The following is a 72,089-nucleotide window of genomic DNA, read 5'->3' on the forward strand; positions in this document are numbered from 1 at the left end:
CAACGTCTGATGTATACGACCTGAAGGTTCAGACTGCGGTCGCATTGGAAAAAAAATCCGATAGGATCTAGGATCACATATGAAAGGTCCAAAAAAATTGACTTATAAGAAGACATGATGCACGTTTTTGAGACAAATAACACGCCCTTCAATTGGACATTTATAATTTATTTTCCCAAACCACGCAGAGCCGCAATACAATGATGAACGAGCCCGAGCATGCGACTCCGGAGCCCCGGGTTGCCGACCCCTGGTATAGAAAAAATAAAATATTTGGATTTTTAAACTCAAGTGGTACAACAACTTTATACATTGAGCCTAAGAGACATCATTCTCGCCGTGATTTGACATCAATTCCGATCAAGAATGAGGTGCTTTAAGCAGACTTGCTAGCACCTGAGCAGCGATTAAAGCGCTGATTCTTATGTATCAGAAGGCCAATTGTTTTTGGCCCATGAAAACGATTGAGCCTGTTTATAGCCAAGCAAGTTACAAATGAAATTTTTTATTGGAAATGTTTATATTTAAGCCTCGGGGGTACACAGTTCGGAAAGCCCTGTAATAGGGGATAGGTTCTTATTCAAGCTTTTATTTTGTGAAGAATAAATCAGAATTGGGGAAAAGCTAAAAAATGTAAACGTGTAGACATCTCAGACCATCATTTCTCACTTCAATCTCATACACTTCTGCGATTGCGCATGCACCACAGTTTGAAATGCCCTGGATTTCAGGGAAATAAATGTTCGCAAGCATTTTTTCATTTAAATCTAATGTTGATCTAAACTGCGTATGCTGCAAATTGCAGATTGTATTAAATAGTAAAAGATCCCCAGTGAGTAGAGTTGCTCTTTCAGGACTAATAAAATACCTTTCCTGTGCCATTCTTCCCACTTTTCAACTTAACTGCTTCCCCGCAGAGATGCTAATGCACCGTTACACATATTGTCGTCCCAAGCTTGTTAGTTAGAAACTATGGCCGAGGTGCAGGGGACATTAGAGATGCAGTCTAAGCAAAAAGTGATCTCCAAGAACACGGGAACTTGAAATACCTTATATATATATATATGTATATGTGTATATATATATATATATATATGTGTATATATATATATATATATATACTGTATATAAAAGATTGAACAGATGCATCCAGCTTGTGTAAGTAAGGCATGAATGGCAGCAAAGATAACACGAGCAGGCAAGAATGTCTCTATAGAGGTCTTTGCTGTCTTTACTACACAGCTGGATCATCCTTTTGGACCCCCCCATACACACGTGCAGTAAAGCACACACACTCCAAGTCTGGCTGCTCCAACATAGTGACCCTTTGTTATCTGCTACTGGCCAGCTTTGTTTGCATGGATCATCTGGAAACTCCATTTTGTGCTTGCCTGTTTGGGAGAGACGCACTAAAGGGGGTCGGTCAACAAACTCCGAATGCACATCCGGGCTCGCCCGACGAAAAGGGCTTCTGAAGCATAAAATGAACAGATGGTGCGAAACTGGAATTCTTAGCACAAGAGAGAGAGAGAGAGAGAGAGAGAAAAAAAAAATCAATTACTGTCTGTTTCAAAACAGCGAGCAGCTCTGCAAATGGAGCTGTGCGGCTCTGGTGGTCAGTAGTGACCAGGGACTGATTTGCCTTTCCAGGCTGGCCAAGTGTTTGTGCACTGGCAACAAATGCATTTCCAGACGTATGTATTGTCCATATAGACGTCCGGAACTGTTTCCAACTGTTTTCAGAAGTAATGTACTCATCACTCACTTGTAACGAATGCCAATTTTCCACTGGCCAGTACCAGCTCAGCTCTACAGGGCTCAGTTTTGTACTTGTACAAAATAGTTCCGCGGGAAACTGTAAAAACCACACCCTTGTGATTGAATCCGTCGGAATGACACAACAACAACAAATGTTTGTTGTTGACAACGGTGAGGAGACCAACAATGCATCTAATAGGAGATTAAGGGCGGCTGTAACAAAGTGGAGACTGTGGAGTACAGTAATGGGAACAGAGCAAGAATCTTGAGTAACTGAAAATGTTTATAATTGCTAATGTTAATAGTTATAATTATAAAAATATACCACAAACTATAATCATGTGAGCAATAACATGCACATGCAATGGAGACGCTCTGTAATTTCTTCTGACAACCTAGGCTAAAGTAAGATCCTCCCCAACATACAAAGATGTTAACCACTAGATGTGTCACTTAAACATACCAAGGTTCCTGCCACTAATTACTACTTTCCCATTATCCAAGTGTTTTCTCTCATCTTGTGGCATTTACCCATTACAGAAAGAGTACAAAAAATCTGCCTGATTTTTTTCCCCCCCAAAGAATTATGGAGTACAGATTAAAAAAATAAACTAATCATGAATGGCGAACCGCAAATATGCATAACACTGCACAGCAATAGGGTAACCTTATGTTACTGTGTATTCATTGGTGTCTTAGCCAGCCATCTAAGTTAGAATGAGAAACCTACTACTACTCTACTATTTTATTCGACCAGTAAGCAACAAGCAGTGGTTTATGTCAACCAGGTAGGTACAATTTCCATCATCTGGTACGTGGTTCTTGCTTTTGCCAACAGCGATGGAATTCACAAAATGTACCTATTTTTTGTCTTCCGTGAACCTAAGCTTGCACTATGAAACCCATTTTCAAAAATGTGTGTTTTCAGGCTCCGAAAAGTTGTTTCCACATAAACAAAAAGACAAAATGGACGCCATTTAAAAAAAAATGTGTTTGCAGTTGCAAACATGAAGGTGAACATGGCCAGTTTGGGCTGCTCAGCACCTACAGCTATGTGACCTAGCAAGGGATCCCACTAAAAGAAGACTGCCTGCATATCATTGTATGCCCAATTAGAGGTGAACCGTCAGCATGAATTTGGACTGTGAGACTTCAAAACTGCATTGGAAACCTACGTTGAAATAGGTCCGCCCCAAATCTGCCTCTTCTGAGAAGTCCACTACATCTCATGGAGGTATTTGTGTGTGTGGGTATGTGCGTGTGTGTGTGTGTGAGCGTATTTAATTTTCTCTCTGAGTTCATGTAAGAGCACGACAGTACTCCAAAAAAGATGTACATCAAGCTAAGGCATTCAGCCTCACCTTGGGTTTCCTTTTAAACAACCCCCCCCACCCCCCCTCTCTGCCACAGAAACACTCTTGTCAAGTTTCGGACCTTGAGGTGCTGATAAAGGCCCACAGAAGTCAGCTTTTTCTCTATAAAGCTACAAAACCCACATAGAAAGAGTCATTTTGACAAAACCACGCTACGAGACATTTAGTCCAATAACTGTAAATTTAGCGGTTAGGAATAGTTCATCTCACAGGAAATAATGTGAAGAAAAAAAAACGCCATTTTAAAAGTTTTACTAACTACACAAAATAATCAGTATATAAGGAATAAAAGTACTTTTTCAAAACGCAAATATAAAGTTAACCACTGTCAAAACTTAAATAAAGTAAAACTAATAACTCTATGGAGACATATTCATGGTATACGATTCACCTATTCACACTTTTTTTCTGTGCAACCCATCCCCACCTATTCGCTAAAAATTCACTTAGTATACCATTTAAGAACCGATTCTTTGTGAATCCATACAAAACCGACGATTTTCCAATTGTATATACCAAATGAAAACCAAATGGCAGAGCTGGAAATTTTATTAAAATTTCCCAGTCCGTTTAATGCCTTCCGTCTGCAGCCGGGATGCCCTTCTGCTGAACAAATAATAATTGCCAATAGGCCCGTCCGCCTATCATTTTGGACGGGCTTCCGTTTGCATTTCCGTCTCCAAACCTTTACCAACTTCCACTCGCACCACCCGCCCCGCTGAGCGATATTTTAAACGAAAGACTCACTGTGGCATCGAAGCCTCACCGCGGCCAGACTAAATGTGTCTCCTTTTAGGACACAGAAGCCTCCAGCGGGAAACGGAAACCTCATTGCAATTAAATGTACTCAAAATAATGGCAATTTAAAAGGAGAATTATCATCATTATTATTAAAATGAATTACTTAAAGCGTAAGTCAACCCAGACATATTTTTTTCAAGAATGTGTTCCCAGCAGGCCCACTAGTTGAAACACGGCATTCTGATTCATTTTGCGTTTGTGGAATATAAGTTAAGCAGCAAAGTGCACTCGTTTTTAGCCATCTCTGGGGATGGCCATTTTGTCTTCTGTCGACTGAAAATGGCATCACAACTGCTCACAACGACCAATCAATCCGAGTCGTGATTGGTCGCCATGAGCAGTTGTGATGTTATTTTCAGTCGATAGAAGACAAAATGGCCGCCCTCGGATGTGGCTAAAAACGAGTGGATTAACACGTATTCCACAAACGCAATAATTATCAGAATGCCCTGTGTCAACTAGTGGGCTTGCATAGAACATATTCTTGAAAAAAATATGTTTGCGTTGACTTCCACTTTAACACACTTTAAATACACATTTCAACTTCTGTTTTATTTACACCTCATCTACAAATGACCTGGTCCATCACATCTGTTTTAGAAATAACATGTAGCCCTTGAGCACAAAAGTTCACCCACACCTACTTCGCTCACTGAGCTGAAGTCTGAAGCTGACGTTATGCATAAGGATGGGTTCAACTGCTGGTTTTGCACCCCACTGCATCTTCCCCTCCCAAAACGATCAAAATGTTGTGGCCAATGGACTATTGACAGAAAGCACATTTTCCTCCATTTTCATCTTCTTCAGCGCGACTTGTCCGGCCACCTCGACTAGCGGCAGAAGGTTTCAGCTTCCCCACTCCCACTCTCCCTCCCACTCTCACTCACACACACATGTGGACGAGAAGGCGCGCGGTGGAACTTGCACTCATCAGTAATACGCGCGGCTCCAAATGCGCAACGAGCAGTCACAGTCTCGGATCCACTGATGGGATCGTATCACCTTAAAAGGCGACCGAACGACGACTCGACGGGAAGGATTCGGGGAGATTACGTCGCTTTTTCCTAACAGCAATCATATTATTAATAATAATGCGAGTGTGTGGATACCCACGTCTCTTCGCCTAACTGCACGGTCCAAGGTGAAAGTTCCCACGCGTTTATTATTCCAAAGGGGGTGAAAAGATTGTCATTTGGCGCCGAGAGATGGACCTGTGGGGGCTTTATCTTCTCCATCTCACAACTTACGGTAAGTGGACTGAGTCACTAAAATTACTTTAATTTGACAGCAAGTGGAATGAAAAACGCTCTAAAAAACACACACGGTATAATTCATTTATTCATTTGTATTTTGTCATTGTATCATTCTTTTAAATTTTGACAATTTTTTTTTCTTTGTACTTTTTATTTTAAACTGCTGCATTATGAATTGCAACAGCTTCGATCGAATCCCCATTTTATTGTTATTACACAGTGGTAATTATTTATGCTGTGCTGAGCTGTTTATTCCGGTAAACAATCCCCATGCAGCATTAAAGTGACACCTGCTCTCTATGTAATTGAAAGAAGGAGCACTATTGATTTTTCTTAAGGGGGGGGGGGGGGGGGGGCAAGAGTCCACAGTGGTGTATCTCATTTTCTGTTAAGTCTGTCCCTGTCGTACAAGCTAACAATAATTAAAGAGCAAGCCACATGTGCATGTGTTGGGTAAGATAAGCCTCTAATGCAGAGGTGGACAACCCGAGGCACCTGGGCCACATGTGCGTTTGGTCCATTCAGCCGGGCAATAATAAAAACATCAGAGGAGTTGTTCTAAAAAGAATATTAAATCAACACATGTTCACATTTTAAACATTTTATTCATATTTTTTCTATCAATTTAGTAAGGCTTGCTTCGAGCCAGATGCCTTGAAGCCCATCCATCCTTTTTCAATAGCACTTGTCCTAAAAAGAGTCATGGGTGAGCTGCAGCCTATGCCTGTTAACTTACACCCTGCCAATCCTGTCACCGGGCACACACTGAAGCCATTCTGCCTATAAGAGCAAATCTGCAGCTAAATGTTTGACTATATGTCACCCCCTTAAGAACATATTCCTTGACAATGATTAGGTTATCTGCCAAAATCAATTAGCAGCGCAAAGATTAAATCACCTAATAACATCTTGAATTGAAATGAATTGCATTAGGTTTGCATTCAAGTTGACTTGAACTCAAACTGTGGGAGGTCCCGAAGTACAGACATTGATCAAGTGGAGGGTCAGCTCCTGTATTGCGCAGGACGGAGAGTTCAAGCTGCTTACTGTTGCCGTGGCTGTTATGAAAAATGAAGCAGATCCGCCGGCGAGCAGTCTGCGAGGCAAGCTTCGATGTTATCGGTGTACTTGACAAATGCGCGCCGGCGCGTGCGTTGACAAATCCACACAGAAGCTGTAAATTACACTGAATTAAGCAGAAACCTAGAGTTTGTGATTATTTTGGATTAGATATGAAGTTCCCTGGAGATCCTGCAAGTGAAATGGCAAAAAGTAGACAAAACATAACCAAATTCTATTAAGACATTCCAAGGGCAGCAAAAGGTGACTGCTATGTTCAAAATGGCTTGGTATGCGTCGTAAGCATTTCCATTAGGAATGTAAATTTTGACTATTGAGTCAAAAATGTGACCATTTTGTGGAACTGATTGTTGATTAGCCTACGTGTCTCTTCAAGCAATTCACCTTTAGCTAAGCCGCATCTCTCAAACGTAGACTCGCTAATCACAGTGCTGTGCAGAACGGACTCTGATCAAGGTAACAGTGAATGCAGACTCTGGATAAAGCTATGCAGTCATCCACAGAGCTAGATGAATGCGACAAATTTCAACAGGCACAATTTAGTATGCTCCAAGGCAGGGATGGGCAACTTAAATGCTGGAAGGGGCCACAATATTTTAGCAGTGCTAGTAAGGGGCCACATAGGACCAAGCACTTACAAACCAGAATTATGGCAACATGCTATTTTTAATACGGGCAAAATACATGCTCTTAAAGAGGAAGTCAACCCAAACATATTTTTTTCAAGAATATGTTCTATGCAAACGCACTAGTGGGAACAAGGCATTCTGATAAATATTGCGTTTTGTGAAATAAAAGTTAACCCACTCATTTTTAGCCATCTGCGGGGGCAAAATATCCACATACTGTATTTTTTTTTCCAGCGCAAAAGGCTCTCTTGCATAAAAATTACCAATCAAGGATGGCACAAAGCTGTTAAAGAAGAAACCGACCTCAATTGCAGTAACTCATTTTGCAGATTTTTTTTCACAAAAAAAAAACTCACTCAAAATGTTTACATTATCGAGGTACTATGTTTTAGCTGCGATTGGCTGGCAACCAATTCAGAGTGTACCACGCGTACTGCCCGAAGACAGCTGGGTTAGTGAAATTAAATCTATTTCTGTTTACACAAAATATAACCTTTTTTTTCTTTAATTTTGTTCCCTTAACTCGAATGTGAACTGAATGTGTTCCACTCATCGTGATTATACATTCGAGGTTTCACTGTTATAACCGGCCCGCTGAGGGAAACCATAACTACGATGTGGCCTGTAATTAGCACAGGTTTGACGCCCCTGCTCTATACGTGCGAACGTGAATCCTTGTTAGGCTATATGTGTGTTGCGCCTGACTGACGACCAGTCCAGGGTGTACGCCGCCTCTCGCTCAATGTCAGTTGGGACAGGATCCCGTTACCCACGACACTAATGAGGATAAGCGCTATAGGAAATGGTTGGCTGGATGGATGAATTATATTACTCCAAAAAGTGGTTAGGGTGGAAGCGCCATGCTCGAAATGTGAATGAAAACAAAATGGAATGTACTACTCTGTAAACTGTCAACTAGTTTGATTTGAACATGTTAGCCTTCGTGGCTGATCGATATGTGTCGACACTTAGCACGGAAACGGGACTTTAGAAGATTCAGACGCAGCAATTCTCCCATCCGTAGATTGAAACGCCACACAAAGTGAATCGAGTGATTTCTCATTAAATTCCCATTTCACATTGCCTCATTTTAATCATTTCAATGAATTTTCATGTAGCATGGTGTTCCGTGTACTGTACCTTGATGTGAGATGGGTCCCTTGAGTCTCAGCACCCAGCTTCAGCCAAACTGTCTTTTTTGACTTTATGGCTTCGACATTGTGGGATGTGACCTGTATCTGTAATGGTGATAGATAAGTACTGCAGAGCATGCCATTAGCAAGCATATTGGCTTGACCTCTTGCAAGGCATCTGTCATGAATTACACCTGAGGCAGGTGGCATCATAGTTGCGCGACAGGATAAGAATTGGACATTTTATGTGTATTTTTAACTTCTTTTATGCCTTGTCATCACTATTTAGCTCCATAAAAAAATATCCGCAGCCAGCAGATTATGTAACACCAAATACACGTCTGCGATATGAGATTTGTGGGGAACGTAATGTAGTGTTATGGGATCCTCATGTGACAGTTTTTCCTCACTGGTGAATCCAAATTTGACACCAGGGGCCGCATTTTCGTAGACGGCGCATCTGCCACGAGGCTCAAGTGCCGGCGGCCGTCTCCGCCAAGCTGGGCTTCCCTGCTGGAGATGTGACAATTTGGTGGCTACAATTCAATGTCAATTTAGTCCTGCTCAGACCACGTCTAAGTGCTGGCGCAGAGAGACAGCTGGTCTAACGCAATTTTGGTGAATTTGATCGAATTTGATCGGGGGCAAGCAGACAGATCTGTGGTGGATTTCAGATGTATTTCATTCATAGATACGTGAACAGCGCGCATCAAACTCTCTGAGTCATTGTAGAATCCTCATAAATGTGGAATTATGCAAAATTATGGAGGGCCATGTCAGATTCTAATGCAAAGTGAATTAAAGCCATTAAAGGCGCAGTGTCCTCATCATGTCAGACTTCCTCTTATTTTTTTTAGCTCATTAAGGTGCTGCTGTTTTGGTTAGCAGCATACTTCAAATGGACTGATCATTATTATCGCACACTTTTAACTCTTTCTCCTGCCTAGCTGAAATAAGCCATCTGGGAAGGCTACCAAATTCTACTGTTGGGTGTGCCTTTTATTAATATCACAACTACAGGTAGAGTAAGGGTGTGGCGACTTATAGATTTCCAAATTTAATGAACCGCAAGCTCCCATAAAGACAGTAGAAGCGTATTATTTTCACTCTGGGAGGCAATACTTCATCCGCAAGCTTCCAAATTACACTCACTTGTAATGTGTAATTACATGTTTTGGCTATCAAGTGGCACATGCAGCAGATACATAGCCAAATGCAAAGGTCCCCGCTGTGCCTAACTGCCAACTCATGGTTATGTAAATTAGGTAAACTGTTACATCACAATCCGGCATAAGTTCAGAATGACTCACTCACATGCACACGCATATACAACTTTTCTCCCTCAACCTCACAAAAAATGTACTTGATTGTGTAATTTCACACTTGATGGGTGGGCAGGCAGGCACTCCAGAGACCCATCCATTTACGGTATGTATAAGGAATTACAATTTCCCCTTGTCCCCTTTAAAGCATTGAATTGGAACAAACATCTATAACCTGCTAACATCCGTCCTTATGGTACCTTGCCTCTTTACTGAACTTTTAACGTGGCTGATTATGAGACCACAAGGGCCTTGTGTATGTCTCATGAGCAGGAACTAAAGCTCTATCAAGGATATGAACCTTCCATCTATCAATATACAGTAGCTTAGTAACATTCACTCACTTGGTGTGCGACAGTGGAGTTAAAAGCTTTCGAGACAGAAAGGCTCTTCTCCTTCTCCAGTCAGAGCCCTTAAAAAGTATTCAATTATTAAGGCTGCAAAGTCTGCAGAATGAGACGCATTTTTTCGATGTCCGTTTCGCTGCTCTGACCTTTCACGGTGTCATTATTCAATGCCTCGCATAATCGTCTGCATATAATGACTTCAATCACTAAACAAAGTTGGGAGCAAGAGTGATACTCGCCGATGCAAAGCATGTCGCATCCTTAGGATTATCGTCAAATGCCTTCATTTATTTGACCGTGATTGAATGTGTTTGAAGAAAATGGCCAGTAAACGATAGGGAGGCTCACGCAACAGTTTTTCACAACGGTAAGTACATCCTTCACATTTTTGTCAACATGCTATTATTTATTCTTGGGACAACACTGAAGAAATGACACTTTGCTACAATAAAAAGTAGTTTGTGTATAGCTTGTACACTGTAAATGTACTGTTGCCTCAAATTTACTCAACACAGCCATTAATGTCTGGATCGCTGGGCCCAACTGGAACACTTTCACTCTGTACGGTACTCACTATTGTTGCCAGCAGTTTAGACATTAACTCATTCAATGCCAGACATTTTCAGACCCTCTTTTACCCTACCGTTTGAAAAAAATTGAAAAAAACAATATAAACACATTTTTACGATTGAATGGCTGTACTGTGAAAAGACAAATAAATTTGTCAATGGCAGTGAATAAGTTAAGGGCATGTTAAGTTATTTTTGAAGAGGGCAGTTGATGTACATTTTATTAGTTATACACTGACTACTTTACATTGTAATAAAGTATCACTTCTTCAGTGTTGTCCAATGAATAGATAATAGTGAAATATTTACTAAAACATGAGGCCTGTACACACTTTTGTAAGATCCTTTATATCGTCACACCTGGCTTTTAGTTTCTCTGGAGGGTTTATTACGTGCTTAGGGAAGTTCTGTTTCACTATGCAGTGGTGTGGTTCAGATGAGCTCAGCATTTACTTATTTAAATGGGAAGTCATGTCAAACATGTCTTTACAATATCAGAGCTGGGCAGTCCGCCCCGGGGCCGGACCGGTTGGACCCTGCGACAAGGCCGGATGGCCATTTTTTGGGCGGGGGGTGGGGATGACAAATTTTAAAAAAGGGCTGGACTAAGCATGGCCGGAAGTGGATTTTAGTCCGGCACACTACTCGGGAATCATGCATGTGACGTGGTCGCGAGGCGGCCAAATTTCATCTCAGCCTATGGTGAAAAGCTTCTTTTTAGGCTTCTTTCTACTCCCGCGTCGGCGTGAGCGACAACTACCGCATTGATTCACGTGACCGACGCATTGTGCTGTTGGCGACAGGTCTGCAACCAATGCCACGCACACATCAGGAATTGTTGCTGCTCTTATCCCACACGGAGGAGAGAATGCACTACGCAGCTCGTTGCTGCTGCAAATCAAACTAGTTTGGCAGCGGCATGGGTGTTATGTCACGTATGTGTGTGTGAAGAAGCGACTCACCCATGTTCCCCCTTCCAGATCGTTTTCGCAATAAAATTAAATGCATCTTCTAGTCATCTCGGTCTCTTTATGGGTGTAATGGGCACGGTATCCATTGTTGTCTTTTTGAAGCGACGCCCCCCAACTTGGAACGTGACTGTTTCAAAACAACTTGTGTCCACGAGTAGAGTCAAGCTGCGCGCAGCACTCAAGGATGACGCTGGCACATCAAGGCGGAGTTCATGCACTTCTTCTGGCGTCTTCCCTACTTCCGGAAATACGCCGTAGCAAACCTGCTGTGTATTGGTTTGCTGGAATGCTTTTATTTTGAAGGCTGGGAAGGGTGAAGGAGGGGAAGTGTGGAAAATAAATAAGTAACTTGTTGACTGCGACTTCATGCTGTCTGTTGGACCCAAGTAATTATACAATATGACAAAACCAACCCCAGGGCTCGCAATGGAAGTAAGCACGTGCAGTTTGGTAAGTACTAGTGGCGTGTTTGAAAAGTGTCCACAGCGGGTTTGAATAGTAAATTAGCCAGCTAATCATCTTCAAATCAACCTCTGCCGTTAGCATCTCTCCCGTGGGGGTGTCATGCACGTTTTTTGGGTGTTTTTTATTTGGGGGGGGGGGGGTGATCATTTTTATGATTAAAGGCAATGAATTAAGCAACAAAATTCACCTGCTTTTATCCATGTCAGGGCTGGGCGTGGCCATTTTGCCACTTGCTGAAAATGACATCACAGTGCCTAAGGGCTCAGGTAACGACGAACCACGGTTCACCTGTTTACTGAATTTGGTACTGTGACATTCGCAAGCTGAACTCTTCGGCACTCTGATGTCATTTTCAGTCGACAGTGAGAGGTCAAATGACCGCCCCCTGAGATGGATCAAAACCGGTGGATTTTGCTGCTTAATTCACATTCCACATACACGATATTAATCAGAATGCCATGTTTAGTTTAGCGGGAGGCGTATTGAACATTTTATTGTAAAGAACATTTTTGACTTGTCTTCCGCTTTAATGAATGAATTTTATCTTACCTACAATCCATTTTATTCAACATTATTGGCTAAAAAGGTGGTGTGAGGACAGCGTTTGGTTTCAGAACTGTCTAAATGACCGTGTGATATCGACGGTGATAGTAAAATGTAGGATCCAGTGTCAGACTTCCCCCACTGCTACTTCCTCAAGATGTCCCTCATGTCAGGGGTGCCCACCCTTTTTTGACCCAAGGTCTACTTTTCAAGCAGCCAACCTCCCATGATCGACCTTTTTTTTTTTTTTTTACCAGAGTGGAGCTGTGCATTTATCCACTATTTGCAGAGGATATGAGTAATGGTGGCGTTTTACCCCTGCGGCGTCCACCAACTTGGGGATCGAACCTACGCCGCCACCAAAGTCTCCAGTTTGGGAGAGCAGACCGCTGACTAGTGACCTAAAATTCCAGGCTGCTGGCTCAGCTGAGCACCATATTTGAATGGACAGGAATTGCGGTTTTATTAACTTATAAAGGTGCCCTACTTTTTCTTTAAAAAAATACAATTAAATGAATGCTTTTTTTGTGAACACAAGACTGATAGGGTGAGCAAGCTGTAGCACACACTCACACATAATATCTAATAATAATCGATCCATCCATTATCTATACCGCTTGTCCTCACAAGGGTCGCGGGCGGGCTGGAGCCTATCCCAGCTGTCTTCGGGCAGTAGGCGGGGGACACCCTGAATTGGTTGCCAGCCAATCGCAGGGCACACAGAGACAAACAAACATCCGCACTCACGATCACACCTCGGGGCAATTTAGAGTGTCCAATTAACCTACCAAGCATGTTTTTGGAATGTGGGACGAAACCGGAGTACCCGGAGAAAACCCACGCAGGCATGGGGACAACATGCAAAGTCCACACAGGGAGGACGGAGCCGGGATCGAACCCACGACCTCTGAAGTGTGAGGCGGACGTGCTAACCAGTCGACCACCGTGCCCTCTCTGATAATAATAACAATGATAAAAAAATGTTTGTGCTGGATTTAGGAGCAGTCTCCGACCCACCAGTTACCTGTGATTGACTGGTTGGGCAATCCCCATTTACGTTATACTTAATGATCATTATCCTGTATTGCATTTTCGTTGTGCTACACATTTGAGGATTAAAGAAGGGAGTTAGCATTGGCCGGGATAATAAAGAACCCTTGCCAATTCTGGAATCGATACCCAGAACAAAATAGATTTGAACAGTAAAATTGTACCACACGGTATACCAGATGATCATACTGAACTATATCTACAGGAGGTCTACTGTTTAGCTTCCTTTCCTCAACATGTCTTTTTTTAATGTACAGCAAATCCCAACTCCACTGCAGGGGTTACGTTACAGAACATGCAGAAGTGTTATTATAGCATTTACAGCATTTACACACTTAACACACTTAAACATACTGTTTAATACATCAAGAGAGTGCAAAATCAATGAATAACACAAACATATTGTACAAACAATGTGTACTCACGTCGATGGCAACGTCAATGATGAAGATGAAGCTGCCGGCGTTTCAACGCCAAAATAAAGGTGTCTTATTTATATAATATCTGTTATATATATATATAAAGTAGAAAAAAAGACAAACTTGTTAAGTGAAATTAACTGGTGAAAATATTCTGACTGCAACTGCGCATTAACATCGTCTCAGTCCTACATTGGTGATTTCTTTTTTTTTTTTAAACAAACATGCTTATGACAATTTTCTGGCTGGTTTTGTTTCTTCTTTTGTATACCTGGGTGGCTCCACCAATGCTGTTTTGGAACTGCAGTGCAGGCCAATGCCACTTTGCTAACATTACATTTCATACTGAAAGGGAAAACACGGAAGTGTTCAGCAAGGCGAGCAGCACGCTGTGAGTCTACTGCAGTGTTGTAATAGTTTTCGATTTTTCATTATAGTTAGTTTTTATTTCGCTTTGATTTTTTTTTAAATTCAGTGAGTTTTAATTCGTTTGTAGAGTCTTCTTCTGTATGGATGTACAGCAATACCAAAATAAATACATTTAAAATGAACTCATGTTTGATATTAATTGACAAAGACAAAAACTAAGGACGTTTTTCAATATTTATGGTTTTATAAATGTAAGATTTAGTTTCAGTTAGTTTTCATTTTGTTAAAAGCATTTTCATCTTCATTTTATTTCGTTAATGAAATCTTTTTTCTCAATTTTAGGTTTAATTATTTCATTACTTTTCGTTAAAGGTGAAGTCAACCCAAACATGTTTTTTCCAGAATATCTTCTATGCAGGCCCACTAGTTGAAACAAAGTACTGTATTCTGATAATTGCATTGCATTTGTGGAATGAGACTTTATCCACCCATTTTTAGCCATCTCTGGGGGCAACCATTTTGTCAATTCTGTCAGCTGAAAATAACATCGCAGTTGCTCAGGGCTCAGGTAATGCTGCAAACTACAACTACATTAATAATATTGTCTTCCTTTCCTCAAAATGTTTTATCACTAAGTAAGTATCAGTACTCTTATCAGCATCAATGATACCTAATTCTATTTTACTTCGTATCATATCTTTATGGAAATGTGCCATATCGTAAGTAGAGGTACTATCGCACAAACCAATTCCATAAGGCACTGCAAACATCGATCTTGATCAAGAGGCTCAGTGACAGAAAATGGCTTCTCCTAAAAAAAAAAAAAAAAAAAAAAAAAAAATTCTTTTGTGAAATCGAGGGAAACAGGCTCATTTTCTCAGATTCTTCCCACTAAGAAAAACCAATCCAGACAGGCAAACCTAACCCCTGTGCAGAAGAAGCTTGAGCTCCACTTCTTTCCTGGACACTGTTACATCTAAGTGGATTTTCATGATGATAGATGGAAGGGAATTCTTGAGAGGGGGTTAGACAAAACGTCCAAGGACATTCTCCCTTCCCCAGGTTAGCTGAGTGTGAAATGAGAATTTTCATTGCACACTAGGACCTACCTGTACATATGGCCACTCATTTTTTATTTTATTTATTTATTTATTTATTTTCACAAGAATGTAATGAACCACTGTTTAAGAAAAACCCTTGCCAGAAACAGCAATGCTTCAAGTGAAATTATAACATTAGTATCTCAACTTGTGTCTGTTCTTTTCTAAATTGATATTAATAACCACAATATAAATGGATAAAGGGCACTGTCATTTACCAAATAGAAACTAAGTGTGACCGTTGGAGCTATTATCGACCATTTATATACAGTATATATACCTATCCGTTCATTTATTATACCGATTGTCCTCATTAGGGTCGAGGATGACTGGAGCCTATCCCAGCTAACTTCGAGATTGGCAAAGTACAACCTGGACTGGTTAACAGTCAATCACAGGGAACATTTTTGTATAGAGAAACAACAAAAAGCATGTTCTGGGATGTGGGAGGAAACTGGAGTGCCTGAATATCCCCTGAACTCCACTGAGGTGCACCTATGACCTATCATTCAAAATCAATGGGCTTCTTCCATTAAAAAGTAGGTTGAAAATTATGCCCGTCCACTTGAAATTTGATCCGCGCAAATCAAATGAAAAGAATCCCTCATCGACCATGTGAAAAACAATCAATTGTTGTAGTTTTAACTTTAATAGGGTGGGAGAATATCCCTCTGAATGTTGTGAACTCCTGTTTCACTGCCAGTCTTGCATTGAGCCAAATCATGCTGCCAGGAGGCATAACCAGAACATAGATGTAGCTTTCCATAGCTGCTGTCATGATGTACGGTACTTCTTTAGACCACAAACTGGACTGCTTTACAGTAGGTCCTAACACATGCAATACTGTATGTACTATTCTGGTAGTTACCCTAAGCTACTTTGCCTATCCCATTTATGATCTTATTTAAAATCCGTAGGGTTCTTACTTTGAAATGAAGCCAGTATTCTTGAGAATTTAAAGACAAGCTACAGCTACTGATATTCACCTCCTTTACCGTTCCCTTAGTGATATTACATCCTGGCTTTTATAGCCTCGCCCTCCTTCGTCGCTCAAATTTCAATCTTCCATAAACATTAGCCTATTAAACTGCCCCGCTGTATGTTATCAGAGCTATGTTATAAATGTTGTGCAACGCAAGACCAAAGCGTAAACAATCTTGAAACCTATACAATACGAGCCGACCTCAAAGCTTCTCAGCTACATTTGCCTGACGAAGGATGCAGCTGCCTCTTTTCATTGCACGGATTTCATGACAGTCAGGATGAATGAAGCCGGCAACAACACTATTTGATATGTGTACATGCTGCATTATTAATGTTATTTCATTAAAAAGTCATTGTGGCCTCCAACTATATTGAAGTTGCAGTGTTAGTCTACATACACAGACAAGTAAATACCACGGCGCTTCAGCTGAGATAATGCAATAGTTCCTTATCAGTGTTCCCGAGCCGGAACGTACACTAGGGCAGCTGCAAACACTTTTTCAACAGAAATTAATTTGCAGTCTCTTACGCCCAGGAGGAGCTCTTCTGTTAATCAAATCAGCGAAAGCCGCGTGTGGCCACAATCAAAAGGAATGTCTGGAAATGCCTGTTTGCGTGAAATAAATTGAATTATTGTTGTGTTGTAGAAATGGCAAATACAGGAAACGGCCACATGGCCAGAAGCTCACGAACCCTGACAGGTCATTTGTCTTGCCTCAATTCCATGTGATGGAAGCTGACAGCAAAGAGAAACATTGCATCCTAACAATCTATCTAACTATCCTTTGGGGTTAGACTGCTGTATTATTCCGGTTAAAAAAATTGCATAGATTTGTTCTGAGACAGTCAAGCAGTGCAATGAACTTAGATTAGGAGCTGGCTGGAAGGATGAGCAGCTCATCCTTCAGGAATAGCATCTCCTAATTGATCAGTCACATTTAATGAGGGTACAGATTGATTTGAAGGAGAAGAGCACTGGCAGATAATGCATTTATTTACATAGCATATGAGCTTAATCCAAATAATGCTCTTAAAAAACAAACAAAAATGGATTATCTAAGCCCCTTATTCGTTGTTCCCTGTATGAATGATAACTGACACAGAATGGAAGGACAAATTAATACCCACAAATTTTCCACCTTTAGGTGAGTGTCAGAGCCGTAACGGGTTGGATGCCGCCTGTTTGTAAGGGTATTATGTATTATGTGTGTGTGTGTGGGGGGGTGGGTCGCTAGTACAACTATTTACACAAAACCACATGTAGCTGATTGTTGCGAAGGATGCCGAGGCCACTTTGATATTCTTCATCTTTTGTTGAGTGATCACACTAAAACCAACCCAATGTCGGTTGAGATTTGAGTTCAACTAGATTCAAAGAAAGAACAGCCAAGCTCTCAGTTCAATACAGAAAAAGCAAATACAGTGGTGCATTGGCTTACAAGTTTAATTTGTGACATGTTTGTAACTCAAAACACTCCAAAATCATCTTTGCCCATTGAAAATGAATGGAAATGACATTAATCCTGTCCATCCCCCCAAAAACACCGGCAAAAAAAGTTTTTTTGTAGAAGAAAAACAGAACTGTACAATAATGTAATGAATAAAAAAGCAAAACAAAACAGAGTATAACATGGTAAAATAGAATATAGAGAAACACTTGTCTATCATGATCTCACGCCTCAATGCCCATTGATAATATGCTCCTTCTGGTGTGCACGCCTTGGCCACGAGGGGGCAGTAAATTACAGACATGCATAATCCAAAAAGAGTTTCACAACTAAATGACTCAGTAAGATGCTGTAATATTAGCTGTTTTTCAACTATTTCAATGGCAGTTGTTTTTAAAGTAATATACTCTATGCCTTTGAGTATTGTTATATTGTCTGTCGACGTGTTGCTGCACCATGTGTTCAGTAAACATTTGCCTTATAGGTTATTGTAACTACACTGCTCGCCATGTTATAGTTTTTATGGTCTATCTACTTTATGGTGTTGTACATTGAGTGTTAGCATTGAGAAAGCAGACTGTCATAAGTTATTTTGTTTGTGTTTGGTTAAATACACAACATGCAATTATTTGTTTAGTGTTTACACTTCAGCTGAGATTCGCACAGCGTAAAGCAAGCTCTTGGACTTTTGTGCATGACTTTTTGCATGTACTGCAAATACTCAGTATGACATTTGAACATTTCCTGGCACTTGTTATTTGGGCCGCAAAAGTTCCCCGTGCCAGACTTTGCACATCCTGCCTTAAATTGACAATCAGCATGGGTTCCTTCCATTGTGCATTCATTCACCGTCTACATCTGCAAACACTTATGACGGCACTCAACATAATGGTTAAAAAAAAAAAAAAAAATCCCACCCTCTGAGGTGATTGGTCAACTAGCCTCGACTGTATAACCTTGTAATGAGGAGATGATAGAAGCTTGACGGTGTGCCGCTTCATTCCCTCAGCGTTCCAGGAACGGAAATTTGCCATTACTGAGGCAGCAGACAAAAGAAGAAAAAAAAAAAGAGTGACTGGAGGGCACCTGTCTGTGAGGGCTGCAGTGGATTTACAACATCTGCTTGATGCAGGGGGGAGGATGCCACCACCGTTCACCATGCCAAGATTAATCGCTCAGGCACAGCCAATGATGCAGCCGACAAATTGGCACCCGCAAGTTCAGCAGTACTTTTGTATCTCAGCGGACTGTGATTAATAAAACTTTTCTTTTAGGGTCTTGAGCCTCTTTTACACGGAGATACCGCAATATCGCACCATCATCTTGGCCTTTTACAGAGAACCCGGCAAAAGAGGGACACTGCAGCAACGCAGTGACAGGGCATTCAGCAATCAGATAATTATTTTTTATCGCTTTAATCTTGTCACTTTCAACTCACCAGAGGGGTAGAAGTGACAATTTTACACACAGTTCTGTTTCGGCTTGGATATTACAGTTGGTGCTCATAAGCTTACATTCCCTGGCAGGATTTACAAGATGTATACCATTCTTTAGGAAAAAAAAAAGCAAAAACATGAGTGATCGGGCGAAATAAAATTATTTAATTTACTCAAAGGCATTTTTACACAATCATTAAGGAGGAAGTCAACCCAAACATATTTTTCCTCAAGAATATGTTCTATGCAAGTCCACTAGTTGAAACAAGGCATTCTGATGAATATTGCGTTGGTGGCAGAGTTAGTCCACCCGTTTTTAGCCATCTCTGTGGGGGTTCGGGCGGCCATTTTGTCAGTTCTGTTGACTGAAAATGACATCACAAGTGCTCAGGGCTCAGGTAACGACCAATCTGACCTGTTTTCTGGAGCTGAGCCGTGATTGGTTCTTACCTGAGCCCTGAGTAGTTTTGATGGCCTCCCCCTGAGATTGGTAAAAACGGGTGGATTTTGCTGCTCAAATCTTAATACTTACTAATACTTAATGCTTAATAATTAACTGTATATCTCATATTTCACGAACGCAATATTAATCAGAATGGCGTGTTTCAACTAGTGGGCCTGTTGGGAACATAAAAAAATATGTTTGGGTTGATTTCCCCCTTTAAACAAAACAAAGCTCAAAAAATATTTCACAGATTATGCCAGGGTATGTAAATTTACCGGTACAAGCACAACTCTATACCACAAAAATTGGCGGGACACCAACCGATGATTGTGAACGTTCTCACCTCAGACCCAGCATACCATGATATACTGGCTTTGTCTCGCTGTGCATTCCGATGCACAGAGGGCGTTTTCTATCACGCGCCGCCGGCACACCTGACAATTAGGTGACAGAAAGTAGACTTGACTTTAGACCAGGTGAAGCCAGGTCTAAGTTGTGGCGCATTTGGTGTAACACGATTTTGGTGGATTTGATCCAAGCGCAGACAGGTAGATTCTGCATTTTGCTGACGTGTTTGATGTCATCATATTTCATTCATAATTATGCCATCAGTTTGCATTGAACCCACTGACTTATTGTAGAAATCAGTTCATTGAATACATCATGATAATTATCATCTTTAATATATTTTCAAAAGTTAGTGCCAAAACACAGATGACCTTAAAAAGGTGAATCATGACGGCTTTTTGACATTTAAACATATTAAAATGCATTTATTAAGTGTCATTACAGTTAGTATAGCGTAAAAACCCATCCCTATAAACCTCAGATGTCTACACTACACAGGTAGTTGTGATTTCCATGGTATACTGCCAGACATGTTCCACGAGAGATATAGCTGGGGAACACTGTATGTCTAACTTGTGTGGGGTTTTATCTGTTCCTTTGTGCTGTGTTTTACAAATGTAAGTGAATCTGAAGTTTCTTTGACAGTGCCATACTTCTCGCTTCTCATTAAAGGCCACAGTGGCAAGAATTTGGCCTCATTTGCGCAAGGACGCCTTTGGCTCTGTCACCACCCTGCACATACGAGTTGCATTCCTCTCAGAGCGCTTATTAAGGCCCTAATTAATTGGACGAAGAGAATGCCACAAAGGCTTCGACAGCTTGGTGTGAGTGATTACTGTGAAACCAGAACAACATTGCTGTGGATATGTCCCCCTGACAAGAATCACCAGACATTAGAACCACACACTCCTTGGGATTACCGTATTCATATAGACAGGAACCTCCAAGTTTGAATGGAATCTGCTCTGTTGATGACCTAAAATTTTGTCATAAACACTTGCCATCATAAAACATGGACAGAAATTACATTTTTAATTTGAGTTTTTTTTGTTGTTTTTTTAAGCTCATTGTATGCATTGCAATCCCTTAAGGGGAAATTGAATTTATGATCTGTTGTACATTTTGTGTTACACAGCACATGGAAAACCAGATGAAACCCATATGCATGCAATGATTGATGCACCACTTGAGCTGGGACCCAACATATTGTTTTTAATTTGATTTAAAAGGGAGAACATGGTTACTTGTCTGGAAATTGAATCCCGGTGGGGATTGTGCCAAATTCTAATCACTAGACCATCAGGGATCTTCCATCAGATGTTAACAGATTATCCCCCAAAAATAAACGGAAGCACTAGAATGAAATCAACCACTAATGTAGTTTAAAGCATAAAAACCCACTTATAGTGTACACATTGTTACTTTTTGTTCACAAATAAGCAGAGGTGGGCAGTTCATCAGACTGACGGACTGGTCTGTCAGTCCAGCACTGACGGACACCCGTTTTGCTGCCGATTGATGAATGGTGAATGACCTTTTAAAAATGACTAAAGCGAGTTTTCATCTGTCTGCGTAATTGTCTCTAACTGCATCCGTCAGTGATGGTTCGTCAGTCCATCACTGGCGGACACCAATTTTTCGGACGTTTTCTTGGGGATCGACTGACGGACCAATGGACTTCTGACGGACTAACTGACGGACTGATTGACAGACTGACGATTGCAATTCAGCTAGTCACGAAAAACGACGGACTGACGAATGACAGGCTGCAGAAAATGCCCACCTCTATCTGCAAATAACTATACGGCAGTTAGTTGGTGGAGCTTGTGCGAGAAGCTAACAAAGAGTCAATGTTGACTCAATTGTCCTTATTGTCAAAGAATCCTCCACTCGTAATATAACATGGAAATCTAGTGTTAAGCATTTCATTGATTGTCTTGGTGTCAAATCAAATGACATCAAACAGCACAGGCAGGTTTGCATATGCTGCACAACATTAATCCCGGAAGATTGAAGTCAAGGTGTTTTGTTTACAGAAAGATGGTCAATACCGATGCCTCCTCCCATTAACCTTTTTCTCTCAGGACCATCCTTGCTTCTAAAAAGAAAATGTCGCACAAAGCCAAAGGAAAAAGTGAAGTTAATCCTTTAATGCTGGCTGAAATTAGCTCTGATAAGGTCTTGTGACAACACTGACATCAAAAATGAACTACAAGGTTGAGTAGCGGTTCCGTTGTGCAATAATTAGAACTCCCATGCTGGGTTTGGTAGCAATGAAAAACAATATAGACTGTTTATGCATTTATGCAGCTTACTCGTATGAGAGCTTGTTGTGCTCTCACCCAAAGGTCTGTTTTTCGAAGTGACCTCCCCATTAATGGTACGAAAAAATTCCCATTAGAGGCTAGACATTCACGTTTAAAAGCATTGATGTTTTATTTTGATGATTTGATGTCATAAGCTGCTTTACATATCTTGCAGCCAGATGTAGTGGACTTTGGTGGGCTCTTTTTGCAGTACAACCTGCTGCCTGGGATTATGTGCCTCAGTAGTTCTGTACATGTCTTTCGAGAGAAAAGGGAGAAACAGCTGTTTGGGTTCGTAAAAACAACATATGTTACTTTTGCGGCAAAACTAAAGGTCGCCAAAACACTGATGTTGCTTGGCGTGAATGATCGTAAACCTGGTGTGGAGTGGAGAAATAGCGAAGATTGCCACTTTTTATTAAGTTTAAGGCTCAAACCAATGTTGACATTACTTCACAGCATTGCACATCATTAATGAACTCAGTGTTGGGAATGTTTTCCCCCAAAACGCACCGTAACTTTATAAGTTGAATGCCCATACAGGCCGTTTTGCACATAAAATGCTTTCTTCTCATGGGTTACGGTGGTTAACTTCCTTTTGACGTTATACATGACAATTCAGGAAAGAAAGCGACATCTGCAAATCACCTTTTTGTTATTTATTGAAGTTGTGACTTGCCTATTCACAATTCGCTCTTTATAAATTCACCTATTTGTCTTTTTCCTTTAAAAACGACCCTCAGCTAATTTACAGCTTTTGTGATATTTCGATATCTGTTCAAATATCTGTTGCTTAAAGGGTTATAAAATTGAATGGTCAGGGGGTTTACTGTACTGTGAGTGCAATTCCATTTCAAGTTAAATATGCTTGTGAACTGTTTCGCTATTAAGTTTGAGCTCGAAGGCTTATATAGGGTGCCACGTGCACAGACTGCCTTTGGATGACTTGAGAGCCGAGGGAAAATTACAGTGTGATCATGGCACAAATGGTAATGTAACACACTGTATGATTAAGGCAGTGCATGCGGCTAATAGCATAACTTAAGTGTATTGTTAGAGAGGAAATTATTCGTCGTCTGCTTCACCCCATTACTTTCCCTCTCAATGTCTTATTTCCTTTTCTTCTTGTTCTCCAGTCTAAAAGCTCATTTTACACTGAAAAGACACGTGACCAGCCTGCTCAGTGCCCACTGGAGCCATGTTGCAGTCATTCATGAGCCGCCAGTCATATTAATCCCTGCTTGTCACCGATGTCTGCACTGTAATTCTGTTGAATTCAATGTGAGACTAGCAAAAGTTTAAAAAGTTGTAACTATAAATGCAAGTTTTACAGCACAAGTTATTCCTCTCTAGCGCCCACACGTTTCCTGCCCTACCAAAATGTTAACATTAATGAGACCATCTGTGCTAGAAAAGACACTTCTCGAAAGTGAATCACTTATCATTTCACCTAGTGGAGGATCCGTTGATGTGATGTACTTCCAAATGGGCTAGCGTTTTAAATTTCATTTACGTAACCCCTTTGGGGCAGCATGTTCCCAGACAGTTGTTACATCCACAAGTTACAAGACAAGAATGTGCTAATTTCCTTAAGGCTCATTTATCCACTTAATTTGAATTCATGTTTAAAAAGTTGTTAGGCGGACTGTCAATGACAGTCATGATGTTTCCTGTGAAAAAAAGGGAAGTGACATTTGAAGTAGCCACTCTTTGCGAGGACTTATGATGCCCTTGGCCTGCAAGCGCTGAAGTTGAAAAGCTGTCGATTTACCTCGATTTTCATGTGCCCGAGTTTTCATATCATTTCTGTTTTCTACCATTTTTTTTCTTCGAAATTTTGTCATGATTTTTGTACATTTGTTTCGTTTTTTGTATTTAAAAACAAAACTAAACATGAGTCAGCCATTCATTTCCATTCGATTTGCGTCCATCCCAAAAATCTTGTCAGTTGTGTATAAAGTGTCCAGCCGACAGCAAGGTGTAACCCACGATGCAAGTTTTTATGAATAACTCAAAGCAACAACACTCGCGGTGTGCTCTGCAAAACAAAGGCTACATGCGAAACACATACTGTCAAAATTCAGCCCTTAAAAATAAAAGTATGAGCATAACACAGTTTCACTGCACTTTCTTGGGCCATATTGTGGCGTATTTAATAGTAGCACTGATATTAGGGCCAAATGGAGTGTGATGAAACTCTTATTATATTGGTGTGTTTTTATTTCGCCGGCCTGACTTTTGACAGGATGTTGCGCTTATGTTGCCCCAACTGGTCTGAGTGTTGCCGAGCAGACCGGATTCCACAATGCAAGCTTTTATTCACATCTCAAGGCTTATAACAAGCCTCCCAATAGCCGTCTGTTGAATACTTTTTATGCTATTTGATAGAAAGTTCCAACTGCAAGCCAATTGATTAAAAAAAAAAAAAAAAAAGCGATAAAAACTATATAATTCAGAAAAGAACTAGGAAAATTCCATCCCTCTTTCGCTCCTTGCTTTATCCACTTCATGAGTCATTATTTCATATTTTTTCATACATAAAGCTTTAGTTATTGTCCATTAAAGGCATTTTTCATTCATATTTTTGGGTGTGTTGAACATATTATGACTTTTCATAAGTCACATTTTTTTTCATAATTTGGCAGGTCCTGCAACTTGTACTCAGGTGCGACTTATATACATATATCAAAATTAGAGTAGGGACTGGCACCCAAAATCCTCACACCCTAATCATGTTGACGGCAGAGAACGAGGTGTGGTTGTATTCAAAACCTCCGCTTTTAACAATGGAAAAAAAACCATTTTTTTGTTTAAAATGGTGTACCTTAACTACAAGTAAAATCCCGCATGCCACTGTGGCCAAAGACAGAATATCCTGGACGGCTATTGTATTGTAAATTGTAAGTCCTTGTGGCGGATGCTGCATGCTAAAATAGCATTTTTGGTCTCAGTTATTGTAAAATAAATTCCTCCCAAAAATGCGATTTCTTCATGTTGCATTTTGGTTTGGTGCGACTTATACTACGGAGTGACATATAGTCAGAAAAATCTGATATTTGGATATACTTTACTTTCGATATTTCCTATTTTCTAAGAATTCATTGGTCTTCAGTCATGGAAGGTGCTTAGAGGGGAAGTCAACTCCAAAATTATCTTTAAAATAGTATGTTTTATGTGCCTCCACTAGTCTAAACATGGCATTCTGATTAACTCATTAACTGATTAACTCATTGTTCCACCCATTCAGTCCCAGGAATTTATTTATATATATATATATATATATACACACACATATATATATATATATATATATATATATATATATATATATATATATATATATATATATATATATATATATATATATATATATATATATATATATACATATATACATACATATATATATATATATATACATATATATATATATACATATATATATACATATACATATATATACATATACATATGTATATATATATACATATATATACATATACATATATATATATACATATACATATATATATACATATACATATATATACATATACATATATATATACATATACATATATATATACATATACATATACACATATACATATATACATATACATATATATATATATATATATATATATATATATATATATTTTTTTTTTTTTTTTTTTTTTTTTTCCCCCAATGTTAGGGTAAAAGAGGGTCTGAAAATGTATGGCAGTGAATGAGTTAACAATGCCTTTGTGTAATATGAGTTTAGCAGGAAAAGCCACCCGTTTTTAGCCATCTCAGAGGGTAGCCGAGAAGTGACCCGTGATTGGTTATTACCTGAACCCTGAACCACTGTGATGTCATATTCAGTTGAGAACAAGTGACAAAATGACCACATGCTGATATGGATAAAAACGGTGGATTTTGCTGCTTAACTCATATTACACAAACACATTATTAATCAGACTGCCATGTTTAGACTAGTGGAACATATTTTAAAGAATTTTGGGGCGTTGACTTCCACTTTAAGTTGTGAACTTTTGATATGCACTTTCATTGTTTTTTTTCAAAACGGCAAAAGAACGTCAAATTAAGAAAATCAAAATTAAAAAATGACGATGCCATCACCAGATTATGATCATTTCAGTGTTTTAAGCCCTTAAAATATTTTAGGAATGACTTTCAGGTGCCCTTTCTCATTATTTGTAGTCATCCACTATGAGAACCTAATCCTTATAGGTCCAAAGCACTCGTTAAATGCTTGATAGAATTTGCTTGTGTAGCGGTGAACAGGCTTTTTCACACTTGAGAGCTCATGTTCTTTTAGATCTCCATGTCAGGCTCTGTTCCCCGAGTGACCTCTTGTCTCAGGCTTTAAAATAGAGACTAGCAAAGGAGCCCCAATAAACACTGTAACTGAGCTACTGTGGGCCACCCCTCCGTAATTAACTCTCCTGCTCTGGAGTCTGGACACGCTGACCCACATTTACAATTTTACTCTTTCATTGAAAACTCGTGTCCAGCACTGTGGATGAGTGATGACAATGATTACACATCACTGAGACACAAAATCAAAGTGAGATATAAAGCGATGGCATTCTCAAGGAGGCCATGAAAGGAATTTAAATAACATAAGGGCTAAAAACAGACGCTGTTGTCGCACATGGCCAGTTTTGTGTGCATCTGGATCCATAAAACTGGAAAACAAAGCAAATGCTTGCAGATTTACAGCACCGTAATAAAGCACACTATGGATTTTGCCATGTTCTTAGTCTTTATGGTGATGGAGGATCACATGATTCATGTAGCACCTCTTTGTGTCTGCCGCATCACATCGCCACTGCCAGCAGATTGCAGCGTCTAAACACATACGGGGGGTTTCTGTAAGTGCAAAATGCTGATTTTGTTGAGTATTAGTAACTCTATGCGAATGTTCTTTTTCTTGGTGTTTGAGTGCCAGACACAGCTGGCAGCACGACTGGGTCTCTTTAACACAGAGATCTTGCGAAATTCATGACGCGTCAGAGTGGAACAGGTAGTTCTGTACTTTTATACTGAAAGCAGTGACGAGGGGTATTAATTTTGGCTTGACTAGTTAGTGTCGGTTAATAATAGCCCGGGACATATTCAGACCTGCGTACAAATTTGCAAAGCAGTAACGCAATTAACAGTATTTAATGCAGTTGAAAGTTATATTTTATGCTCACATTTAAGACCAATCAAAATTATCGTCAGTGTCAGTTGTTGGTTTCTGAAAAAAAAAAAAACTGTTGTTTTTGATAGGTTTTACTTAGATTTGGTTTTTCAGGGTTAGGAAATAAAACATCGAACGATGTTGTGATAGGCAGTCTGCCAATACGCGTGGCTCTATGGCAAAATGGCGCTTGTCAGCTTTTGAATTTGAACTCATCTGTGCGCCTGAGTGGTTGGCACGGCTCTCTCACAGTTTTGAGGTTCTGGGTTTGAAGCTTATCTGTGGCCTCCGGCTCACCTGCAACCCTTATGAGGATAAGCGGTTGAGAAAATGACTGGATGGGATCAGTGAAGACTGTACGTAGATGTGAATCTGAGTGTGAATGGTTCTTTGTGTATATGTGCCCTGTGATTGGTTGGCCACCGGTCTCGGGTGTAGCCCACATCTCGCCATAGAAAGATTGTAGCAATGCTTCTTCCCCAAAAAAAAAAAAAAAAAAAGAAAAAAAAGAAGGCCATGTTTAAAGGAGACTAAATTGGGGCAAACTTCATTGTAGGATGTCATTGGCCTTCAGTCATTCAAAGCACTGAAGGTGGAAAGCTGTTGCTTTACATCCTGCGAAAAATGTGCTCAATTATGCATAGCCATTGCGAGTTATTATGATGTCGCTGGCCTTCAATAATTGAAAGCACTGACGTACAGCTGTTGATTTTGTGCTAACACTCAAATTCAAATAGACTGATTAAAAATCATGATTACTTGTGTGCCGACTGGAAACTTGGCAGAATAACAACTTTTGCTGTTTGGTTACAGTCCTCTCTGTTACAAGCTGTTGTGTACTCGCATGTACATTTGGACTTTTGATAAGCTTCCATAAGCTTGCATCTGCCATTTCGAGGAGGCTTCCTGTCTCCTCGGAACCGCAAGCAACACAGCAACACATTAGCTCTCCATTACGCAGCAGAGTGACTTTATGTATCTCTGCTCCTTTATCATACCGTGTTGTCTGTGCATTATCATCTGCAGGGAAGACACAATTTGAATGTGTAAGGAGAAACTGTCTGACCAATTTTGCAGGGAGAAAATGGTCTACCATTACTTACTGTATGTCTGTAGCGTTCAATCAAAACAAAATATGCAAAGGATCTTTAGTTGGCTCGAATTTCTCCATATGCGCGTGCAACTACGTAATTAAAAGTTTAAAATTTATTTCAGCTTGCCAATGATGTTAGCCTCAGGTGCTTCAGAGAGCCCAAACGAGACAGACTTTTCAGGCAATCAATTTTCTGTGTTTACTATCCGAGTTCAGGTAAAATTTGATGATCTTCGATTTTCTCTGGGTTTGCGTAAGGAATGAATGTTCACGGCTACAACGCATAGCTAATTTGACACCCTGATGCTGATAGAATCTCCCGTGAGTGACAATGCACAGCTCTGGATTAGTTTTTTTTTTCATTTTTGTTTGCTTATGGTTGATTGTGATAATTGAATAAAAAAAAAGGTGAGATTCTGGAAGATAAATAAAACAAGGAGATGGGTTTGAATTGCAATTCAATTCTTTTGAAAAGCCACACTGGCTGGCCAATCACAGCACAAGCAGCTACAGTTGTCCGTTGTTTTCTTGGGGGCGCTCTGTTAAATTCAATGTACTGGTTTAGATTTTTCTTTTTTTGTTATCAGTATATTTGTGCTCTTTGAAAAGGAAATTATTCATAATTCATGCAGGGAGATAATAGCATAACTTCACACACTCAGTACAAATCACGTCGTGTTACATGAAGCTATTTAGGTCTCTAAATTAATGTAATGATAAACAAATAAAGCTAAATTGACGTTATAATCTTGTAAATTATGTTTTGCCATTCACGGTCTGTGTCTCCACGGGGGTCTCCATTGTCAAGTGTCTTTTTTTTCCGCAGATTTCACGTTGTGCTCATGTTGTGGCAACCATGACATGCTCTTCTTCACAATTATAGCTTCAGGCTTGTTGGGGCTGGTGAGCAATGTCTGCCATCCCGTGGTTAACACTGGCATTACATCTTTCAATGATTCAGCAACTGTAAACATTTTTATTTTACAAAATTAATTGAGATTCACTCCGAGCATGGGCAAGGGCCTCATGCGTTGCCCATCCCTGCTGTATAGGCTATACAGTATAATGTGGAAATGTTGTTTTTGTGATACATAAAAAATGAGGCAAAGATAATCACTTCAAAACTTCTACTATTAACATGACCAATAATCTGTAACACTCAACTGATTTAAAAAATAATAATAAATCGTAGAGAGGGGGAGTATAAATGAAAAACTGAGATAATATGGTTACACAAGTGTAAACACCCTTCTATAACAGGGATGTAGCTGAATTGGAGTCTGCGCACACCTGCCACCCTTTAAAGTGCCTCTGATTAACCTCTAAAAAATTGTAGCTGTTCTGGTAGGCTTGGATTGTTTTTGCTTTTCCAAGCAGAAGCTAATAGCATGGCTAACACTGGCTGCTATTTCAAACCGTTCACAATTTCCTCCAGCTGAAGAAAAATTGTCACCACCATGCTTCACTGTAGGTATGGTGTTCTTGTGGTCATGAGCAATGTTGTCTTTGTGCCAAACTTAACTTTTGAAAGTATGGGCAAAAAACTCAACATTGGCGTCACTGGACCATAGTGAAAAACATGGGAAAAGAAGAACAGAACACAGCCAAAATGCAGTTGTAAGAGGGTGTGCACACTTCTGCAACCATATTATTTCAATTCTTTATTTGTGCTGTCCCCCTAGAAAAGCCTTTTTTGTTTATATGTTTGTTTGTTTTGCTAAATTCAATTGAGTTGTGCACATTATACTGCAGGTCACAGTAATGTGGAAAACATTTTGAAAGGATTCATGTTTGTCACGTCATATGACAAAAACCTTGGATTTGAACAGCGTAGACTTTTTTTTTAATTTATATGCATTGGTATGCCCGCATTTACCCACATTCAGGCTCACTTTAAGATTTGCCCTAGTCGCATCATTTTAGTGTGTATGCTGTTCGAGTTTCACCCATTTATTAGAAATCTAAACTCGACTGCACGGTGTGAAGGATCTCTGCTCTTAAATAATGAAAATTGTTGGACAGATATCAAGCCAAACGGCAGATTAAAAAAAAGTGTTTTGCATTTTAAGCACATTGTGCTTCAAGTGTGACTGTGTCTCTTTTCAGGACTTTGAAGCTAAATGAGGCTGCTTTTTTCCTGCTGGTTCTTGAATGCGGCATGTGTTTGAAGTGTGAGCCAAGTGACAGCATTTCACTTTGAATAGTTGCTGTCTCAAAATCAATCTGCACGTCTTTGATGTCAGAAATAGCTCACGTTGTGCCCTCAAAATCAAATATTTTATGATGTTTAAATTTATATTTGCTTTTTTGGCCTGACTTTAATGTTTGATATTAACGCTCAGTTCTTTTCTCAGGCGACATTATGGAAACGGACAAGGTTCATATAGGGGACTCGTCGTCAGGTCATATTTTTTCACAAAATGTGAGGATGCCTCAGTGGGCCACACACAAGTTCTTACTACCAGGAGCTCCTGCTAGCAGGAATTCAAAGTTCTTGGCTTGTTTGGTCTGAAAGGGGCTCATGTGACTTTGTTATGTGTACTAATTGAGACTTGAAACTCTCTTTATTCAATTAACAATTTTGAAAGAATGAAAACCATAATCCGCAAATAAAACATTGTATCTTTCGATCAAAAGTGAGAAGCATATGGCAGCTGGCAGCTAACGCCAAGCGTGAGAAGCTACTGTAGCGGTCTACATCTTCACTCCATGTTGCTTATCAAAAAGCACGAACAGATGGACTCAAATGCACGGCACCAGTCATATGAGATCCAAATTCAAGTCATTTGTTTACAAATAGCTGCTCACCGAGAGTTGCATCAAGACAAAAGTAATGGAACAAAAAGAGATAGTAGAAATGTACAAAACGTCATTAACAGAAGGTAAGTTCAGTCATCTAGATGAACAAATGTACTTGGATACCACCGGCGTCTTTACTGCTTCGATAGCAAGTCCACATTCAAACACACAATCACATTTAACTTCTGGTGGATATTTGGCTTATTTATTGATTTATTTGGGCTTGGCTGAATTGAGGTACAGCCTCTGGCGTGATATGCTGATGGCATGTATGATGATGGTTTTAAGTCCCAATTTTATTTTCACACCTACAGACAATTAATTTAGAGTCTTCAATTAACCAAACATTCTTTTTTTATGGAATGTAGGAAGGAGAGAAAACCCACGCAATCACATGGGGACATGCAAATTCCACACATGAAGGCCCAAGATGAAATTTAAACCCAGAACCTCAGAACTATGATAACCACAAGACAACGCCTATCAACTGATCAACAGTGCGTCGTCATTGCAGGGCTTCGGAATGGATATTCTCAGAGGGAAGTCAGCATCAGGTTGCAATAGCGATATGGAAAGACATGGAAGTAGACATTTTTGGAAATGTAAAAAAAAAATAAAAATACAGGTGGTAAATTTTGCTATTCAGCTTCTTGTTAGAGAACAGCAAGTTGTGCTAAAGTAGGGAAACCAATGTTTACCAAAGGTCAAATTCAATTCAGGTAATAATGTTGATTACACCCGGCCCAGTATCCCAAACTTTTTTAAATAGTGTATGTGTGAGAGTTTTCGTTAACATGGTGTGACGCGCGGGCTATTTTATAGAGAAGCGCTTGTCACTCAAGTAGCTTTATGTTGAAGAGGTCACGATTACTCCTGTTAATCCAGACATAAAATCCATTTCCAAGTTTTAGGAGGGCCTGTGATTGTAGGAGCAGGAGCGACGCCTCCTCTGCAGTCGGCCTCATTACATTTCATTTTCCATTTTATCTGTCCTGCAGTGGACCATTTAGTCAGCGTGCACGGGTAACTGATCAGCTAATCCGCCTGTGATTTATGTGACAGGCAAAGTGAGGACTTAACTGAGCCTCCAAGCGCATTGATTACTGACATGGTTAATTGGCTAAAGCCGTCGCTACATCAAGATGAGCTTATTGGAAATGTCAACTCAACTTAGCCATTTGCATTCATAATGGATGGTGACTATTGCGGCTTGTGTGCCATGCGGCACAAACTGACATGCGTTGTTGTGGAGAAAAGGGCTGCTACATGTGCACACATACAGATGTCCATTAGAAGGGTTTTGCTGATGTCTAATGATGGCAATATGAGAAAGGTGTGATGTTGGCGAGACCTGCAACGAGTTAGAGGATTGTGTCCCAGAATTATCTGCAGTGCATAAAAGTGAAGAGGTTTCATTGCGGCAGATGTCTGAGACTTCCGATGAGAGGTCATGCATTGGACTATGACACGGAAAACTCATAAAACTAATAGAAGCTACTTTCTTCTCGTCGCATAAAAATGCAGAGAGGCAAGAGAACAAAGGAAGGAAGTGTCTTGAAGTTCACCACTTCCCTGAAATTAAAATGAGCTTTTGAAACAAATCCATTTTCTTTACATTTATTTGCCATTAATCATTTTGAAAGGAGATTACTGACATGAAGGAAGAATTGTGGAGTGGTTCGCACATCTGCCGAGGTTCTGATGTTTGAATCCCAGCTCCCTTTCTGCGGTGAGTTAGCGTGTTCCCTCTGTATTTGCCTGGGCTTTCTCCAGGTACTTTCATCATTTCAAAATCATACATGTTACGTTAAGAGAAGATTCCTAATCGACCCATAGGTTCGAATTGTTGTTTGTCTATTTGTATCCTGTGATTGGTTGGCGACCAGTCCAGGGTGTGTAACCCGTCGCTTGCCTTAAGATAGCTGAGAAAGGCTCCAGCTCACTCATGAGTCATGACCCTGAATAGGAGAAGCGGAAGAAAAGGGATGGACGGAAAGAACAGCTTGAATTCTGTAACAAATGTTGCGTCTGCTTATAGAATATCTTTACCCTTGAGTCCTCCAATACAAAACCTATTGATGGCAAGGCATTTGTTACAAATGCAAGAAATCCAATGTCAGACTTTTTCCACCCACATTACCCTGTAAACTCGGGAGATTATCACGACATGTTCAGAAATGCGATATCAATTACGAGAAAAATACACAAACATTGTCTAAATATGTAAGACTTTGTCGTTAAACTCATGTTAAGCCATTCTTGACATCAGACTGGAGAAAAAAAAACGATGGGCTGATGAAATCAACAAGAGTAGAGTGTTTAGTGGTAAATTGACAAGGAGCCAGTGTGTTTTGCTTCATCAAATCAGGAGAAGATTAGAACATACTGTCCATCAAAGAGGCTTCAGTAGAGACCGCATCAGGTCGGCAGAAGTAGTTATGGGTCATTGAGTGTTTAACATGTAAAAAAAATTCTTATTGTCATAGTAGTTCATTATTTAGAATTCATGGATGGTAGGTTAACTGAACACTCTAAATTGTCCCCAGGTGTGATTGTGAGCGTGAATGGTTGCTCATCTATGTGTGCACTGCAGTTGGCTGGTGACCAATTCATTGTGTACCCCGCCTACCGCTCTATCCTTTATAAGAACATGTGGGTTTTTTTGCAGCCCATGTCAATTACAGATTTAGCCATTATTTTGGCTAAGAAGTAATTGTTTATCATACCATCCACAGTCAAGGTTTCATTAAACATTTTCAGCTGAAAGTAACTAATAAAGTAGCTTGTAAAATAGCTTTGTTACATCTACAATCAATGAATTGGTAAAGTAGCTGTTACTTTTTCAAGTTAACTCTGTCACCACTGCCTTTTAATGTTGATCATGACGGTGGTACTTGGAGAGCTAAGCATTTTTTTACATGGCACCTGGCAGAGAATGTTTGAGAACCACTATACTAATAACCTTACATATCAACTTTCACACAACTCATTACTCTACTTCCCTCCCACAGCTTTGTTGGCGGTTGTACTGGCCGGCAGTGACTGCTTGATGGCCGGAGACATGTGTTCAAGTGATGACACCTGCAGTCCGCGCTTGCGCACGCTGCGTCAGTGCGTGGCTGGCAACGGCAACATGAAGTTGGGCCCTGGAGCCAGGAGCCAGTGCGCCAACGCGGTGTCTGCCCTGCTTTCCAGCCCTTTGCACGGCTGCCAGTGTAAACGGGGCATGAAGAAGGAGAAGAACTGTCTGAGTATCTATTGGAGCCTTCACCAGTCCATCATTCATGGTTAGTGGTTGATGGATAAGGTCACACATTATTATATTTTAGTGAGGGATGGTTACTGCCCCAGTGTGCGCAACTGCACAAGAGCAAGGCAGGCACAAGCGTGTGTGCAGTGAACATTTCCGAGACAAGGAGTGATTTACAGTTGGAGAGGAGAAATGCAATGTAGGTGACATTAAAAACAAACGCCGTATTTTTAACAATCAAAAAGTGGCTAATGAGCTTAACTCTGACCTTCATGCGGGTAAGGTAGGATAACATTAAATACAGCATTGCCCATGCGTGTGCAGCGAGCAAAGACATGGCAGACATTGAGCTGTCTGCCGCACTTCCTGGTCTACTCGTTCCCCAAAGTGTATTTTGTGCCATCAAATGACCATCTGGTGCTGCATCTTTCATATCGACGTCACAGCGCCTATCCCAGCTGACTTTGGGTGAGGGTCAGGCCACACCCGGGACTGGTCACCAGGGCACACAAAATCAAATGTCACATTTACACCTACAGATTATTTAGAGTCTTCAATTAACCTAACCTGCACATTTTTGAAATGTGGAAACCCCACACTAGCACAAGGAGAACGTGCAAACTCCATACAGGAAGTCTGGAGCCGAGATTCAAACCTAGAGCCGTTCAACTGGGGACGGGCTACCCACTTGGCCATATTACCCACAGTATTGTGATGCTTATTCATTTCTAAAGTTTCTACAGTACCTCTTTTAAGCGCCAGAGAATCATTTAGCCAATAGTTCTCTTAATTCAATTCAGCTATGAGACATACAGCAAGTCTCTGTGAATATTCAGATACTAGGGAAAAAAAAAGACAATTGTAAAATTGTACTGAGAATGAGTGCATTTTTAAACTTTGTTTTAAGACACGCAATTTCAACATCCCGACATTTAGTGCACCCTCTCATCAGTGCGCGCTAATCGAAAGTGATGAGTGAAAATGACATTTTGGAAAGGAAAATGTTATATATAGTTTGGGAACACAGTACCTGTTCAAAATATAGCTCACAAAAAAGTTTCCACGTCCTTTATTGTTACCATGTGCAATCATTTAGACAGATTGCAGCAACATTTCAGCTTCAAACCATCTCTTCCTCCCTTAGGACTCAACTTGGTGGAGAGTTATCCTTATGAGACTGTGCAGAGGGATTATGACTACGTCCGTTTGGCCTCTATCACAGCAGGCAAGTCCGCTGACCTTCATTAACTTTCATGGTTTACTTTTGTACCCTTTGGGGTACGCTTGGATTTTCCCTGGCAGCTGGCCTGAGGCAAAGACAAGCCCGTTTTGTTCTGAGGACAGATACACCATTTATGTGAACAAAATTCCTGCGTCCAAAATGATATCGTTGTCACACACTGTCTTACTGTAATACAACCCATGAATAGAAATGGGGTTTTACTGCTGAGGTAGCAAAATGTAATCACAGCGTTTACTTTTAAGAATAACATGCACATTTTCGTGAGCAATGAAAGTTTACCGTTATGGAATCTTCAAATATCATTGGAATTGATATTTTAGCACAGACTAACACAAAACATTGTATTCTAACCCAGTGGTCCCCAACCTTTTTTCTGGCACGGACCGGTTCATACAGGTCTAACACCGTTTGCGGCCCGGCCCTGTAACTATTCACCGTCAGCGTGGGTGTGGGCGTGTGTGAGGGTGGGGGTGTGTCGTGGGGGGGGGGGGGGGGTGCGGGGGGCTTGTGCGAGTAGTGCTTAATACGTCTATTTGTTGCCGTGGCCCGGTAGCGGCGGTTGGGGACCCCTGTTCTAGTCAATGTCCATGCACACTCTCCTCATGCTTAACTACTGTATATAAGAGAATACATTTTGTTCACGTCCTTACTTCTTTTCATAGACTCTGATGTTGGCATGGTAACTGTGAACCGTTGCTTGGATGCTGCGAAGGCTTGTAACGTGGACGAGTCATGTCAGAAACTGCGCACAGAATATGTCTCGGCCTGCATCAAACCCACTGCCAAATCTGGCCTGTGCAATCGGGTCAAATGCAACAAGGCCCTGCGCAGGTTCTTCGATCGGGTCCCCGCCGACCACACGCATGAGCTGTTATTTTGCCCCTGCACGGACACGGCCTGCGCGGAGCGTCGTCGGCAGACCATCGTTCCCAGCTGCTCTTATGAAAGCGTGGAAAAGCCCAGCTGCATAACTCAGAGGAGGATCTGCGAGGCTGACTACGTGTGCAAGTTAGTGCAAATGTATTGTTTGTTGACATCCATTAAATGTCATGCTGTAAAGACTTTCATCCTGGGCCCTCGCGCCCAAGGAAGGTCCATGTTAGCGCACGACAATCACAAGTGTTTCCACAAACTTTTTCAGGATTGAACCCACCCTTGGGGAGCAGAGAGCAGCCACTGTGTCATACCCCGGGAACAAATTCCAATAATATGTCTGTACCTTGGTCCAGGAAACAGGCTAGAAATTGTGAAAAAAAGTGTTCTACATTATTTGCTATAACTGAATAAACCTGGTGCTAACCACTCTTCCATTATTCCTCAGAATGGCACCCATGAGAGCTTTGTTTTTTTGCATTAAAAAAGAGGTTCGAACAAAGCAGATTTGGATCATTTACATTTTGATGAGGCATTATAGTTGCGTGGCGACCATTAAAGGGGCCTGACTCTTTGAAGTTGGGGTTAGAGTATAGTGGTTGAACCACGTAAAACCCTTTCAACTCCAGATTGAGGGTAAAACTTTAGTGCTGCATGACAGGTGGTATTAGGAGAGGAATCTGGGTAATCAATGTTCAGCCAGACAGGAAAACCTTTAGGACAGGTAGCTAGAAAGATTGGAATTGGGCACGTGTGTGACACATGAGCTCATCTTGAGAATGAGGTGGTGAGAAAATGGGCCACGTCACAACATCCGGGTACGCAATCTGGAAACCAAGCCAAACTTCCTGGTTCTTCGGTGTTGGGGTTAGTGTACGGGTTTTTATTTTTTAAACCCAATAGATCCGTTTCAATTCTGGGTCAGAATTGGGGTCGATGCCATTCGTGGTCTACTCGGGAGAACCTTTACGACAGGTGATCTCTGTGATTAATCCCTAAATCAGGGGTGCCCAACTTTTTTTGACCTAAGATCTACTTCTCAAGCAGCCAACTTCCCGTGAGCGACCATTTTCAGCTTAGCAAAATATTTGAAGGGATAGTCAGTGAGTTATTATTCAAATACAAAAGTGGCCTAATTTTTTCCATTGAAAAAATGTAATTCTTAAGTGACACCAAGTGGAAGGAAAATATATTCTGTCACCAAGTCCTAGTAATGCTGCTCTGAAAAGAAAATTTGGCAACGAGAACAGACAATTTCAAGAAAAACAGGAGGAGGAATGTCTTTTTGGTGAGCACGGGCATTACAGGGGCATCCCGACATGTTTTGAATGCACAGAGAAAGTTGTGGTGCTCAAGAAACCAGACATCATTACTTAACTAGATATTCTGAGGAATATGCAAAGTACCAGGGAGATGAGTGAGAGGACCGAGTCACCAATCTTGTTCAGATTCTGAAGAACTGTTAATGTTCTGAACTGTTCTTAATAAAGACTGATAAAATTGGATTACCGTGGATGTACTTTTTAAAAATACTTGGACCCCTTTTTTGTGGAATACTTGATGCGGCCAGAACTCACCAAGACTGTATCTCCAGCGGCCCTGTCATAAATTGAGTTTGAGACCCCTGCCATACACCCCTCGCGGTTGACTTGGGAGCAGTCCGCGGTCTACCGGTTGACCACAATCGACTGGTTCGGCACGCTTTCCCTAAAAGGATGAAGCACAAGGAAGGTTGGAATAGGATACCAATGTGGGAAACCAACTTCAGAAAGATGTCCAGGGTGTGTAATGGCACAAGTTTTCACTACAACTATGTACGTGATCTGGCAACCATGAGAAAATGCCATGGTCTTCGGGGTTGTGGTCGATCTACATCCACCCAATCAGTTCAGGACAAATCTGCAGAGCTGGGCACTTGACGCTTTTTTGCCGGTCCGGCCGCGACCCTCCACCCTTGACCTGGGTCCCTCCTGGCCGCGACCCCCCGCCCTTATTCATAAAAATTATCACCCCCCGGCCCGTTTCGCCCTCCGTCCCCCCCCAAAAAAAAGTGTCCGTGATTGACGCCGCCGCGGGAGAAATGCTAACGGCAGAAGCTTTGTCTTTGTCAAAAGGATCATTAGCTGGCTAATTTACTATTCGAACCCGCTGTGGACACGCTTCAAAATGCTAGTACCACTAGTACTTTACTACTTACCCAACTGCGTGTGCTTACTTTCATTGCGAGCCCCGGGGTTGATTTTGACGTATTCTATAATTATTTGGGTCCAACAGACGGACTCGCATTCAACAACTTATTTATTTTCCACACTTCCCTTCGTTCCCGGCCTTCAAAATAAAAGTATACCAGCAAACCACTATACACAGCAGGTTTGCTACGGCGTATTTCCGGAAGTAGGAACGACGCCAGAAGAAATGCATGAACTCCACCTTGATGTGGCAGCGTCATACTTGAGTGCTGCGCGCAGCTTAATACACTCCCGGACACAAGTTGTTTTGAAACAGTTAAGTTCCAAGTCGCTTCAAAAAGACAGCGTTAGATATCGTACCTGCTACAACCATAAAGGGACCAAGATGACTAGACTATGCATTTAATTCTATTGCCAAACTAGTTTGCTTTTGCAGCAGCAACGAGGTGCGTGCTGCATCCTCTCTCTCCTCTCCGTGTGGGAAATACATAATTTGACATAATGGACCGATCAGAGCAGCAACAATTCCTGCTGGCTGCGTGGCATGTGTTGCAGACCTGTCGCCAACAGCACAATGCGTCGGTCACGAGAATCAATGCGGCAGTTGTCGCTCGTACCGAAGCGGGAGTAGAAAGAAGCCTAAAAAGAAGCCTTTCGGTGAGTAGGCTGAGATGAAATTTGGCCGCCTCGCGACCATGTCAAACGCATGAGGGCCGATTAGTGGGCCGGACTAAAATCCACTTCCGGCCATGCATAGTCCAGCCATTTTTTAAAATTTGTCACCCAACGCCCCTATATCTTTGCTGCTGTAATACTGAAAATGTCCCCACTGTGGGATCAATAAAGGCCTTCTTATCTTATCTTCTTCCGGTCCGGCCAGGGACGGACTGCCCAGCTCTGCAAATCCGGTTGAGGTTATTAATCCTCATAGTTCAGTGACGAATGTATTAGAAGTTGGATGTGAATCACAGCAGGAAACTTCCAGAAGGAGAGTGAGTGTTGTAAAGCATGTCACTCGGATTGTGTTTTTCAATCCACTGGACCCGTTTCAAACATGGTTTGCGGGTAATACTCCTCCAAATCAAATGGTGACAAAAGGTGACAAATGGTGTCAGAAGAGGAGCCTGCGTTACCTGTAATGTACCAAGAGAACCTATAGGACAGGGGATGCACTAACCCCAAGAACCGGGTGAAGCATTTGGAAGATTGAAATAGAAAAATGGTATCCGATTTAGGATGCTTACAATATCTATACACCTGGCACGATTCAGCTTTCAGCCTTTTTTTTTTTCAAAACGAATAAACAGCCATTCAGTCAACCAAATGATCCATTGTTTTACCCCCAAGCTTTACCCACCCTCCATCATTGCTTAGAACACCCATGAGAGCCTCTTGGAATAGCACATTAAATATTGAACACGAATAAAAAGCCAGATGGATCAGAGTTATCGCTCATTGCAATCTCTGGTCTTGGTCATTATTTTTCCATGGCTCCATTACACTCAGCGAGTTTTACTAATGATTCCAGGTCTAGAGGTTTAGTGGTGAAATATGTTAGTCTTGCTATCACTTTCACATTTTTGTTCAATGTGCTCTGTCTTTACCATGCTAACCAATATTTTTTTTATGTGGTTGAGACAAGTTAAACCACCAAGTGCTATAGTAGGAGGGGGGAAAACAACAGAATACAAGAATCTATCATGTTCTTGCTCAACAGAACATTTCCTTCTTCTATAGGTCTCGTCTGGCACAGTTTCAGTACGACTGCGAACCCTCTGAAGTGTCTGCCAGCGGTTGCAAGCAAAGAAACTACGGTGACTGCCTCGTCGCCTACACAGGACTCATAGGTAAGTGCATATTTGAGAAGAAGCTTTGCAGGGAGTTGGAGGAACAAATGGAGGGAGGGGACGAAGTTGCAAAGCGGCGAAGGCGACATATGTTATGTGAGATGACAACGGGGAGAATAGTGCAGCTACAGGGAGGCGAGAGATATTTCTGCAGATGACAAGTGAGCAACAGATGCGCTTATTGAATTCACCAACGTGCATCTTTGTTTTTGTAATATTTCATAGAGGAAAGGAATAGCCATGATTTTTTTTTCGTCCATCACAGAGAGGAGCAAGAATAACTTCATGCACTCGGCGCCCCACAGCACAAACACACACTTGGCTTGCATTTATTAAAGCACTCAGAATCCCACCTCCACTGTGTTGTTGCACATGAAAAATCTCATGGCTTTAGAATGGTGTGACCTAAAAGTGAAAAAGCTGAAGTACAATGCTGGAAATCAAACGTGCTACACCAGGTGGGTGTTTAGGAGAGCTTTCAAAAATAAAAGCTGTACCGCACAAAGGCGTATGAATACAGTATATAATCCAGGTTGACACCAGGTGTTTTCCCGCCACAGGAAGCACGATCACGCCTAACTATGTTGACAACGCCACTTCCAGTGTGGCACCATGGTGCTCCTGCTCGGCCAGTGGCAACCAGAGGCAAGAATGCGAAGACTTTCTGGACTACTTCACCAACAACATCTGTCTCCGTGAGTGGAACGCTGAACATAACTCAGGTTTTGAGGAAAGGCAAAAGCTCTGCTGTGTATTATTTTCTACTATTTTATGGTCATTTTAATTCAACCTGTGCAACCTTTCGGTATTTACAAATTTTAACCTGAGCATTTTGGGAGTGGGAGTGGTGGGCTGCTTGGGAATTTAAGGTAGTCTAATTTTAACCCATGCAATTTGGGGGGGAATTATGGTAGTTTATTATTTTATTTTAGTAGCTGATGGTGGTTCACTCTCCTAACTTGGATTGGTTCCCGCATGGTGACGGTGTCTGTGTGTGCCCTGCGACTGGCTGGGAACCAGTTTGGGCTGTAGGTTGTCTTTTGCCCAAAGTCAGCAGGGATAGGCTTCAGCACCCCCACGGCCCTGTACAGGATAAGTGGTGTTGAAGATGACACAAATTTTAGGATGAATCAGGTAGTCATATTTTAATGCCTGCAATTTGGGGAAACGTTTCTTTACTCAACCAATGCGTGCTTTTGAGATTTAGGGTAGTGTTATTTCAACCCATTATAATTTTGGTGGATTTTTGGTAGTCTTAATTAAACTTGTAAACCTTTGGGGTATATAGGGTGGGTTTATTCATTTTATGTATCTTATCCCTTTCATGCATGAATTATGATTTGTTGATATGATTTATAATACCATTTTTTTTAGATTAATTAATATAGGCGAAAGCAGCTTTTAAATAGCTGTCCACTGTAGGGACCACTGTGCTTGAAAGGCTTAATATTATTATTATTACTATTATTATTATTATTATATATGTTTATCCATCCATACATTATCTGAACTGCTTCATCCTAATGTTATTATTGTTAATATTTTTTTTTAACGGCTAGTTTTATACAAAACAATGCAAGAAGGTGGGTCAAATTGGCCCAATTAGTAGATCAGTCCATTTTTGCCCCAAACTTGTGTTCTTTTAAACCCAACTGTTTTTAGAGAGTGAAAATTATGTTCTCGACGCCGATTGAATGTCACTGACGAGGGACGGACTGGGACCACGTTGGTCGGCCGGAAATACATACTTGCGAGGGATAGACGATGCCCACCTCTGCTTTTCATTTATGTGTACTGATGCTTGGTTTTAATAATTTAATTCCAATTATTTTAATAAGATTTTTGCAATGTCTTAATAATACATATTTTGGTTCAATTTCTGAAATGCTTTTAATGTTTTATGTAAAGCGCTTTGAATTTTCTCGTACATGGAGGATGCGAAACAAATAAACTTGCATTGCCTTGCCTTGCCTAATCCCAGCAGAAGTGTTCTGTCGTCATCTTGAAAAGTCTATTAGTAGAATTGGCTAGAATGCTAAAAGGCATGGAGATTTTTTAATTTTTTTTATTATTGCTGCAGTCAACAGCTGGTGGTGAAGGTAAAATCTCTCCTGGAATTAAAAATATGACGTTGACTCAATAACCTGAGCCATGATGTGTCCACACAAGATGACACAGAAGAACGGGCACCGCTGTGATGGGATAGAGCCCACGGGATGACGTGAACAGATGTTTGCCAGCTTGCTCAAACACCAGTGCATTTTAATCAAATATCCCCCGCCTTTCTTTGCTTTAGACATAATTAAATATCCTCTGTATATCACTGTTTATCTTTTTATTACTCATCTACTTCACACTGGTTGCACCACGTTGCTGAGACTATCACAAATAATATCTGAGTTGAAGGTGGGCTAGTAAGATTGAAAATCAGATTTAACGTAAAATGGTGAGTGAGAATCTTACAAATGTAAAACAATTGTTCACGCCATAAATGTTTGCATTTTTTATGAGCTCAAGTGTTCAAGAAGTAGCTTCAAACAGACCAAAAAACTGTCTGTCACCACCACATTTGCACAAGTTCCCGCAGAAACATGTACCCGTTGTCTTTGAAGGGTCACGAGGAATCTCGATTCAGTGAAAGAGTATAACAGCATAAAAATGATCATACATACGTACAAAACATGAGGAAAAGAAGTAATACAGAGGTCAGAGGGTGCCTTGACACAGTCGCGTACCTTGAGAGAAAAAAAACCCCATACAACATCTTAATAAGGACATGCAGTATTTGCCCATCCTTTGTAATGGCGGAACAAGGTAAAGAAAACACAGAAAACGTTTAAAGCAACACAAAAGAGAAGTGCAATTTTGTCATCGGTTTTGTCACAGTATTCACACTAATTAGCAGGTGCTGATAAGGTTTGCACTTTGCAGCCCTTGTCACTTGAACCTGTGAAAGGTAATGTGGCGGCACGCATGAATTCTGTAGAGCGCCGCTGCTTTCCGAACCCCCAAATTATTTTCAACTCACACTTACTGAATTGCACTCGCGAGTAAGCTAGTGAGCGGAAAGGCTCGCCGAGCTCGACGTGGCAAATGAGAGCAGCTCTCTTGGGCCTGCTGCCTAGAAAAGATACAGAGAGCGTCTCTGAGTTGTTTGGCCATGTCAGAAGGTTCATCGCGTTAATGAGGGCGATGTGGAGATGCAGGTGCAGTGCGGCGGCTTAGAGAGAATACTGATGCTTTTTGCTTTTTCTGTCAATCCTCTGCCAGTAAAGTCCACACTAAGGCCACGTCCTCATGAATATCGGTTATTTAAAAACATTAAATACATAAATACTGTGCCCCAAATAGTTGTCAGGTGCATCATCCATTTAAGATAAATAAATGCCTCCCTCAAACAGATGACTCACCAGGAAAAACAAATCTGTAGACCATCCATAGACGCTGCCGTTCAAGTGGACCTCTGAGCCAAGTGAACTGCTAAACTCATTCGCTAACCAGAACAGCAGCACCTATGTCAACATTCTCAGTTGAATTAAAGGGACTTCAAAAGATAAGCTTACTTCGGAGATGGCATCAGTTACAATGATTAGCGTTCCAGTAGACTGGCGGTCACTACCAATGTTGTGTTCTTAACTTTTCACCACATTTCAACCTTCATAGGACTTCTCTTAAGTATGTTTTGAAGTGAAATTGTTGCTTCCTTTATCTCAGGCAGATTTTTTTGGGCGTTGTCATTTACCTGACACGTTTCGGCAGCAGCCGTTCGCCTTCTTCAGACTGTCACATTATGGTGTATGATGGTGTCTTCATCAGCTGAACATAAACTGATAATCATGTGACACTCTGAAGAAGACGTAAGACTGCCGCCGAAACGTGTCACGTATATGACAACCTAAAAAAAAATTGTCTGAGATAAAAGAATCAATGATTTAAATTATAAATAGGAGACGGAATGAACTCTATTCTGTGTTTTGAAGTGCAGATTTTCTTGACATACATCAAGCAGTAGTAATATTGTTTAATAATAGTTTTAAAAAATGGTTATGAAAATAAACACTTCCCCACTAATAAGAAACCTTTATTAACTGCACAGCCAATGGCTCCAGTTCCTATCCCTCACAGAAATAGAAAGTCAACCAAAGTATAATACAATTGAATAAAAATGAGTGACTCCCCTTTTTGAAGGTGCCTGGCAGACACTTAAGATGATGTGGGTTAAGTTTTAATGAACATTTTGGTTTCCTATTGTGTCTCATGCAACAGGGAATGCCTTAAAGGTGTTTGGAAGTGAGTCTGACCAGCAGCCAGCGGCGGGCCAGTCCAATACCTTAAGTCCCGCCCACCGCAGCAGAGAAAACAGGAGCAGTACTTCCCCACCAGAAAGCATGCTAACAAGGAGTTACATTCTGGATACAAAAATCCCCACGCCGGTACGTTGTTCGCTGGTTGTTGTCCCTCACTTTTGTTTGGTGCCATCTTATTCCTTCATGTTGTGGTGTTTTGCTGTTACAGTGAAGCCCTGCATATGTGAAATTCGGCATTTGCTAATTTGCTTATTCTGAGATATTTTTTTTTAACACATCATTCACTGATAAACGTTTTTGTTTTTTTGAAAAAACAGTAATGCTTTGGCGCCTGTGGTAGCAGCTTCGTGCCATGGAAACAATTTGAAGGGAGTTTAGGAGCTTCATTTAGACAAAAGTAGTTCTTTGCGGCCAACTTGTTGCATTTATAGGCATTTTTTGGGGGGCGGGGTCTGGGGTGACATAATTGCTCACAGATTGTCGCTGTTCGCAGCAGGGCTCAGTCCTGATTTGCAGAAAATAGCGTGGGTTCACTGTATTGCTGGACTAAATGTTTTAGTGGATAATAATAAATGGGATATAATGTACAGAGAATAAAATGTTCTATCATATTACTTTCATGAACAAGCAGTGTTTGAACTAACATTTATAACAGTTGTAACTACATCTACTGGAGAGGGAAGAAGGTGTTTTATAGGTATTGCTGAAATTAATTTGTTCCGTGTTGTATGTCTGTCAGAAGCGAGCATAATTACTGTTCAGTAACTGTTTGTTCAACATAAATTGATAATTCATTCATCTAGGCAGCAGTATGAATGGTGAGCACATCTGCCTCACACTTCATTGGTTTGGGGTTTGAATCTCAGCTCCCGCCACTTTTGTGATGTTTGAATGTTCGCCTGGTACTTGTGTAGGTTTTCTCTGCATAGACAGCGTGATTGTGAATGTTTTTTCGTCTAAATTTGCCCTTGTCATAGAAGACAGATAGATGCAGGATGTAGTGCCCATGTTGCCCTCTCCTGAAGTGTTGTTTTCAACAGCGATGCCCCAGCGATGTGAACTAAAACATATAGGGTGGTCTGTCAGACCTTTCAAATGCATGCTCACCATGCTGATGTCCATTCGATGGTAAGTTACAAAAGGTCCTCTTAACATAGCTCATACAGCACCATATAATTTTTCTCGACAGCTTCAGGCTAAGTGAGCTTTGCTGCACTTATATGACCTTATTAGCTGCATTGCTCTTATGTGTTGAACATGCAGGGATTTTTGTGCCAGGCATAAAGTGTAATGCATTGGCATATTTACCCATATATTTATTGTCTGAAACATGGATGGATATTTTACTTCTGTAATGTTAGCAGCATGCTTACAATAAAGTCTGGCGGGCACAAAAAAAAAACATTATAATTTTGGCCACTGATCAGAATGCTTAAGTACATCATATGGTTCATAAGCTGTCATAAAAAAAAAACAACTTTTTTTTCCGCTTGATAGATAGGTAAGGCCATTACCTTAGTATGGTAGTATTTTGTGTTGAACTTGAAACGCATGGTAATGTGTATATGTTATAAGACTAATAGTTTCTTTTGTGTTTTTAAACCAAAACCTTTATGAGTTTTCATTGACTAAAACTGGACCAAAACTATCACATATCGAAATGACCAAAATGTGATTAAAACTAAAAAGCATGTTTGTCTGAAAGGCAAAAATAAAAAACTATCGACTAAAAAACTAAGATGACTGGTAAAAAACAACACCGCATTCCTGTTTTAATGATGATTATTAGTGGTGCTCTGATCAATCAGCCACTTTTGCGGGGAAAAGTATGTGATTGGCATATGTCAACCAGTGCCTTTAATTAACGATCACTCAGTACTTCCTTTGCAGCCTGCAGCCAACTACAGACCAGTGTGTGTGCAGTGTCGCGTCCCATCCCTCTTTGCTTAATACTGCATGTTACAGACTAAAACAGTAACTGAATCATAATACCCGTACATGTTTGTGTATTGTCAACACTTGTCAATTTGTTTTTGTTTAATATAGGGATGGACATTTGGATAAAATGTCTTTTTAAAAACCTGATTCATCAATCATCATCCCCAAAAGTTATTGACAGATTAATCGATTACACCCCTAGTTACACTACATCCTCTTTGTCCTCCCATCACTGGTGGTACCGTTCTGTGATGGCAACGCAAAATGCCAAGGGAAATGCAAAATGCACTTGTGAAGTCAATCCTGACCTGAAATCTCAAGTTTTGCTGATGTCTGACATTTATGAGACCTATTTTTCCAGAACATTTTGGTTTAATTCCAACTTGCACCACTTTTGGGAAGCCCAATTTTGTCAGCTACACTGTAATTAATTATGTAATCTGTTTTCTCCCCAACCACCCCCCTCCCACTCCTAGCCCATGGGAAATGAACTCCTGGTGGGCCAGTCCACTCTGCCGTCCAACAGCCTCCCAAATGCAGCATCCCCTCTCGGACTCCTGCCTCCAGTTGCCATCAGCCTTCTGCTGTTTCGCTTGCTCGACAGTGGACACTAAAGTCTGCAGGGATGTATTCCCCACCTGCTACAGAGAATGGAGGCAGTTCACGAACCGTGCAGCTACTATCGCCTCTTCCTTCTCTTGTACAGCAATTCCGTTTCTATTTTTGTGTCTAGCTAGTTGGACCCTTAACGGAAGCCGATGTGTACAGTTGTACATAATAATAGTTGTTGCGGTGATTGAGACGTGCCAAAATTGAGCTACAGACTGATTAAGATCTCAGCTATCCAGCGACGTCTCTATATATGTATAAATATGATACATAGTTGAAGATACAAACAGAAGCTTATTGTGAGTCAGTGTCTGGAGAGCTGCCGGAGCACACAGCCCTTTAACAGCACTCTCGTCAAGTGACTGCGAGAGGACCATTATTTCTAATCAATACTGGGGGGAAAAAGGGGGGTGGGGGTACGCCGGAGAGACAATAGAGCAACATTTTACTCCGACGTGGCCGACAGATGCCCTGATTCTTCAGTGTCCTGCAGCAGAGTCCGACCAAGAGTGCATAAGACAAACCTTGACACCACAATCATGCTCTCCATCGCCGTTTGTCAAACCGTTTATTTGTTAGCTCTGGAGCTACAGTATAAAACATGGCCTCACTCTTAAAAAGGGAATTATCAGCCAAATCTCAAAAGACAATTCCTTTAGACCTCTGGCTGCTATACAAAAAGTAATTGTGAGTGTAATAACCTTCAAGCCCTGATAGTGCAAGTGGACACTGCAAGGGCGGGCAAAGCCAATAAGCCAAGGTTTGGCTTATTGAGCTTTGCCAACTTAAATAAACAAACTAAAATTCAACAGATGTGAAAAGAGTCTACGAAAGTATTTTCTGTTCTGGGATTTAATTTCTGCAAATAAATAAACGTATCAATTCCCAAGGTTTGTGTTCCTTGTAAAGCATCTGAAAATAATTGAACGCCCAAAGACAAACACAATTAAAACAAATTTTGTCACAGGAATGTGTATAGAGTAAATGAATTCCCTGTCATCTGTACGATTTTATATTATAATAATCAACTGTCATGGAAGTATAGAGAAGTAAGCCGTATGAAAATAAAACCAAAAGTAAACCTCCTCACCAGTGTTAATTTCGTTGACTAAAATCTTGCGTCAGAAATATTTTTATTCAGACGAAAAGGAAACGAAAACTAAAATAGAAGTCGTTCATTGAGACGATAACGATAACCACATTATCTTGACAATCTCATCAACGATTAAAAGACGAAAGGAAAAAACACAGTCACGAAATCCAATCAGAAGAAGGAAACATACGCGGGCAGGAGAAAAGAACCACTCCGAAAAAGGAACAGACGGGCCGAAGTGAGAAGAGAACCAATCAGAGGCCAACTTCACCGGTCATCCGTCACCCGGAAGCCGTCGACAAATGAGACAGATATGATGGTGAAAGTCAGGGATAATGTCCATTATATAATAATAATGCTGATAAAAAGCAACAAAAGGACCCTCTTACGTTGCCACTCACAAAGCTCACCTAACTTGAAAACATGGATTTTCCTGCGGTGTTTTCACATGATTTCCTCTCTCTACAGCAAAAATGTATGGCACATGGTTGTACCACTAAGTCTGGAAGAAGCTGTAAATGCACATTTCCTTTGGAAGACTGAAATTATACATTTTCCTCATACAGTAGGCTATGTCTATCTCAGAGTGCTACTCAAACATTCGTCTGCATCATGAATGGTCGATGCAGCCAGTGAAGTTTTCAGCGAGGCTCTCATGACTCCATAAAGGGACCCTGGCATTAAAAAAGATGCACTGATGATAACAGTGTTTTCAGCGAAAAAAATAACTGCAGTTGTCACTAACAGAGGTAACGCAAGGTGGCTGCCTTCAGCCCCGAGAGCCGACTGGCAGTCCAGGTTACGGTTCGTTAAACACACGTGGTACAGTTGCAACACAAGCATGGCAACAAGAACTGTATTGGAACAGAATGGCTACAAGTTACTACTCAAATACAATAGAAGCACACCCATTTGCTATGCACGCCCACCTGAAAAGGCCCGCGCTGATGTTAACTGACGAGCAGCCGAAATCCTCACGCCAACTCTAAATTGGCGCCTGTTCTCATATTCATATTCTCAAAAAGAATGTGTTTGGGTTGACTTCCGCTTTAAAGTGTGTAGAATGTTTTGATTTTTCAATGCTCATTCATTTTAAAAAAACACTATTAATTTCAATAATATGAAAACAATACAGGAAGTCCTCGAATTACGACGTACGCGACCTACTACATTTCGACTTTACAACGCTTGTGCCTCCTCCTCCATTTTGTCCCCAGCACCATAGTGACTACGTTTACATACAGTCAATATTCGGGTTAAAGTCAAAATTCCGATTTCTGAAACATTCTGAATATCCCGTTTGGATGATTGAGCGGACAGAGTTGCTCCGGCATTTGAATAACCCACCGTGTACGGCGGCGCATGGCGTCGTGACTCAAATGGATGTCATTTCCGCTTGTTACTTTCAACTGTCAATAAAACACTTCCTGTCACCCACGACAGGAATGAAGCAGCCGGTTTCCTCTTCGCGCCAAAAGTGTGCTTTTGTCTCTGAGCTTGTTTACGTCTGCTTATGTATTTGCGGTGGGTCGCGCGTCAAACACTGCACTTCCGCATACTAGCACGTCCTGTACTACCAAGACCAGCATTCCTTGCTGTTGACAATGCGCAGAGTGTCTCGATCGTGCCTGTGCTCGCCGGCAGTGTCTTTGACTTTTTCGCCCTCCACTTGTTCTTCTCCATCCACCTCTCAGCAGTAATGCTAAGTACAGCATCTTGTGTTTTTATTTTAATGTATTTTCATTTTTTTTATACCAAGCATGTAAATTTCAACTTCAACGGTGAAATCCAACATATGGCGAAATTTAGGTTACATCGCCAGTGTAGGAACGGAACTCGTTCGTAAATTGAGGAGTGCCTGTACATTTTTTTTATATTATTGTTGGTGAAGTGATCTCTAATTATATTATATATTACATATGTCTTCCATACACTAGGCTGCCATGTTTTGCCGCCATTTTAGCGAACGTAGACAAACCTAGTGAACGTAGTTCCCCCACATCATCACTACAGCATGTGTAACAAATGCAATGCAGTTAGCTTGTCACTTGAGGAAATAATAGAGGTCGTTTGTGATGAAATTTTGCTTGTATCTCTGCTGAAGAAATTGGTTGTGACGTGTAGTCTCTCGGAGGCACCGTAGTGCGTGTGCATTAAAATGCACCATCTTAGGTCATTGCATTCTACTAGCTGACCACTAGACGGCACTGAATTCTAAACATTGGACCTTTACGCTGCAGCAAATGAAGAAGGGTCTAAGAATTTTATTTTTTTTGCTTAGCAATGTCCTGTTTTACAACATGCTATGGAATACAATCAATCAAAGAAAGCCTTTGTGAAAATATCATGAGGCAAATGAAACGCCAGAGGGTGCTACTAACAACAGATTTGTGGACATCCTCCACCATTGATGTGTACGTCACAGTAACAGCTCATTACATCATTGAATCTTGGAAACTGCAAGCCCGAGTGTTGTGTACAACTACGATGCCATAAAGTCATGAAGGATTTGTCCGATATTAGATTCAGGCTGGTAATTAGTGACTCTAGATGACTCTTTATATTAGCCAATATGTTAGCCATATGTTGATCAGTCGGTAATTGCATTCCACATTTATGGTCATCACACACAAACAGCTAAATGTCCTTACACATAAGCAGTCATATAACAATCAATAGTAAGGGAAGAAAGACAACTAATTGTGTCTTGTGTAACACACACATATGTATACTTACACGCACACACCAACAGGCCTTCACATTAGTGCACACATCCAACTTTGTCTAGTGCAGTGATCGGCAACCCTTTTTCAGCCATGGACCGGTTCACACAAGTCTATACCCTTCGCGGCCCTGTAACTATTCCCCGTCCGGGGGGGTGGGTTGGCGGGGAGGAGAAACTTTCCCATTACGTCTGTTTATTTTACTCATTTGCTAGCTTGTGCATTTAATATGATATATAATTTAATAGAGACAACTTGACATGCGTTAAGAGTGTAATGGATCCAGAAAATTCTGGAAAATTCAGAAAATAATGGATGTAACGGATAGAATACGGTCACTTTTCAAAGTAAAATGTTTTTCAGCCTTAGATAATAAATAAACCGGAAGTACTGTGTTTTTTTTTGTTTTTTTTGTTTTTTGGGGTTGGGGACCCCAGGCCTAGTGAATGGACTGTGGCTTTGAGGCATATTTGACAGGGGTAGAAGTCCTTGTAACCAAGGCTGTCTGCAGCCAGACAACCTGGTCTTGAAGTGCTAAACCATAGATGGAGAAGATCAGGGCAACACTATATAAGCGAGGGTTGCATCTTCGAAAGCGCCCTTTTCTCACTTCGCCTTCCACAGGTGTAAGTGTTTGCGAGGTAAGGAAAGAAGCCCAGATCTGACCTCTTCTGATTCCAGTATTTCAGAGATTGAAAGAAACAGACGAGCAAATTCAAAGAACTTGTGTGAATCTTCATTTATAGTGGATGTCATCTTGAAAGATAAAACGAACACGCATTAGAAAATAGTTTTTTTTTTTGCGAACTAACGATTGGCCTTACATCCCAAGTGAGTGACCGGCTGAAATTTCCAACAGTAACATGGCTGTAAATAATGCCCATCCATTCAAACTGGATGACCTGAAGGAGTAAATTCCTATTCTGGCTGGTGTGCTCTTTAGTTCATCTCGGAGAGCAAAGAGAGGCCGCTCAGAGCCACCTTGCCATGCTTGAGGAAGAGGCAGAGCTGCTGGCAGCAGCAGATGAGTGCACTGAATGAAATTAGTCCATCACCCTAATTGATTGAAATTGTATTCCATTTCTGAATGCGTAGCTTTGGGAAGTGAAGGAGAACCTGTAGAAGACTAAAAATAAAAATAAAAAACGGGCGCCATCTTGGGATTTTGAACAACTTTCAGCCCACACTTCCAAATTGGAAGCAGAGTGCTGAATTGCTCTTGTGCACATGAAGAGGGATTATTTAGTACAGGGGTGGCCAACCACTCAAAGGCAAAGAGGCACATTTTTGACTATGTTACTGCAAAGAGCCACAGCAAACATATAAGCATACGTAAACTGCTCCCTAACACTTGTTTGCATGTTTTGACAAACTACTATTCATTGTATACTTTTTGAGCCCATGAAATGTTCTAAGCAAGTTGATACGAGTGATTCATACATTTTGGAAACGCCGATGTGGACTTTTCTGCCTGACCTTTGAGTGAACAACCTGTGTTTGAGAAGGTCATTCCTGGTGGTAGAATGGAAGGAACCCATGTGCCACTGAATATTTGAAGCCTTGAAAGGTTCTAATGAATACCAGGCAGAATGGCTCAACACTACTCAAGTTTTATTCCCTCCAAGTCATTTGTGTCAAAGCGCATGCACGTGGTACGCAGGCACTTGGTACCTTGATTGACAAACGTAATCTGTTCCATCACTGCATTCAAACGAGCCCTCACACACACTGTATTGCCCACTTTCTGTAAAAATTAGAGGTCAGCAACTTATTTTCGCAGTGGGTCAAGGTTTTCCTAACAATCCTATCGCGGGCCGAAATTATGTTTTCATCAGACAAACCTGGTGTAACAATATCAAAAGCTTACGGTTCGGTTTTATCGTGGCATTGATGTCATGGAATGGTATTTATTGCAATATCATGTTAAAGCTCACAGCACTGCAGTAAGCCTCACTGTATTTCTGGAAAGTTCACGGTACACGGTCTGCTCACTAATTTGACAGTATCATATTTCTTATTTTATAGCATTAGAAATGTGACAGTGATTTGTTTGCTTATCAAGTCAGAAATACAGGAACACTCTGAATAAAGGCAACACAGGTATTAAAAGCCAAGTAACAATATATAAAATAATCACCTTATTTTTCTATTTTTCTGTGCATACTAAGTTGCTTAAATTTGGAGGGCAACTTATCTCTAATGTGTTGTCAGTCGGGTGAACGAACCCAGAAGTGGCGCGCTTAAATGCTATACTGGTGAGCAAAATCGCATTTTAAGGTGAATGGCCCATTATCCTGCAGCGAAACAAGACCAGGACAATAGCAAGGAACTTTTTCCACCATTCCGTGCTCGCCACCCCTCACCACATACACCACGAATGGTGTTGACGGTAGGGATGGGAATTTCTAATATGAAGCAGATTCGATACGTATCTAGATACGCGGGTTCCGATTCGATACAAAAAACAATATCTGTAAAAGCAGAATTCTTCGATACGATACGGTTCAGTTTAGAAGCAATAAGATTCGATTCGATATTCGGTTCAATATTTCAAACAAAGCAGTAGTTACAATTTGTTGCGATAGTTACGATAGTTTTGTTGTAGACAATCATAAACAAATTAATTGTAAACAATGGCATTCTTTGAATATTTTCAAACATGTAAAAGACCCCTTATCACTGAGCATTGTTGCTTTATGGCACAAAAAAAAAATAAAATAAAATAGCAACGTCAATGTCTTTACTTTTAGACATGGACAAAAATAAGACATACTGAATAACATCACTTGCATTGGATAAGGAAAAAATAGTATATTCAGTGTAAACAATGGAAACAAAAGTGCAGCAATGCATCCTGAATTTGGCGTTGTATTTTTTTCCTAACACAACATATATTAGAGGTAGGTAATAAAAGTGCAACATTTCAGTTTAGTGCTTTAAACACTGCAGGTAGATCAAAGTGCAACATTACAATGCAAACATTTTACAAAGTGAAAATTGGAAACATAACCCTAACAAAGCAGAAGCCCTAACAGAACTACAATCAAAACCCCGCTATTATTATTTTAATTCAATTGTGCCTTCTTTAATTCATAGTCAATGTCCATATCTTTTTTGCAAGGCAGATTTTTTGGAGGAATATTAACTGATCCACATGTTCATGTTTGAGTAGACTGCGTTTGTTGGAAACAACATCTCCTGCAGTGCTGAACACCCATTCAGATGCCACACTGGTGGCTGGTATACAGAGGTACTGTTTAGCGAGAGATGACAGCAATGGCAGGTCCTGCTGCTCTTGCCACCATTGTAGTGTCTGCAAGCGTCTTCTTCGTCAACGCCCGGACCGCCACAGACTTGGCGACTGCGTGAGGGCCGTTACGTCAGCTCTCGCGTTATTTTAAACATGAAAACAGGGTAAAGCCTAAAGGCAACCGATTTGTAGCCTCGCGATAGCCGGTCAACGGCTCTACCATCGATGTATCGACATGATCCTGGCGGATTTTGTATGGGTACAGGAGTGTGCTACTGACACAATCGTATCGCTAGCGTTTACAAACGGATATCCGGTCGAATCGGTTTTTCGGCCCACCCCTAGTTGACGGCGCAATGCGGCCAGCTAAGATCATTTTTGGAAAGGGCTTTAGGAGCCGCATGAAACCGGCCAAAGAGCCGCATGCGGCTCACGAGCCGCGGGTTGGTTAGGTCTGATTTAGTACCAAAGTACTTGCAAACACCACAAATTGCCACCATATAGGACCCGCTGCTGCAGTGTGCCCAAAACAAGAACAGGTTTCCCTGTTTGGCCAAATTGAGCAAATGTTACCTGTCCTGGGGGCAAGCACACCGGGCAAGGGGATTTTTCCCCCCCTAGCTGGAAATACCATCATGCGACAGCACTGGAGTCCAGGCTCATGTTTTTCTTTTGCATGCAAACTAGGATTGGAAAGCAAATACTCACATAAATTGTGATGCAACAGGACTGTGATTATGAGCAGGCTTGCAGGCCATTGCCTCTGTGTTGTTTTCCTCCTAAATTGTTTTATGAGCATTAGTATTTTCTTTTGCATTTACCCACACAGGAGATGTTGCCTATAGCAACCCTGCAGTTTATACTATGTTACGTGAAGCAGTGTTAGATTTCTAGAAGTTATGAATGTCGGCAAGGTCATGCAGTTGTCTGATTGTGATTGGATTAGCGAGTCGGGGCATGGAGGTGAGAAAAACGGCAGTGAGGAGCATGTAGGCGAGGTGGCAGGGAGAAAGGTGGGCGAACAACTAGTTGAATGTCTTTTTGACCTTTTTATGGTCTATGAATAGTTTGTTGATTGACCACCGCTTGCCTGGGAAGAGGCTGCAGTACTTCAAAATGATCAATGTCACCACGTCAATGTTGACTTAACCCCTAAATTTGACCAAACCAGTAATGTGTTTGCAGTAGGGATAGACACATTGGCACCAATATTTGGCTTTTTGACAAATATCGGCATCTGCCTTTTTGAAAACTCTGCTGGCTGATAATAAATCAATTTAAAACTGAGGAAATCAAAACAGAGATATATGAAAGTTTAATATTTCTGTCATTTTGAAATTTTCATTTACCGTAGAAAACTACATGGAGCTACTGTTTAAGATTTCCTTTATACTTTTTAAGACATTCTGACAATCGTGTGTGCTCCCTGAACCTTTCGTTAGAATTTTATAACAGAGATGTATACTGTGAAAAATTTCTTGTAATAATGATTTTTTTTTAAATCACCATTATGCAAACCTGAAACATTGTTCAATAAACATGCTAAAAGACATTACAACAAAGTTAAGAGTAAATTTTGCTTTAGATTTTGATGCCAATATTTTCCTTTTCACGAAAATGAATATCGGCTACAAATATCGGTTATCAGCCTCGTTGACTACTAATAATTGGTATTGGCCCAGAAAAAAGCATATCGGTCTAGCTCTAATTTGCAGCTCTTGTTTACATTCGATGGGTTAAAAAAAAAAAAAAAAAAAAAAAAAAAGACTTGCAGGGGTTTTCATTATCATGGAATATGCAATGTCCAAGACTGCATCATACATTTTGTCACATTTAGTATGGCCTTAGGAGGAGTTTGTAAAAACAGTCTTGGTCCATCATCGGAATAATGTTCTCAACTCATTTTTAGTCAAATGCAAATGGGTAGAATTGTGCCATACAAATTAGTCCCAAAGATGGAAAACTTGACAAGAATTCTGCAATTAACATGAAGGCATGAATATTATCACAGGTTTGGATGTGTTTAATAATAAAAGCAGAAAGAATATATTAGATGAACGTGTGTAAATATTTGACATTGCTCATTTGCACTTGAGTGGAATACCCTGAAATTCACAAGCGAACACAAGTCATATTGCTTCTTTCTTTGTCTCACTCCCTCTCAAAATACGCATTGTTTTCATGCATTTAGAAACGACCACTTGTATTAATTCACTCCATTCGCCCTCGCTCCTCCTTTCACCATCATTCCTATTTGCCAGAAAAGGCTCTGAATCCAACCTCGATCAATAAGAACAATCAAAAGTTGCTCTAGGGTGTTGAAACCTCATGCTATTTACCACAAGATCATTTTACCTGCACCATTTCAACACAAATCCACCACTCTGCGCTATTTCTGTCATTTTTTTCACCGCCTTGCACAACATAAGAAGGTGGAAGAAATAATTGAAATTGATCCCCATGCTAATTGGTGTAAGTAAACGTGTGACATTTGTCGTGTGAATCTTCTCACTCTGCTGGTGTTCATCCTGAACTGTCAGCGGAAACACAATGAGTGGGGTTAAATTCCAGCAATTGCGAGAAAAAAAAACACTCAGTGTTTATCATTAGTAACATGGGTTAGCTATAGCGCTGGCTGATATGACTTAAAAGTGTACTATTTTTTTTTTTTTTGTACTATTCAAAACAACGACCCAGAGAAAAAAGGCTCAATTTAGGTAATTACATTTTAAAATATAATATTTGACCTTTAAAGAGGTAAACACAACTATGAAAAAGTCACATGAACTTGTCAATGTAAAGATTAAGTAAATGGGTTTTTAAATATATAATGCTAATAGCAATAATCACTACGGACGCATTTCATATCAGTCTAGCGATCATTATTGGTTTAATTTACACATTTAAAGTAAGAAAAACAATTTAATGGATTAAAGCTAAAATAAAAATCTATTAAACTGATTAAATGTAACATAACTATCAAGAGGAAAAATACCATTAAAAATAGCTGGTAGTAAAACGAGTTTTAATGTAGTGTAATGTGCAATGCTGTTTACAAAAATGCTCCAACAACAATGCAACGTAAATATTTATGGGAGACTAAGACGTTGTGCATAGAATGTAAGTGTAGTGAACTAATACTTCCTGGTGTACGTTACAGTTGACCAAACGTCTTAGGATTACTTTATCTCCAGCTAGTCCATTATTTGCAAATTAATTTTTTTGTTTTACTTGACTGTGAAGTGTGATGATGAGGGTCAGAGCTGGCCTCTTTATACTCGCACGTGTGGTGACGCGTGACGTTTGCCTTTAAATTCGCGCGCAACCCACACACGTTTTTGAAAATGTACTGCAGTTTCAGCTGTTGCTGATTATGGGACACCTCAGGATGGAGTTTCCTCAGCATTTTAATGGGCAATAGCCGTTTTTACTTTGCGGAACAAAGCAACAACAACGGACAAAGGACAGATCAAACGGACCTATATGATGATGTGTCCATTTAACGGCATTGTAAAATCAATGGCGGTATACGCGGTATGAGCGGTCACTAAATGAAAGTTGCTCAATCGGTATTGCAGAACCTAGCCGGGTAAAACTGAGTATGTCATCACAGCATGTGAATAAATGGACTAATCATGAGAGATGAGACATGACACAATGCATTGGTAATAGGGCTGCTCGATTAAGCGATTTTGAACCGTAACCGAATTTTCTGGTTAAAACGATGTTAAAAACGTTCAAATCGGCACGTTTGATTTGATATTTTTGGTGTATCTAAGTGTAGCCCATTTGTACTTTCTGTATTGTGTTCTGTTTGTACATTCTCTTCATATTTGTACTTTCTGTTACTCTTCTCTTCCGTGTTTGTCATGCGGTCACGTGAGTAGCGCGTTCAATCCAATTGCTGAAATGCGGAAGCGATTGTCCGCTGGCCCAGGAGAAAGTGACACATGTGGGGGATTGTTTGCTGCAGGAGCCGACTATCTGAGCCGACTGCCGAGTGAGTGAGTGAGGAAGTGAAGTGGAGCGTATGCTCAACTGACGGAATTGGCCAGGTCGATGGTGAGCTAGGAGCCCAGGATTGAAACTTGGAAATGGCCTGGAATAGAATTGAACAATTCTGAATCGTCCCTGCTCTAGTCGGGCTGGTAGGGGGCTGCATTTTAGCCAGCCGATCCCCTTCATTGAACTTAATTTGACTGGCATTTTGAGTTCAAAGAAAGAAAAATTCAGTTTAAATAAAAGACATTCAACATTTTTCATTATTTTTCATTTTACAAAGAAATCGTAATCATAAAATCAGATTTGAGAGAAAATAATCAGGATTTTCTTATTAGGCAAAATCGAACAGCCCTAATTGGTAATGTCTCATGCAATGTGGCTGTTGTCGCCTGCGGAATTTTATTGTGTTTGTTGCATGACAATCATCTACGGCACAGGTTACAAACTCAAAGCCCGGGGGCCAGATCCGGCCCGCAACATCATTTTATGTGGCCCGCGAAGACAAATCATGCGTGTTGATGTGTTGACTTGCATGGTTTTTGAAATCGTCTTCACTGTGAACACAACCTATTCGATATTTCAAGCATTTCTTACCAGTCCTTCCTTTAAAAAAAATCGAAAAATAGTAACTATTTACTGGCTTCTGATTTCAAAACTAGTGATCCATCGATTAGTTGTGTATACTCCGATCACACATTTACACGGGTTAACAGTCGTAACGGCCCTCCGAGTGAAATCAGAACTCAGATGCGGCCCGTGACAAAAATGAGTTTGACACCCCTGATCTACCGAAATTGGCACTTTACATAATAGAAATCAATACAATTAATTAATCCACAGTTGAGGATCTACGACATACTCGGCCACTTACTCATCATGCTATTGCTAATTTGTCGAAGTTGGTAGTCGGAAAAGCAAACGGAAGCCCGTTTAAAATGATGGACGGACTGGCCTACAGGCGATTACCATTTGGTCAGACTGGACAAAATGCCGGATAAACGAACGGCGCAAGGGTACCCCGGCTGTAGCGGGAGGGCAATAAACGAACCGCATATTTTTAGTTAAATGCCCATTTTGGTAATTTTACTGTACAGGTATGCTTTTTTTTATTATTATTTTTATCCAAACTAATCAGCCCTGTTTTCCATGCAAGACTCTGCTCCTATCCAGACCTGGTAAAATTCAAAACACTGTGCACATTAGCCTTTCTAATCCTCTTCCTCTTCCTCCTCCTCATCTTTTTGTATGTAATGTATGCAAAGGTGAATATTTATAGAACAGTCTTCCTTTCAATCTTTGACAAGCTGTTTGTGCCGATTTCCATCTCCAGATGTGCATACATGTTCGCATTTGTCTGCCTACATCTGAGAGAATTCATGTGGATGTGGGTGTGCGTGAAGCATGTACACACGTCTGAACAACAGGCCTGCCTTTGTCTGCGCAAATCTGCTTCATAAACAAACAGAGTGGAACCTCCAATTTCAAATAGAATCAGTTCCATGTTGATGGTTCAACTTCAAAACAAAAGTTCCCCCTTTGAGACCAATTATATCTTGAATAATTTGTCATCATCATGAAACCTTGATTAACTGTACAATCAATGTTATGCAAGATTTTAAATCTAACTGTAATTTCAATTAAATTATTAGTAGAAGTGACCCATTAATATTCTTATGTAAGAATGTTAGAAATAGTGCTGTCAAGAGATTACATTTTTAAAACTCGCAACATTTTCAATACTTGATTGCGATTAATCGAATTGTCAACTTCAGTTTTCGACGGAGCTTGTAACAGATATTGAGTAAAATCTTGGAAGTAATGTGGGAAAACATATTTCTTAAATTTAGTATATTTTAATTCAAAGACTGTTCTAATAGCTTTCTTTGATCCTTGAATACAATTCTTTTTCCGTAAAATACAACTGTTGAACGATACACCAAAGACGTACAATTAATATGGTATTTGAATTTGGCTTTGCAAAATGCACAAGTTATTTTGTATTTCTCCAATAGGCCGCCAACCAACTTTTCAAGGTAAAACTATGTAAAAGTCCGTCTTTGTCTGTTTTTGTGCCAGTGACTCTCCTCAAAGTTTGGCTGCAAAGTGAGCAGAGGTGAGCTGCCACAGGAAGTAAATTCAACTGAGTTAATTTTTTTTTTTTTTTTACGCTTTATATACATTTGAATTAATCTTCAAAGCTAATGCTTTAACTTTGACAGCCCTAATTAGAAAACAATAAAACACTTATTTGACGCATTTGAAATGAACAGGAAAATTGATGGATGGATGAACTATCAACAGCGTAAATATTTTCTTTTTGGGAAAGCGCAACATCACTGCTTGTCTTCTTTTTCGAAAATGGATACTGCAGACAAGTGCAACAGTGCCACTTTAAACAGTGTGAATAATATGCAATGCTATGCTATAAAACACTACAAAACGCTATAAAAACACCAATGGCATTTATTAGCGCGTCGGCTCCCACTGAATAGCTTAGGAGAGGCTGTTTAAATTCTTGGGTTGCATTTGTGGCGCAGTGTTTTTTTATTTATTCTATTTGTGCTGCACAGATATTCACTTTTGGGTGATGCCATTAAAATCAAATTACACTTTTGAAGTTCTGCCAAAAGCATGTCACCAGTCATGATGTCTGCTAGTCAGAGGCTGAGCCGCACTGATTGCCTGCAGTCTAGGTGTGTGGCTAGAACGCGAGGCAGTTACATTTGACATTCCATGTGGCAATCCTAATAATTGTGTCATGTCGTGTGTCATCGTCCAAACCGCGTATCCTGTACAGGGAGGTGCTGGAGCCTATCCCAGCTGACAACGGGCGAGAGGCAGACTACACCCCGAACTGGTCGCCAGCCAGTCGCAGGGCCCACACGCAGACACCGTCACTGAGCGGGAACCGATCCCACGCTGCCCGCACACAAATCAGTGACTCCCTCAATAATTGGTCCATCATATTAGATTAGTGCACCGCTACCGGCATTTGATTATTTTTAAAACAGCTCACTCGTTTTTGAACAGAAGACAAGGGAAAATGTGGCAAGCGTTCACGGGCCGCATAAATTGACACCGAGCGTCAGATCTGGTCAATGGGCCTTGAATTTAACACTGGCGTATTAGAGACCTAAGGGAATGGGAATAAAAACATGAAGTAGAAGTCGGGCTGAACAATTACTCAAATTCAAATCAACGTCGCAATGGAGTACGATGCAATATTTAAATCGCAAAGGCTGCAATTTGGAGAAAAGAAATTACATTTATTATTTATATAGTATCTAGATAAGTTATGTTCTTAAGAAGTGCAGTCAACATTTTGCCACATTCGCTTCATTTGTGTGCAGGAAGAGGAGATGGTGACCCATCTAGTGTTATGCATGTGTGAATGAGTGCGTCCATGTGTTTTCAGTTTGCAGGTGTATGGTTACACACAAGCATCTGTCTCGGAAACTGCGCTAAAGAGTTCTGGAGACAGCTGCAAACATATGCAGCGCGGAACACACCTTCATGTCGTGGGAGCAGCTGGACAGCGACGACAGCAAATCAGTCACTGGCCTGGAACCCCACAGACCCGAACTGAAGCCTCGCGGGAGCTCACTAGATTGCTCGACACATGAAATTCTCCCCGTGGAGGCAATTTTCTGAGTAAGCTCACCACCTCCAGAGGCACTTTTACAATGACTGTCTGCCACAGTATTTCACACACTGTGTGTTGACACTTTGACTACGGCGTAAAGGCTGCGAAACCACAGTAACATCCAAACGTGATCTACAGCTTCATTGCACAGATATGTGATATTCCAGACCTGTGTCACCGGGAATTAAGCTCATGTTGGACAGATCTGCACCTCATAAACATTGCGCCTACCTTGAGCAGCATGCAAGGGGTGCGACTGAGGGTGATGGATGGGCATGTCGTTCTTGGGTTTGTTTTAGTTTACCCAGACATGACCTTTGCCTAACTTTGACCATGTGCTTTTCCTCACCACATTTTCAAAGATCCACCAGTTCTGAGCTCATTTCAGAGAAAGTTTGCAGTGGCTAGCGGGAGGAGTGGCAGTCTCTAGCTAAACCTTTGAAACAGCGCAAAAGCAAGTAGATAGGACATCAGTCACTTAAGATCCAAATCAAAGTCCTGTGTTCACAAACAGTTGTTCAATGCTGGCTTCAACTGAAGGTCCTGCCAAACCAATGTGAATGAAAAGAGTAGGAATAGAAAACTTACGCCCTCAAAAAGTAACAGTGCACAATGATCATTTCTGTGCAATTATCCAGGGGTGAGGCATCATCTGACTTTTCAACTTCGGGCACCTAAAGGGATAGGAACGGCCCTGTGGCTGGACATAGCCACAAGTGACGAGGGTGTCAGTGAATGAGAGTACAAATTTGGCTGCTGTCAGCTCAGGTTCGCAGCAAACGGTTCCACTGCTATATCCATGGTTAACTGGCGTCTGTTGTGGCAATGTGGCTAGTGTATGAATATGTTTATTATTTTTTTTACCCTTTGTTCAACAGAGTTGTTATACAGTAAGAGCACAAGAATTTGTGTCTATCCCTGACTACATGTCGGGGTATTACAATATGTTCTAACTAGGAAGGAACAGGAAGTTACAATACACAGAGAATAATGTACCACACCCAAACTAGAGTACTTTGTACACAAAAAGCTGGTCTGGCCAGGAATCCCAAGAAGTAAAAGTGCGTAAACATCACTTCTGCCTCTTGTGGTTTTAATGATGAAAGCTGCTGCTGCAGCAAAACTCTATCGATAGGACTGGCCTTCAATCAATTGACTAATTAATCAGTCGTTGGATTTGGCCTTTAAGCGCCCCTTGAGTTATCAGTCATTATCCAAGACATTTTGGACAAGTTGGTCAACTTGTTCAATTTTGGAAGTCAAATAACGTTGCTCTGAATACACCAAAAAAATAATGATCGCACAGACACACCCCAGAATCTTGTGCAAAATTCCAGTGTTGTTTCCTAGATGTTCTTCTACTCATTCAGTGTTCTATCCTTGATTGGTTCAGTTCAACAGCCTACATTTTTTAAAAAATATTTTGGACCAAACTCGTGGAGCAAAGCCATTGAATTGAAATGAACGATTACTGGTATGAGAGGACCAATTAGTGATCAAAACACAAAGCTCAGCAATCAGCTAACGTCGTTACCTCTACATCCGTTGGGGAATATTGTGTGCTTGACAACATATTTGTGACCACTGGGCCACTCACTGTACATCGTCTCATCTTCTTATTCTGTTCAAATCCATCAATCCATACATTTTCTATTAGCACTTATCCTGTTCAAGGCGGGTGGGAGCCTATCCCACCTGACTTGGGGCAAAAGGCAGACTACACTCTGGACTGGTCTCCTGTCAATCACAGGGCATCTGTTCAATCCATCTGCCATTCATGTAGAAGGAAATACAGAGAGCAGTTACTCTTGCAAATCACAGTCTTTGGCAATACTGCCCCCTTATGCTCTGGATGTGCAGTACAGATCTGTGATAGTCCTACTGTATATTCATTCACACAACCCCTTTACAATCAAAGACTCCAGATTCTCATTCAACCAGCTGACCTTGCGATTTAAGATGTTTGGCAGAAATAAAACAGATTAAGTTGAGGTCAAATACAAGGGCTAATCATCATTCTGATTCCAACCAATAATGACAATCATTTAAAACCAATAAACAATAAGTCTATAAAAATGTTGCAACATAGACACTTCCTTTCCTACTTTCCTTGTTACCTCGTATAGCATGGCTTGGCGGCACTGTAGGGACCGGCTGGGTCTTGCTTGCGCTTAGCATCCCAAATTTTTTATTTATTTATTTTTTCTTATGACAGCTCTTGTGCATTTTTTATTGGATGTTACATCTGTGAGGTTGCAACGCCAGTCATCGGCAATTACAATTTGGAATCGTGGCAAAACTAGGAGCTGACGGTCGGCCACTATTGAAAAGCAGTTGTCGAACCCAAAACTGTGACAGTCATTGAGGTTAAAAACCTCTTTTTCAAGAGAGTCCTGACCAAGAGATAGTGTTGGGGACCAGGAACCGAGAACCGAGTGGAGCCGAGGACTAGCGCTTCGGTTCTCCCGGAATCATTCATGTTTAAAAATGTCGGTGCCACATTTCGATTCCTAATCCATCTCGCGAAGGAAGACGCCCAAAACAAACAAAGTACCAATAGTGTGCATGCGGCGCGGAGCAAACAACAGACACGAGCCAAGTACAACCAATAGGGATTTTTTGTGTGCCGTGCCAGTGAGCTGCAAGTGCCGACAACACGCAGAAGAACACAGGATAATGCTGGAGCTGCTTTACCCAACATCAAGCAACAAAGACTACAGGATAATGCTCGCGGGGTGTGATAATTATGGATGTTTGACACAGGCTAAAAGTGTGGCTGCATTTCATAAAAAAAGACCAAGCTGCTCAGTGCAACACGTAAAAAAATAATCTCTTGCAATGGAGGTTGCACGTCTAATATGATTTAACACCTCCGTTTACATGGGGTAGAATTGTTAATGTTCGGTGTTTGACTCTTTGCGTCGACCTACAGGTGTTCTGAAATTCCTTTCTAGTCGTCGAGACGTCCTACCAATGCTCAGTGTGCTTGCGCACGGCATGCTCACAACGCCGATAGTGAGGTGGGATCGCCAGCTCCGAGTCCGACCCTCAGCCAAATGATACGAACCGCACCGCAGCCAGAATCGGGTAAGTATACAAATGAATTATGTTTAATGCCCACATTGAGCACAAGTTTTTCTTTCAGAATTAAATTGTGAAATCTCACATAGAGCATGGTTGAGCACACTTGGCTTGCCCATAATGGGTGCTAAGTAGCATGTTATAGGCTGCATTATTGTATTGTATTTTCTTGAGGTTCTTCAAAATAAAGCGTTCTTGTGGATAATTCAAGCTCATAAGGTTTGATGTTAATATATTTGTCCAAAATATCCATTGAGAAAATCGTCGGAAAATTCATAAACAGTAGAAAAGTTCACGAAACAAATATTTGAACAGGTTGATCAAATTTGGATGTGGACCAAATCATGTGAACTCAGAACAACAGTCTTCTAAAACTATTGCGTAACTATGACAAATGATTCAATCTAGATCAGATGCCGTCATGTTCCCACTAAGAAACCAAACTTGAGGGGAAACATATTCCCTCCTGCAAAAAAGAAAAAGTCATAATTTGTCATCAATTACTTTTTGTGTGTGATAGACAAAAGTTTCTGTGTGTTTGTCAGCTAATTACCGGATGGACTCTTTTCCGTGATCTCTGTTACCTTATTAGTGCTACCTCACTGGTCAACCAGAAAATATGTCACCAATCAGCGTCATTTTACCGAACCAACCCCCACCTCTGTGTGTCTCTAACAGTTCACTATGGTCTATCATTGTGTTCAGCATAGAAAGCTCGGAGACAAAGCAGAGACTTCCAGCAGGGGCCAACGTTACGCAGGGTCAGTCATTACCTAATTGTTGTTCATTAACTGACGAACGCACTTGTGACCTCTTCATAATAGCTCTTCTTATCAGAGCGCCTTCATTTAACATTACAGATCACAAAAAATGTACAGCAACTGGTGAAAAAGTGGTCTTACATGCGCCAAAGTAGATGATGAATTTTGAGTACACTGTTAGCCACGATGACAATCTCATGAAAACTGCATTGAAGAGAGGCAGAAATAAGGCAATTGTGTTCTAAATGTTTTACTTCTTCAAAGAAGTTAATCATATTTAAGAGCTTCCTCAAAGAAGTGAAGACAAACGCATCCAAAAGTTCAAAGATCAGGTTCAGTTGCGAAGCGTCAGCTTCACTCATGTTGTCTTGTCCGCTTGACGCCTCGGGGTAGTGTGGTGTTTGCTGACATGAGTGCCCCATGGAACCTACGGTCGAGGCCTGCGTTGGGGGACGAGTTGTTTTTGGTGTTACAAACGTCCGTTTTGTCATTGGTTTTCTGTCTCTCTGGCAAGAGATGTTTAGATAAGTTTTGTGATACACCTCCTGCGTCTCCTTTCCTTTGGCACCACAGTTTTTAGCTTCACATTGGTGAATGAAAATGGCACTTAGCATTCAAAACATCTTTTTATGAGCAGATGACATAAACCAAGTCAGGATATTTTGGACGGCTTTGTTCACTACTGGTTGATATCCCTGAACACCTCACATTAGAGCAAAAGGCCTACATGACGGCAGACCAATTTGTTTCAGGTCTTTGAAAAGGGAAATCGGTGGTACAATGACATAATGTGAAGTGGGAAGAGGTCAATTAAGTAGTTCTCAGTACTGATTGCAGCCTGGTTGACTCGACAGTGGTTAAATTATGCTGTGAGGGCCAATGAATAGAAACTAACTACTTCTAGTAGTTGATATTTGTCTGCATAGTGTCACCACACACAAAAACACTTTTCTTCATCATATTCAACAAGGGTGTAATCCGCCTTTTGCTCCAAAGTCAGCTGGGATATCTGAGTGAAATGTTTGTACACTAAAGATGTATGAACACTACAGGCTGAAATTGGTAAGATTTGCTGGCGATCATAATGCTGGCATCAGCATGTTTGTTCGACCATTAACACTGCCATCGTCAAAGAGAGAAAGCCATTTTCAACCCTTTAGATTGGTCAATAATTTGCAAAAATAACACCCCCATGCCGAACAATAGTATCCATTTGTGAAAAAATATGAAATTTACCAAATTGGGACATAGGCTCATAACACGGCCTGACGCCAGCAATAAATAAAAGAAAAAAAAGAAAACAACAGCTGTTCAATAGCTGCATCGAAGAAATTTTTGATTTTGAAAGTTCAAGCCAGCCATGAGAAGCTTTATAACAAGTGTGAGTTTAGTTGGGATGAAAACAAGCAGCTTGAAGTCAGTGTGGGATTGTGATGATAATTGGAACACTTGGAACACACCAACTGCTTTGGCACCATAGCAGGAAGTACATTTGCAAGGGAAATTAATTCCTTTTCTCTGAAGGAGTTGACACAATAGGTGACAGAGTACACATGAAGGTAGATGATTTCTACCAATTCATGTGGAGAGTAGAAACTACCACTAACCTTAATGAGCATCATCAAAATCACCTACTCATAGAATCACACCTTATCTCAAACAGTATTACCTACTTTGGTTCATACAATGTCAGTACTTGAGGAAAATGATGGTGCAGCAGTGGGTAGTTCCGATGACATAAATCAACAAAACATTTTATAGCGGTTGTTTTGTAACATAGGCTACTGTTGTGTTATCATAAAAAGAAAGAAAAGTGTACAGGAAATAAAAAACCTTCAAAGGTTCAGTGATACAGGATTTGAATGTACAATAACAACAACGGCATTTATGTAAATACTCTTGAATCCAGAATTATTCTTACACCGACCAAATACTGAACTCAAGTGAATAGTTTTTTACTGAATGTGTATAATGAAATGATAGGTCCTCACAATTTCATTATGGTTCATGGGCCCTCATGTGTGTTCTAACAAATTGTTTGCCTTTTTCTTTGCAAGTGCTTGACTATCGGTCAGAATTGCTCAGTAACGTCTCCTGAAAAGTTCGAGATAATCGGCCATGATGACTTCAAGGTAGTTTGACCGATCAACACAATATTCATAACAGGACACAAAAAAAGACACATACCCGTAATTGAACACAAAGTCAGTTATTCTGGTTTGAAGTGGTTACTTTGGGTGAACTTCAGAGCTTGCAATTCGACAAAACCCTACTAGAGAATCCGCCCAAGTGAGCCCAATCAGAAACGGGTATCCTCAACGGATGGGTGATGTAAAGTGCTTAGCTTTTTTTTTTTTTGTCTACAACAACAAATATGAGCATACCATGGTTGTCAAACTTTTAAATTTCCCGGTCGGTTTATCGCCTTCCGCCTGCAGCCTGGGCACCCTTCCGCCGTCCGTCTATCCGTCTTTATGTCCGACCGGACCAAACAGTAATCGCCTATGTTTACAAAAAAGGTTGTCCTCTTTCGGGTCACGGGTGAGCTGGAGCCTGTTCTGACATCCTCGACTATTCGCAGTGGGCATATAGATGACCATTCACACCAATAACCAATTTTGAATCTTCAGTGAACCAAGCATGCATCTTTTGCAATGATACTTGAAAACCCACACAAGCACAGGGATAACATTCAAACTCTATATAAAGAGGCTGGAGCCGAGATTCTAACCCCAAACTATAAAGCTGTGAGACAGACACAATAACCACTAGCCATTGTGCCCACAGTATAATATATCCTGCAAAAAATAGCTGTACGGTACATTACAAAACTCGATACAGTAATGAATTTACCTTCAGAAATGCTTTCTTAGAGTTACTTTTAGAAATATGCTATTTTATCAATGTATTCTTGTGTAACACAATACGTACACAATACTACAGTACTACAGCAAGATTTGCCCAGTGTTTTTATTTCAAAACAAGGTAGCCTTACTGGAATGTTTCAGATGTAAGTGAGTTGAATGCATTCATGGTTTAGCATAGCCATCAAGTGATATTAGAATACCAAAAGAGAAACATCAAGCATTGGCTGTAGTGCCCTCACACCTTCCTCCCCCATCTACCTGCTTACCCCCAATGCTACTTTATTACCTCTTGCCTCAAAGTGATTGGAAGAGAGAACATTAAGGTGTTACTCATTAGCGGCGAGCAGCTCCCATCTACCTCTGGCCCTCACAGTCTGGAGCTGCCTGACCCAACATCAACTTTGCTATAGTTTTCCCTCTCATTGTGGCCTCAAAGTCTAAAATATTACAGCTTTTTGAGCAATTTTGGAGGAGCGTCGCATAATGAAGATGAAAAAAGAAGCCGATGCCACGTCAAGAGTCACCCTCAATCGTTTTGCTCAAGGTAAGTCTAAAAATAGTGTATTAATTTTCATTTGTGTGTGGAGCTGAGAGGAAGTCCATCTATATTTTGAATGCATCAATTGCTTGCATCATAACTAACATTTTGTACTCAAAAGGAACACCTATTGTAGAATCGCTCGACAAAGTTTGCTATTTATTTTGACAATCATTTAAACTTCTTTAATTTTGCAAAACGATAAGGGGTTTGCGCAACTATGTAAAACACCATAGTTCTTAAGCCACAACGACGCTCATTCAACTCACAGGACTTATAATACTTTGTACTTAAAAAAAATACTAGAGGCAGGGGCGGAGCCAGAACGTGGCTAATGAGTGGGCCTGGAAAAATCAGGGTGGGCCTGAATATTTCTCTCACTGAGCACAATACTCCTATCTCAACACAACGCATATTCAAATAATATGATCAACTGAATAATATGAAGTTTAGATCTTTAGACAACCACAATTATGTCATTCTTAATATTCAATAAAATAAAAAACACAAATTCAAAAATGTAATAATTTACCAAAAATGTTAAAGTATACAGTGATCCCTCATTCATCGCGGTTAATGGGGGGACAGAACCCGCCGCGCTAAGTGAAAACCGCAAAATAGAGTCGGACTTATGATTATGATGATTATTATTATTTTATATGATATTTATTGTACAGTTTTATTTTGGGGGATTTACGCCTCTGTTACGCTGTTGTGAACCCCGACATGGTTCCCACACTTCTAAATACTTAAAAATGTAACTATAAAAATGCAAAATGAAGAATATAAAAACCAAGCTGCAGGTTGTGATCAGAATTTAGCTTCAACCGACCGCGGCAGCTGAAGATCACGACAGAACATTCGCTAAAAACTACGTTAAAGTTTTAATTTTTATCCTAAAATTGACTTAACTTAATTAGGATGCTATAGTGTAATTTATCCAATCCTGCACTTTAAAACGCTTGTCGTCGTCGTGAAAATAAAAACGGCTGCTTCTTCTTCTTCTTTGTCTTCTTCTTCTTCTTCTTCGCTTTGTTGCCTTCTACTTCATTTAAAAACGAAGAAGAGCGTGGCCACCGGAGGGGGAACATGCATTAACTTTATCTTTGCACAATGACATCAATAAAGTCCTTTGGATCCTGATCTGCTCGGAAAATGATCTACAATTATAATTATCTACAATTGTAAATATTTATGTGTGTGGTCAACAGAAAGTTTGGGCAAGCTAGACAATGCGATTGTGTCGCGAAATGAAACGATAGCCAATTTTAGGCTAGGTTCACACCGCAGGCAAATGCGACCCAGATCGGATTTTTTTGCCCACGTGCCTCTATCGGCAGGCAGAGGGAAACTACTGGCAGCAGGGGATCGAATCTACAAAGTTGTTTTGTAACACTATTGACTTTATATTTTACTTTAATTTAATCCACCTTGAAAAATGAAGCATAAAGTGGACATTTATGGCGATCGTGGTAATTCAGCCACGGCTCAGATAGATTCATTTTTTACGCACGGTTAAGACGCGACGTCATCGTTAGTGACGCGTCCATGAAATGAGATGTTAAAGCCTCGCCTCATAATTTCCCCCAAATACTGTATTTATTTCTACCTGCTAAATAATCACTTGACTGTATAAATGCCCCGACGCGCTGAACCACATTTACTTCCGCAAACACAACGTCAGGTGTGACGTCATCTCTTCTTCTGCGCATTGCGGGCCACTTTGACAACGCTTGTGTTCACACAGCAGACAAGACCGAGGTCGCATTTATAATATGATATGAACGCTTACACAAAAAAAATCTGATTTTTTTCAAAAAATCCGAATTGAGCATTAGGACCTGCGGTGTGAACCTAGCCTTATTAGCCAGCGACCTGAAGCTCCTGCTGTTGCCGCTGAGTTGCTTCTTCAGTTTCTGCATCAACTCTTTCTTTTTTGTCTTTTCCGACATTCTGGATGCCCTGTTGCAACATGTTACCTCTCATAGATCACTCTTGACACTATGACAGATTTCTGGTTTGAGAGCGGTCACTCAACAATTGTCTGTACAGATATCGCTGTGTGTCTGGTGTTCGGTTTTGATCATGTCATCACACTCTCTAACCACAATTTCCTATTTTTTTCTTGTCAAATGTGGGGCCTCTCAAATCAGTATATGTTCAATGGTACAATGCTTTAACGTCATCACCCCACAGGACGAATGTGTGTGTCTTTCTTTAGATGGGGTTTGAACCGCAGTACTTCCTTTGTAGCTTCACCTCCGTCTTTTGCCAATTTACCAAAAAGGTCCCTAGTCGGACAAGTGTAGAATGTTATGACTAGGAGTAAATAAGGTCTGGAAGAGGATGCACCCTGTGACTCTTAGAACACAAGTAGTCTTGCGAATGGATGGATGAGTAAACAGTCTAATTGGCTAAGAGGGCAGTATTCAGTGTTTTATTTCCTAAATAACTATTCCTTCTGGTTGCCATCAATGATTGAGTAAGCAGTTATTTACTCCTGTGTGTAATCTGCATCTTGTGTCTGCACATATTTTAATGTTTGACGGGCAAAAAGACAAATGGACAAACTACCTGTTGTGCATTTATAGGTCTCAGGAAGTAGAATATTATCGACACGCTCATTCAGTAGCACTTATATGT

At 40.7% G+C, this 72,089-nt stretch overlaps 1 protein-coding gene across 1 annotated transcript; it reads left to right on the forward strand.

Annotated features, from left to right (window-relative positions):
* Positions 1 to 4,774: 4,774 nt before the first annotated feature.
* Positions 4,775 to 49,983, forward strand: gfra4b (GDNF family receptor alpha 4b). Its single transcript, XM_086020144.1, has 8 exons — positions 4,775 to 5,180; positions 34,244 to 34,519; positions 35,627 to 35,707; positions 36,388 to 36,733; positions 40,525 to 40,634; positions 41,195 to 41,329; positions 44,901 to 45,067; positions 47,356 to 49,983. Exons 1-8 carry the CDS (start codon positions 5,138 to 5,140, stop codon positions 47,491 to 47,493), a joined length of 1,296 nt encoding a protein of 431 aa, XP_085876270.1. The 5' UTR covers positions 4,775 to 5,137; the 3' UTR covers positions 47,494 to 49,983.
* Positions 49,984 to 72,089: the final 22,106 nt, after the last annotated feature.

The sequence above is a fragment of the Filicampus tigris genome, chromosome 2, assembly GCF_054856515.1.
Source record: "Filicampus tigris isolate MCC_2025a chromosome 2, RoL_Ftig_1.0, whole genome shotgun sequence".
Classification (NCBI taxonomy): domain Eukaryota; kingdom Metazoa; phylum Chordata; class Actinopteri; order Syngnathiformes; family Syngnathidae; genus Filicampus; species Filicampus tigris.

Excerpts from the sequence above, each read along its gene's own strand:
- gfra4b (XM_086020144.1), top strand. The coding sequence starts at position 5,138 with ATGGACCTGTGGGGGCTTTATCTTCTCCATCTCACAACTTACG. Across the intron at positions 5,181-34,243 it reads TCTCCATCTCACAACTTACG|CTTTGTTGGCGGTTGTACTG; the intron begins GTAAGTGGACTG and ends TCCCTCCCACAG. Across the intron at positions 36,734-40,524 it reads GAGGCTGACTACGTGTGCAA|GTCTCGTCTGGCACAGTTTC; the intron begins GTTAGTGCAAAT and ends CTTCTTCTATAG.